The sequence below is a fragment of the Coptis chinensis genome, chromosome 2 (genome assembly GCF_015680905.1).
Source record: "Coptis chinensis isolate HL-2020 chromosome 2, ASM1568090v1, whole genome shotgun sequence".
Taxonomy (NCBI): Eukaryota; Viridiplantae; Streptophyta; class Magnoliopsida; order Ranunculales; family Ranunculaceae; genus Coptis; species Coptis chinensis.
Window position 1 is genome coordinate 85,777,311 of NC_141457.1, and position 72,089 is coordinate 85,849,399.

Here is a 72,089-nt window from a genome sequence, read left to right on the forward strand (position 1 = left end):
CATAACCAACAAGACAACAGATTCAGTAAAAGTTCTACGAAATCAAGTTAGCCTAATCAGACAACACGCTTCCACCCACCAGTAAAGTTGCATACTTTATGGTTCACACTGAACCCGCTAGCACAGTAGCGTCCTACAAGGAGCAGCGGTCGTTTGTCCCACGACTCGTTACTTTTATCGTCCAGAACGCGCGACAGCGTAGCTCGTGTTTGCAGGCTAAAGTTCAGCGACCTAGATTGCTTTACGAGGTAGTGCTCGATTACATCAGCGACCTCGATCCTGTACTCACCACTGGCGTTCAAGAGATCAAAAACCTTAAATAGTCGCCATGTGTTCCCCACAAACTAAACAGGCGCCTTGCCATAGCGGTTCAGGAACTCGCAAACCAGCTTGGAGAACGGTATCGTCATGTGCGCCCTCAGCTGTCCCTCACAGATGATCACCCCATTATGTGGGGGGGTATACCTCTCGCTAAAAACCATAGCGTTCCGATCAGGCTCATGGATCTCCAGATCACTTATGGTTATCCCATATTTCTTTCGCAGATATAGGAACGCCCTAACAGCATGTCTATCCACAGCCCTAGGCGGCGGACCGCTTGAAGAAGACGACCCCTCACCGCGACCTGAAGTGCTAGCTTCAGCAGCTACAGACGCAGATCGAGCCACATCTTCCTCACTGCCAGCCCTCTCAGCCGCCTCGCCTTCATCAACACTCTCACCCATCCCACACACAGACTCATCTCTATCATCACCTTCGTCATCCCAACCAAGAGACACTTCACGAACCTCATTAGATCGAGTGTCATCGGAGTCAGACATTTTCTCTTCTAAACCTAACAAATCTAGCTACTAGTATCTAACAGCGTATCCTAACAACTCTAACACAGAGGCGTAGCACCACACAAGAAGAAGAGGTTCAAAAATGGCAGAGAACTAACCTGAAGAATGATGCGGTAATGGAGTTAAATCTACCGCACGGCGACCAAATGAAGTCTCACCAGAAAGCAAGTAAAATTTTTGAGCAACCGCCCCTCCGGTTTCAAGGCATCATGATTACACCCTAGCCCTAGCGCCCTAACGATTTCCAACCAACCGCCCCGTTTTTCACATCCCGAAAGCGGGGCGCCACGTTTTTCTTCGCAGAATCGCCAGATCATCCACGTCGCACACGCGCGTTAAACACTCGCACCCACTAGCTCACATGGTTAACACGAGATGTTCCTCACAGATCGTGGGAGATTTCCACCTCTCACATAGTCCACGCGCGCTACCGATCTCTCTCAGCAGGTCGTTATCACAACCTATACTGAGAGGGAGCTGTGTAGGGGAGTGATATTCTCTATCCAGCACGCGCTTAACATGGTGGAAATAACACATCGACCTATGGAGACAGTCGCATCCATGAGCGAAGAAACGCGCTGACCGGATCGCAATGTCGCGAACCACGCTTAGGAAGTGACACGGATCCCCTATCCATAAGCAATCATGACTAAAGAGTACTTGTACATATCTTGACCGTCGACCATCGATCACGGCCGCCAAGCTACTTGTCTGACCGCCACTCCACATCATTCTGGCCGGACCTATGAGAACAGTTCTCACATGCCATCCCAATCTCCACCTCACGTTTAGGACACCCTTTACACGTGGAGAGCAAGGATACACGTTCAATCTCTATAAATACCTCTCCTATGAACTACGCCAGACCTGATTCTACTCTCCCCCTTATAACCCCCTTAGAACCCAGAGTAAGATACGTAGTCAGTTCGCTCTCAAATCGAACTCGGTCTCATCCAATTATCTATTTCCAGTCCCCTAAAGACTATTTGTAAGGGAAAACCATATCACACCTTTACAGTAAACTAATCATCAATACTATAATTAATTAATCAACAAACAACCTTTGATTACACTTATATACAATATGCATGCACCAAATTCACAAAACAAAAGAGTACAATGTGGTAACCTAATTGGTCGTTTAGATCAAGCCAAGTAACAAAGCGTCACTAGATCCCATCCTCATTAATTAATGGTCGGTCAAAAAAATCAGATACTAGGTTTTGCCAAAGAAGCAAGTAATAAAGAAGCTTTTTATTCTTGTTCGCCAGTACTAACTCCATTGTTTTCATTTATGTCAGATCTCCTCGTCATCATTCTATATCTCATGACTCATTACTCCATTACCATCCTCATAAATTTCCGTTACTCCATTATTACCTCCCAGAATATTCCATTACATATCATCTATCATCTATTCATGTCCATGGTATTGCCATCTTTTATGCCAATATATTTTTGGCTAAACATTGCAAGGTGTATTCACTGTATTGCACTATTGCCCAACTTTTATTGATATTATCCATATTTAGATCTTATTACTTGTTCTTTACTACCAAAAAAACAAAGATGGGTATCCTATTCAGTAACATTTGAAAGTGTTCATGGATATATTTAGTTACAGTTTCCCTTCGCAGGGAAGAACATTAAATTTCATTGTACAAAAGGCCACAAAATATAGTTAAACATGATGCTTTACCGGTATAATAACCATTAAATGCCAAAGTCACATCATAGTATCATCTAACTACTTTAAAGTAACTACTTTAAAGAGAAATGCTCTGTAAACAGTGAAATTTTCCGTTTATACCCCTGACTACGTTTGGTTATTACAATTATTATTAAAATGTAGATATGTAATAAAATATGTTATGGAAAGATAAGACTGGTATTTGATCGGTAAAATTTAGACATTTCTCTCTTGATTTAGCACATTATCTTCGGTTTTACAAATATTTATAATATTGCCACTGCCCAAAAAACTGGCACACATGGACTCTTCTTTTTGAAATTGAGACATTGTCCTCATTTTTTGCAAATATTTACGTAATTACCACTGCCCAAAACAACTGCCCACGTGTTAGAAAGCTAGTACATATAATTGCACAATGATAAATAAAAAATTAAAAACTATTATCCCCATCATCATCGTCTAATTATTTGCTCCTATTGCAGTTTGGTCCAAGCGCTTCAAGGGGCTTACATAACAGCCACGTGGTGAACAAAATCAAAGTGACAGCCCTACCAAAAATAACCACATTTATGAGCTCCAAATTTGTCCCTCGTCACACTTAGAAATGAAAAAGAATAGTGGAAAAACTGAAAACAATAAAACCTGATTGAAAGTTTCAGTCATTTTCACCATAACATACTGAAAAAATAATCAAAAGTTAATTATTTGTAATTATGTATATAAGTTGTGTTCAACATTCTTAGTTTGAACTTATTTCTAATTGTTATTGGATGTTAAACTCATTTTCGACAAAAATAAAACCAATTTCTTATATTACAATATTTTGAGTATGATATAACCGGAACAAGAAAGAGTGTATCAAACAATACTACGTTTTAATAGATCAAAGCCTAAGTAGTAGAGGATCAATGTTTTTTGGTTAAAAAATTTCTTGAGGTTATTTACATTTTTACACTCATTAGAGAAGAAGATATAGGCAGGAAAGGGGGGTAAAACTGGAAGTTGCAATCGTTGGTATCTTTGGCAAGCTGTCATACTTTACTTGTTAACCACGTGGCGTGGCCCCTTGGAGCGCTTGGACCCAACTTCGCTGGGAGCAAAAACTCACTCCCCATCACCATCCTCTTTTCTTCTTCTTCTTCATCAACCCAGGAAGAAATAAAAAAAAAAAAAAAAATAGTCTTTATCTCTTTTTTCACACAACACATTACACACAGAAAACAAGCACATCCTTCTTCTTCATGAAACAAGAAGAAAGTTATTATTGTTGATTGATGAGGCAGGGTTTAAAGTGTCAGAGGATATTAATCCTCTCTTTACTTTTTATCTCTGTTTTCACCCCCATCCTTTTTCTTTCCAAACGTCTCTCCACTTTCACTTCTTCTCTAGGTAACCCTTTTTCCCCCCTTGATTCAATCTCTTTATATTCTATTAATATTATGTTTTCTTGATTCATTTATTTTTATGTATTTGTTTCATGAACAGCTCATAAAGAATTTCTTGAAGACTTATCTACCCCTGTAAGTAATCTTATTCAAGTAATTATTTTTATTGAATTTTTTGGTAATTTGTTTAGTTATTAAAGATTGTTTTTTGTTGTTGTTTGATTTGATGTAGAAATACAGAACAGATACTTTGAAACTAAACTCGATCCAACAGGTTTGCTTTTTGCATTTTTTTTTATTCATTTTGGTGATACGGGGTTTTGTTATTTTATTTTATTTATTTATTTTTAATGTGTAGGAAACAGGAGAAGGTTTGAAAGAACCACAACTATTTGTGTATAAAGATGAGAAGAGTAATAATAATAATAATAATAATATTCAGTCTATAGTTAGGCATGATGTGAGAGGCAATACGGATACAATACATACTAATGGTTGGTGCTTTTGGTACTTTATTTACTTGATTAGTTGTTGTTAGTGATGAGCATTAGTTTAACTAATCACTTGGGGTTGAACTTTTTATTCTTTAGGAAACAGTCGAGGTGGATCACATTTACACCCAATCAAAGAAAAGGTATGTTTGTTCTTTGCATTTGTCATTTTGTTAATTGGAGTACTAGGCTGAACGAAGCAAATCATGAAAGCTCTTATGATGAATTTGATATATATACAATGTACTATTGTAACAATGATAATTTTAAGAATGTGGTACTGGTTTGGCAAATCGTTGAAAGGGAACGAGAGATGTGTTACTAAGCAACTATTATATATCTCAACAATCAATATTGATTTGAAAACCAAACTTTGTAGTGCGTTTGAAGTTTGTATTGGGAGATGTGTTTGAAATGGTGAAATCCATGGTGAGTGAGGAGATAATTTTAAGTAAAATTTAAGATTTAAATATCATGATGATGAAGTGAGGTATGAAGTAACAACAAGAGAACGATGAATAAGCATATACAGGATAAGTAAGACGTTTGAACACGTTTACATGTAACAAGTGGATTCTATTAATTGAAAAGAAGTTACATTCAAGTTTCGCATTCATCGGTTGAAATGGTGGCCCAAGCATATATCCTGAATGTATTTGGCTTGGGCCTAAATAATTAAAGTTACGAAGTCTGAAAAGAAATTAAGTGCTGGGATTTTTTAAATTGATATTTGATTGCTACAATTTTGAGCGGAGGAGATGGCGTTGTTTAGTTTAGCTGTCTGCTTACCAACTACTTTGATTTTGGATGCAGGTACATAATCAAACAGTAGCAAAAGTAAGTAATGGGCGCTCTCAGCCCCGGACAGTAAGTGATGAGAAAGTAAGAGAGATGAAAGATCAGGTGATCAGGGCCAAGGCTTACTTGAATTTTGCGCCTCCAGGCAGCAATTCTCACTTAGTAAAAGAGTTAAGATTGCGGATAAAAGAGATTGAACGAGCAGTTGGTGAAGCATCCAAGGATTTAGATTTGTCAAGAAGGTATGCTAATGCTTAGTCTAATTGAAAAGATGTTTTCAATTGTAAGTAAGTAACCTGAAAATGAGTAGGACAAAAGATAAAATTTTGAAACATCTATCTAAAACCAGAAGATTGTCAGTGCTTTGCAGAAAATGAAATCCATGGAGGCTGTCCTTTCCAAAGCAGGTCGTATTTACCCTGACTGCTTTTCCATGGCGACTAAACTTCGTGCAATGACCCATAATGCTGAAGAACAGGTCCAGGCACAGAAAAACCAGGCGAGCTATCTTGTTCAGCTTGCTTCAAGGACTACTCCAAAAGGACTGCACTGCCTATCCATGCGGCTGACTGCAGATTATTTTGCTCTGCAGCCTGAAGATAGGGTGCTTCCAAACCAACACAGATTGCACAAACCAGATTTCCGTCACTATGCTGTCTTCTCAGACAATAACCTTGCATGCGCTGTGGTTGTGAACTCTACTATCGCTGCTTCTCGGGTAAAACTTTATCTTTATTATGAACTTTGTTTCAAACTCATTATGTACTTTGTTACTTAGTTTTCATTTTGCACTTTGGTCTCATGGTTTTTATTACTTGATAGTAGTTGTGTGTCCATTGAAGAAGAAGAGTAATACTAAAAAATGATTATAAAAGATAAAAATGTTGGACCTTGACACTTTTGCTAGATCTCTGAACTTGCTTTGAAATAACTAGTTTGCAATTCCCATGTATGTAAGTAGAACCATATGTTGTTGGGACTGAGACACATCTGTTTTTAGCAGAGAGAGAGAGTCTAATCGTGGTTGATTACTTTGCAGGAGCCAGAAAAAATCATTTTTCATGTGGTGACTGATGCTCTGAACCTCCCAGCTATATCTATGTGGTTCCTGTTGAATCCTCCTGTACGAGCCACTATTGAGATTAAGAGCATGGATGATTTCGATTGGCTTTATTCCAAGTATGGTTCGGCAAGGAAGGTGCAAGTGTCTCGGGATCCCCGATATAATTCACCCCTGAATCATCTCCGTTTCTATCTTCCAGAAATATTCCCTGCACTGAATAAGATTGTTCTTCTTGACCATGATGTGGTGGTGCAAAAGGATCTCAAGGGTTTGTGGAGTGTAAACATGAAAGGAAAAGTAAATGGAGCAGTGCAGACTTGTCGAGAAAGTGACTCATCATTCCAAAGGATGAATAGGCTTATTAACTTTTCAGATCCATTTATTGCAAATTGGTTTGATGTTAAGTCGTGCACATGGGCATTTGGAATGAACCTGTTTGATCTAAGGGAGTGGAGGCTACAGAATTTGACAGCACTCTACCATCAATACTTGGAATTGGTAAAGGAACTCAAAATCGTCTGTTTTTGTATACTAAATATCTACTGTATGCATTATTGTCCCTTATTCATCAAATGCTTGTATACAGTGTAGGTCATTTCTTTGCGTCCTTATGTCGAACCGTTTTTTTTACTCTTATGCATTCTTCTGGTATTTATTAAAATTAACATTTATACCATGTCTTGTGTTATCTTAGTCGAGTTTGTAATCCTCTTAGTATTTACTTTTTTCAGGATATCCCTATACTGGTTGTACTTGCTGAATGAAATACTGTTCCTTTTAAGATTTCAATTGCATGTTTCAATTTCTATTTTATATCTGCTGTAGTGCTGTTGGATATGTATTTATTTTAACTTGGGATCTGGATCTAGTCTATGCGTTTGGGGTCTTATCGTGAGCATCAGAGCATGTTGATGTCGTCTTCTTGTATCATGTTACCGTGTATCACTCTGTCACCGCATACGCTTGCGTATAGGCATTGTGTGCCTAATTTGTGACTGATTGGTTTTGCAGGGAAATAAGAAGCAGTTGTGGAAAGGCGGAAGCTTGCCCTTGGGTCTAGTTACATTCTACAATCAGACTGTAACTCTAGACCGGAGATGGCACATCCTTGGTCTTGGCTATGAATCCGGAGTGGGGCGTGGGGAGATTGAACGAGCAGCGGTAATCCACTATGATGGAATTATGAAACCATGGCTAGATATTGGAATTGGGAAGTACAAGGGATACTGGAACAGACACGTCAAGTATGACCACCCTTACTTACAACAGTGCAACATCCACGAGTAGGCAATTGTTATATGGTTGGTATTACAAATCGATTCTTCTTTGGTGACATCCAAGAATTAATATTAGGAACTGTGGAATTTGATTCTTTTGGCCATTTATAATCTCATGTAAATCTAAATTTTTTTTACTCTTTTTCTTTTTCCGGCCATAATTTTAGCTCTGAGTTGGTTTACAATAATAATGGGAGATGGAATAAGAGAGTCTCAGAGGGTTGTAGTGCTAATGTACAAAAGCCATTTTGAAATACTTACTGTAGTTTGAAACACTTTCTTTGAATGAAACATATTGACTGATATTCTTCTAAAATAAACCTTCCTCTCAAAGCTGTAACGGTTTCTGTTTTGTTCCGTAACTAGTTATTTGCTTTCCTGAACTCTTGAAGTTCAAACCAAAGCTTGAAAGAAAGAAAAGTATCCAGATTATTATGACTTCCACCGTCTGTAACATTTTTTTTTTTATTGGTAAGTCTGTTTTTAAATGAGATCAGTAACTTTTTGATGCTGGCAGGGTTCGAACTCCAGACTGCTGGTATCATCGCTCAAAGATTTTACCGCGTCTTTGGAGTCAGGATATTGTATTGGAATATAGCAATATATTTACTTGAAAGTTGAAACAGGTGTTTACGATATAAATCAACTGGTACTAGTTAAGCCTTGATATCCAATTTCTTGGCCGAACTCTCTGATTTATATTGTTTTAAAACAATCCAATGTATTGATCGACACGGCTATTTTGTTAGGACAGGCTAAACTTAATAAAATCAAATGATGAAATATAATCTCTACTACAAGTATAGCCTATAATGATCGTGGCCTCTTAAATTCATCCAATTTTTTTCTGACGCATAATATCCTTAATGAATAATAAAATCAGATACCTAGCTATTTATTAATGAGGACTACTTTGTCTTTTTATGCCTTTATAAATTTTCAATACCGATATTGTCTTTAAATAAAAATATTGCTTAACTCTTTTAAATAGGAGTAATCAGTCTTTTCATGTGGCAGTATATTAGAAAACCAAATCCACGCCATTCTCAGATACTATAAATGTCATTTAATTGTTAATAATTGAGTTATTTAATAAGAGGGTAAGAAAAGAGAAAGTGTAATTAGAGAATACAAACCGATTCTTTTCTCTTCTATTTCTCATAATTTTTTTTTATCACAATGAAACTACTACTCTCATATTGGTCCATGCATAAACGACCAATTGAAAAATCTAATAACCCCAACTTGGAGATAACTGAGGTGGAGATATACAGGTAACCTCCGATTTCTTAGTTATTTGTTTCTGAATCAATCTATTTCATTTTCAATGACTGTTGGTTCCATTGATTTTTTTTTTGAAGTTGTGCTTAAGAAAATTTGATTATATCGCACTTGACCCCGTTCAATGATTGTTGGTTCTATTTATATCGCACTGGATTTCTATCTTCATATCTGCTTAAGAAAACCGTTTTCTATTTTTTTGGAATGACTGAGTAGTGTTTGTTTAATTCGAGCTATGGATGGATTTAGTTGTGGACTTTCTTGTGATTCTCAAATTGCTGATTAGAGTTTCGATTCACATCTTCAAATATTTTTCGACATGTATGTTTGTTTTAATTATTGAAATATATATATATATATATATATATATATATATATATATATATATATATATATATATATATATATTTTAAATTTTTAGGTGAGTCAACTCAAATTTTTTATAAAAAGGTCAACTCAATATTTTTGTTTTGTTGGAGTTAATTATAATAAAATAAAAAACACATGGAAATTTTAAAAGAAACTATGATGTAGTTCTTTTGGGAAATTTTTTGTTTATGAGAATGCTAACTGACTAGCTTTTTTTTCTTGGTCATAATTATATATTTCATGTAGGCATATGAATGTATTCCATGTGTTCATGGTATACATTCAAGTTTTGAGTCGAGGATATATTAGTGGTTCATGGTATATTCACAACAATCCAAGTTTTTTTTCTTGGTCATAATTATATATTTCATGTAGGCATATGAGTGTATGAAGAAATGCTTAGGGTCTTTTGTAGCAACTGGTGGTGTTACACTATAACATTTATGTAGTGGAGACAAGTAGTTTTGCTGATTTTTCCATTATTGTGATCGACTCTATGTTACCATACTTTTTATTAGCATTGTTAGGTGCTATGGTCGTCATATACTATGTGAGTAATGTCTCGCTTATGCACCCTGTCAATACTATCATGCTTATGCACGACTAGATGGAGACAATCCTGAATATATATATTTTGGACTTACGTTCTTGGAGCTAAATAGGCGTACATTGCATATGAGTTCATTGTCCCATCTCCTTTCTTTCAAGCTATTGTTAGTTTCTGCTGAATTTAATTCATCATTCTATGATACTTAATTTCATTGTGACTTAATTACAAGGGTTGTTTATAATGATTTAGCAACTTTCTGAGTTTTGATCTTATGCAACTAATGGTTAATGCAAGGAACTCTACAAAATTCACATTTGCCATTAAGGGCAAGCGGGCTACGATGCATATGGTGATTGCATACACTTTTGCCACTCAGTGCAAGCGAGCGTAATCATGCTTTGAACCTATTTTTCCGAATTAGATTGGGGATAAGTAGTCTCCTTTGCTGCATACATGTGATATACTCTACTTTTTTGTTTTGTTTTATTTTTTTTCCTTTCGTTTTGTTTTGTATTGTACATACAGTTGTCTAATCTGGATCTTAATGCAGGTCTTTAAGGAATGTCAGGCACCCGATGACTCTAGAAACTCCTTTAAACTCTCTCTGATTAGCTACAAATGTTTTGGAGCTTATGTGAGAAACAAAAAAGAAACAAAATCCGGTAATTTTTTTTGGATTTTAATCATCTTCTTGACCCTTTATATATTTTTGCCTACTCTATCTACATGACAGTGTGGTATTCATATATGAGCCCTTAGTGCAAAAACTACAAACTGATTTTGCTATATATTTCTATAATAACATGCAGTTGGTTTTGCAAAAGCTTCAGGATTGTGTCGCGTTGTTACTGTGCATTTTTTGTTCTATAATTGTTGTATTAGGTTTACATTTTGAGGATAGTACCATGGATTAAATGAAGGGCATACAATAGTACTATGTGAATAATTGGTCTTTCTAAACCAATTATATTTTTATTCATGGTGATCCAATTGGCCCAGATCACAAGTTTAATTGACAAAGGTAAAGAGAAAACCAAGACAAAGAGTGAGGCAAGTGATTCAGGTCCTGTCGTGACAGAAGTTGACATACAACATATTGTGTCTTCAGGGACTGGAATCCCAGTTGACAAAGTATCAAGTGATGAGTCTAATAAACTCCTCAAGATGGAAGACACACTCCACCAAAGAATCATTGGTCAGGATGAAGCTGTCAAAGCTATTAGCCGTGCCATCTGCCGAGCCCGTGTTGTATATGATATCAATGGTAATGCCTGTAACCTTTTATTGATAATATGCTCATTTCCATGGCTTTCAAGGAGGCATTTACTACATTTCAATAAGAATTCATTTCTTTCCCATTTTCAATTAATAACTTTTGGAATTTTTAGAGAGGCGAGGAAGTAGAACCAATCTTGGATCTTACCAAAACTTGAACAGTTAGATCCTAAATCCCAATAGCCTTTTCACCTTTGTGATTGGACAACATTTGATATCTTGAATCTCTAATTGTCAACCAAAGAAATCTTAAGTATATGTACTAATAACTGATTCGATCACGATCTCGGTACATATATTGTTCATCGGCCAGTGTATATCTCAAATCTGATTTGTTGCCTCATGTTGAGGTGAGTTATGATCATGCACTGCTAAGTTCTGTTTAGCTATAATTTGGTATATGTACGAAACTTTACTCCGAAACAAGAATCATAAGATGGTGTTCTTGAGTATGAAGCAAAAGATGAGAACCGTTTTTCGGCCAATTAATTTAAGCCCATTAATGTTTCCCTCAAAATCTTAAATATGAGCCTGCGAGGTCTTCAAAGAATGTTGGGAGTCTATTTGGCTATTGAAAAAGGTTGAAGCCCCATATTTTCAGCTTTCAATAGATACACTGAAGAGCCTTTACGTTAGGGAAATATCCCTTAACGATCACAGTTGTCCTACTCAGATGCAATCGTGGCGTAAGACATGCTTTCGGGGACATTATTTTCTTGTTCCAGAAACTCATAGTTGACAAAACCCTTGGCTTTTATCTCTGTTGAAAGTAGTGGAACTGAGCAATTAGTTATGTTCTTCCTTAGATCTTCTTCTAACTTGTGTGGACTGTATGATAGGTTGATGCAGTAGATCCAAAGAGTAGGCACAAAGGAAAGCTTGAGACAGAAAACTTACTATAGTCAAGAGATGTGAACTAGACTTCAATAAGACCAGTCTACATTTATGGCCCTTTGAACTACAACCCAGTTGAGGAATGGTTCGTGACAGAAGTTGACATACCGCATATTGTGTCTTCATGGACTGGAATCCCAGTTGACAAAGTATCAAGTGATGAGTCTGATAAACTCCTCAAGATGGAAGACACGCTCCACCAAAGAATCATTGGTCAGGATGAAGCTGTCAAAGCTATTAGCCGTGCCATCCGCCGAGCCTGTGTTGGGCTGAAGAATCCAAATCGGCCTATCACGAGTTTCATATTTTCAGGTCCAATTGGTGTTGGAAAGTCGGAGCTGGCGAAAACGTTGGCTACCTATTACTTTGGTTCTGAGGAAGCCATGATCCGGCTTGATATGAGTGAGTTTATGGAGAGGCATCTTGCTCTCCTGATGATTAGTTCACCACCGGTTATGTCGGCTACACCGAGGGTGGTCGACTTTTTGAAGCCGTTCGCCGCCCGACCCTATCTTGTGGTCCTCTTTGACGAGATAGAAGGCTCACCACGATGTCTTTAATATGATGCTTGATTCGGAAGATGGGAGGTTGACAAAAATAGCAAGGGACGGACTATTGATTTAAAAATACGCCTCGATAATGACCTCCAATGTTGGTAGTAGTGTAATTGAAAAAGGAGGCCATCGTATTGGATTCGATCTCGACTATGATGAGAAGGGAAGCAACTACAACCGGATAAAGAGCACAGTTCTTGAGGAATTGAAGCGATTACTTTAGACCCGAGTTCCCGAACAGGTTAGGCGAGATGATTGTCTTCCGGTTAGCTTAAGTTGGAAGTCAAGGATATTGCGAGATATAATGTTGAAGGAGGTATTTGAGAGGCTAAAGGCCAAGGAAATAGAGCTTCAAAGTTCTGAGAGATTTAGAGACGGTTGTTGATGAAGGATCTGACCGAAGCTATGGAGTAGACCTCTAAGGAGAGCAATAATGAGGCTTTTAGAGGACAACATGGCTGAGAAGATGCTCTCGGAGATATCAAGGAGGGGATTATGTTATCATGGACGTCGATCTTCGATGGAAATGTTACTGTGCTTAACGGAGTAGTGGGACTCTTGAATCGTTGCCCCCGGTACACAGTAAAAGGTGCTCTTCCAAGATCCGATGTTCACAAGCATATTATTTGTATTTATAATTACATCTAGATAGATTTAGTTATATGTTATATACATACAGTATTGTCACGCTATACTGAATGCATTTCAAGGCATAGGCAGGAGAATTTATCCCGTAGAGCAAATGTTCCTGAAATAACATTGTAATATAGACATAAATTATTGTGTGATGGATTAGGTGAATAGTCTCTCTTCCGTCCCTGCTTTGTTCTGGGGTGTTCTGACATCTTAATAGTATGTCATATTTTCTTTTTCTAGCCAAACTGAGTTTATTGTGCATGTGCTCAAACTGTTTGTCAGTTACTCTTTGAAGGATTGGTGCATTTTCTGCACCTTGAGGTACTTGGAAGTATGCATATTCAGAATTTCAGATGGCAAACAAATTTTAGACCACGCTACCCTACTAATATTTTACAAGAAGCTAGAATCTGGTGAGGCACAGAATTCCTTCAGTCAACATGCCCGTCACATTGCAAAACTTGTATCACTGTGGAGTGTTGCAAATGTTTTGTTCTCTCTGATTTCTTGGCATAATAATCAAGTTATCTCTGGGTCTCATTCCCGTATCTAAAGTTGCTCTATAAGATTTGGGTGTCAAGGATGTACTTTGCATATTGCCATTTCAGCGTGTATATTTAGAAGATGGGGAAAAAAATCTTTGTAATACTGTCAAATTGTGAACATTAGGAAAATATTAATGATTAGTATTCACGTCTTTTGTATTTTAATTATTATGGTCAAGACCTTTTAATGTGTCTTTGTAGTTAAAGAAAGTCCACCCCTTACAGATTGCTAATTTAGTAGAATTTTTTTTTTTTTTTTCTATGGAATGGAGGGGGCAATTACTATCTTTCTTCGTCAAATTTAGAGGAAACAATTATTCTTTGTGACTATGTTTACCATGCCATAGGGACTTCAATTTCAACTTAGAACCTATGATGGACAATTGCACTTTTTTTTTATGAACTTACACAACATTACCTAATTGTGTTCCACACTTCTAAGTTCCACCTCTAAAACCACGTAACATTTTAGGTAACATTTTTTCTAAGAATATATATGTTGCCACTATGTGAATTTTTTGGTATGTACGGGCAGATATATGCTATACGATATTTAATGGCTTCATGCCAGTTTCAAAAGCTAATAAACTTAGTATGCTAACATAATTTCATAAAAATTAAATGTAGACACCGATATTATATTCAAATACAAATACCTATCAACATGATCTATTTGCCATCCACGTGCAGATCACGTCATTCAAATGTGTCCCAAAGACTTTGAGAACCATATACATTCATCTTTTTTTTCCTCCCATTTTTTTTCATGTACTTAAATTATTCTGCGATTGCGGCATTGGAGATTCTTTGTAAACAGAAAATGATATTTAAGCAATAATATGTATTATGAACGTAATGTAGATGATTTTTAAATTGCAGTATTTGTTACACGTACAGCTTTGCTAGATTTTTTGAATTTCATGTATAAATTAATAACAAATTAATTAGTGACAATTTGACATAGCTCTCTTCTTAATAACTATGTTCATATTCTTTTCAATAAATTTTGTGTGTCGTTCATGTGCAGAATACGTGCATTTTGCTAGTTCACATATATAATACACGTCCATTTACTTTTTCCCGTGCAAATAGTTGACACATTGTTTCATTTTAGATGGTTCGTTTGTCTCCTTGAGGCCTTTACAAGAGGAAGTGGGGAAGATGGATGATGTGACACATGGAGTATGCTTATTGGATACAAGGGGATGAGGATATCAAATGAGGGGCTATCTATCTATCTGTCTATCCAGTATCCACGTTGTGTGGTGCATTTACATAGACTTGTACCCAATAATATCATTCATTAAATCCACATTTGAAATAAACTCACACAACACAAAAGCAGCTGCCACAGCAACCATCAGTACACATTCCATTTTCTTCCATTTTGGAGAACAATGGCAACCAGCACTGCAATCACCCCTACTTCATCATTTGTAGGCGCTGCCATCGTCCGCAATGCGTCGATTGGGGTCTCTTCGGCACCTGTTCTTGGTAAGGTTTCAACAATACATTGGACAACTGAATTCTTGAAACTAGCTAGTAAGTTTCAGTTATGATACAAGATTACTAGTTGCGTGACCATGCATATTATACTAGTAACTGTCAATATAAGGTGTATAGTTCTGATAATTTCAGTAGAAACAAATAGAATCCTTGTCATGCAAACTTACTTATGAAGTTTGATCCGTTGTAAATCTCTCTCACGTACAAATTTTATTTCAATGTATGACAGTACGAGTTCACTAAACAGTAAACATATACGAAGAGGGTGTCCAAAATTAACGTGCAATGAGGTTATTAGAAAGATAGTTGCAATATGTGTAATGATTTACTATAAAAGGTTTATTGGGAAAAGAGAATTCATGTGGCTGACCAGTGCATAAGGGATGAAGGCAGACCTGATCAATAACTGAGTTCACTCTACAATGGAATTATGTAAGTATGTAGGCATAAATAATACCCAACTGGACATAACACAGTTGAGCGTCACTGAAGCTTCATAAAATGGAATTTATGATTGTGCTTGTTTCTGATTTTATTTTGGTGCCAAACACTCTCGCTTACATATGGTTTATTCTTTTTCGCAATATGTATTCAGGATTGCCCTCAATGGCTAGGAGGGGACGTGTAAGTTGTTCAGCAGAAAAGATGCCATCGTCAAGTGAGTCTGGACTTAGGATGGGTGCATCCTTGATCGCAGCAGCAAGTGCTGCAGCGATGTCTAGCCCAGCTTTGGCTCTGGTGGATGAGAGAATGACCACAGAAGGAACTGGACTTCCCTTCGGCTTGAGCAACAACCTCCTTGGGTGGATCCTATTTGGTGTCTTTGGACTCATTTGGACTCTTTACTTCACATACACTTCCACTCTAGAAGAGGATGAGGAGTCGGGATTGTCTCTATAAACCAAACAGCACTGGAGGAAGCAATTCAGGGTAGTCACTTGAATGTATGCTTTAGAGCTTGTGTGCTGAATTTATGTAATTGTTCCTATAACTACAATTTTTCTTTTGCTAATGTTATGCAAGTGTTTGTAGTCTAAGTTTTGTGTAAATTGTGTATATTAGATATATGTTGGCACTTGTTCATTGCACGAAATATGATACTGAAGTCTAATCCTGATCAGTAGTTAAAACACATTCTTAAAACTCTGAAAACTATGGAAGTTCACACCATTTTTTCGAAGGGTTGTAATCTAAAATGCAGATAAAAAATTCAGTGATTCAAACTAGTGAAAGAACATGAACACCAAAAAAGTTCACGGGGATGTCCTGGGCTATTCCACCGTGCATAATTAGCATCTGAGAGAAAAAGCTATGCTATCGCATTATATTTCCGTGAACTATCAACTGACAACTGTTAGACCTATATTAGCTCCAGATGTATGGCGCTGTTTATTTATTTACTTCTGGTAAAAATGGCCTGTACATCACTATGAAGGAAAAAATCGCAGGGAACGAGATAATCACTTTTCTTATATTCCAACATATAACATGATTAGAGCATCATCAACGTATTGTTATAATCCATTTCCAATGTGACAGTTGACAATTTATTTGGCAATTTTCGTCACCAACGCGCTGTCAAAACATCATTTTCATTTTAACAATTGTCAAATATGAAACCAAATTCGTCAAGAATATATAAATGACTTGCACGGGGCAAGTTGTCCTGTCCAAGAGTGGGACGGGACAAGTTTTGCCGTCCAACATTTTTTTCTTTTTTTAAATAAAAAATTCGAACGGCTCGATTTTGTACCGTTAGAATTAACAGCTATATTTAGTTCCGTTGGACTGGGCCTATATATATTGCATATTTGCTTAACTCATTTTTCACCAATTCACTTCATCTTCTTCTTTCTTCTTTTATTCTTCACCAAAATCACAAAATGTCTTCATAAAAGTCTAGAGGTATAGGAAATAGAGGTGGTAGAAATAGTGAAAACCAAAGCCAATAAAACAGCCAATATACCTATGTTCAAGGTCGTTCAAAAAATTTCACAACTGTAAAAGATGAAATTTTATGTCATAGTTGGATTTTTATTTAAGAAGATACAGTTGTTGGAATGGGCCAAAATAGACATGTTTTTTTTTTGAGAAAATTGCTGATGAAATGAACAAGTGTATGAGCTAGCTTGGTCATGTAGCGCAACCACGAACTGGTGGATCGGTTCAAGTGCGTTTTCACATCATCCAACATGCAGTAAGTTTATTTTAAGGTTATTATAATCAACAATTGAGAGTGAATGCTAGTGGTACTAATGCGGATGATACAATGTCACGAGCTCATACTATTTTCTTAACTGTTCAAAAGGAACAATTTAAATTTGAGCATTGTTATTGGATTTTAATTTTAAGTCCAAAATGGAATCATTTTTATCAAGCTAGAAGTGATAGTAGTTCAAAAAAGTAGAGAACCACTTCTAGTAGTGATGTTCGTGGTGACATCAGTGGTGGACCAACCACTAACAATATTAGAATAGCTAATATTTTGTTAGATGAAGAAAGTCAACCATCGAAGGAAGTGCCCGGATTAGAAAAATGGCCAAAGGGAAGAAAGTTTAAGAAAAGAGATGCTGATGAAGCTGCGCACCAAATAACACAAACTCTAGAGGAGGTCAGAGACAATCAACTTACAACTGCAAAATATCTACAAGAACAAACAGAGCTAAACCGACAAATGTTCCTCTCAATGAAAAAGGAAAAAGAAGACAAAATGTTGAGGCTTGAAGCACAGAAAGAACAAGATATCATGATGCTTGATCTAAGTTAGTTTAGCGGTATTCAACTGACATTTTGGGAAGCTAAGCAAGCATCTATCTATCGTAAGGGGGTTGAACAAGAACAAGGTATTTCTGCTGCTCCTTCTATTCCTAATTATCCAACCTCTTCTACTCCATACATTCCAACCCCTCCTAGTCTATACATTCCAACCCATCCTTCTCAACAGTTTGGGTCTTTTTCTTCTTCTGGATCAACAAACAGTGCTAGTCAGTCTCGTGGTAGGCGAGCACACTCTCCCAATCCATTTATGAGAGATGAAAATGAAGAATATGAAGATGATGATTTTTAGTTATAACGTTTTTAATTTTAAGTATGTTGTAACGTTTTTAATTTTAAGTATGTTGTAACATTTTTAATTTCAAGTATGTTGCAGCGTTTTTAATTTCAAGTATGTGCAAATCTTATTCAACAAATCACAATCTTATTTAAACAAAACAAACTTGATGAAAGTACACTTAACATAAAATACATAAATCACACTTATTAAAAAACACATTTAACAGAAAATTCAACTAAGACAAATCAAACTTAAACAAACTTATTTGTTGTTCCTTTGGTTGTGGCGTGCACCATAACGTGCCCAATGATGTTCAACCAGATCATTCTTCAATTGTTGATCAGTAGCTCCACAATGAATACTTTATATCATGGCTACCATGTTTTGCACAAATAGATGGTCATTACTCTGCATTTCAACTTCATGCCGCAACCGTTCATCTGAAGGTGGTTTCCACTTTGGAAGTTGTACATTACGTTCATTCTCAACAATCATGTTGTGAAGTATAATACATGTCTTTATTATACGGGATAGAGCTCCTCTGTCCCACTGACGAGCAGGCCTGCTAACAATTGCAAATCTAGCCTGTAAAACACTAAAACCACGTTCCACATCTTTACGAGCTGCTTCTTGCGCTTTTGGAAAGTTAGTATCCATGGGAGTAGCAGGAGAGATTGTTTGAATCAGTGTAGCCCATGGTCGATATATTCCACTAGCAATGTAGTAGCCCATGTTGTAAATATTGTTATTAACTCAATAAACACAAGCTGGAGCTATTCCTCTGACTAAATTATCAAATAAATGAGAATTATCTAACACATTAAGATCATTACACGATCCAGCCATTCCAAAGTATGCGTGCCAAAACTATAGCTCCTTGTCTACAACTGCTTCCAAAGTCACAGTCGCTTTTCTAGCATGGCCCAAATGAGTTCCATGCCACGCAGTTGGACAATTTTTCCATACCCAATGCATACAGTCTACACTACCCAACATACCTGACCAACCGCGTTCTTCACCTACTGCAAGCAAGCGTGTTACATCTTCTTCCATTGGGCTTCTCAGGTACTGTTCTTCAAAATAGTTGACAACTGCATTGTAGAAATGATGAAGTGATTCTCGGGCCGTACTTTCAGCTAGACATCCATAAGCAAGCATCTGTATTGCAGCTGTCCTTTTTACCAAACCCGAAACCCCAGGCAAACCAAGAGCATCACAAGAAGGCTTAAAATATGGATCAAAATTAGTGACAACTTCCAATATACTGTTAAAAAGTGATCTTCTCATACGAAACCTATGCCGAAACTTACCTGCTTTATAAGTTGGTCTAGCAGCAAAATAATCAGCCACCAATCGTTCATGCGCACCAACACAATTGCGGTTAGTGTATTCTCTACCATCAACAAATCCACCCCATTTTGGTATAGATAAAGCGTTGAAAGCTGGAATCATTGACACCACTACAACTGCGTCACTTTGCATTTGTTGAACGATTGCGGCATTTTCATCATCGTCGTAAAAAATTAGTTCACTTACTATTTCGCACCAATTGCTATTATGACTACTAGAACCCATGACAAAATATAAAAAGTTTATGACTGATGAGAGGAGATGATGAAATGAAAAAAATATATGGATGCTTCACCTGTGATTCATCTGATATATAGCATAGAAAATGGAGGGAAACGATGGGCGCAAAAATGGTTTGGCGCCATAGAAATGGAGGGAAATGATGGATGAGACAACTTTTGCCATTTATATAAAAAAATTGTTTGGATGGGACAACTTGTGCCGTGCGAAATTGAAACAAGAAACTCTTGAATTTCGCATTGGTACTTGACTCGTTTTTAACCATTTTCATCCACTAAAAACGCTGATGTGTCACAACAAAATTTAGAAATGCATTGATGATGCTCTTAGTTGGTGATATTTTGCCACTCGGCCTCACTTTGATGAGGATTGCCAAAGTTCTCTTGAGGCGGTAAGCCAGCTTCAAAGTAATATAGTTTTAAGAGAACTAGCATTAGCAAGCTTTAGACAAAGTGACGCCATCAAAGAAACCAAATGATTCCCCTTCAAGGGAAAATAAATGTTCATTGCTTGTATTTGTTGTTACATTGGTATATACATTGAAACAAAGAAAAAAACAAAGGAACATACTACTTCATAGTTCAGAGCACATGCTCCTCCAAATGCAAACTAGAAATCCCCAATTCCTTCTGTGAAGATACCCCTACACCCACCAAGAAATGGGGCCTAAACTATCGAAGTCAATTGACGCCTGCTATGAGGGAGTGATGTCCTCTTTCAGAAACATCAGGCTCGTGTCCAACATAAGTAGGAATATTCCACTGACCTCATGTCCTCGTCTTCCAAGATCGCTTCATAAGCAACTCGCCTCATGTAGGTGCTCTACTTCAGCTCGTACTACAAGCAATGATATCATCACCCGATCTAAGATGTTCGCCCTACCAGCTCGCTCCAGAAGAGCGCAGGTTGCATGGACGAGCTCACACATAATGTTCCTTATAATGACATCATCCTTCTTCTAGATGCAATCATTACCAAAGCCATACTTGCACATTCCAATACTGCAAAACACGAACCACTGTAACCACTCCCCATAATTACAAAATTCCTACCAATACCATACATACACTCCTTCTCAATCTCAACCATACATTTGTGCTTGTCAATACACGTGTTGAATGGATCTCCACGTTCATCAGCTATAAATACCCCCTACATGAACTATGTCAGACCTGATTCTACTCTTCCCCCAGAAGTGAGAGATAGATACGTAGGCAGTTCGCTCAACAACAAACTCGGTCTTTCTAATATTCAAACCCATTATCCTTTTCATCACTTTTGTAGGGTAAATCTAAATCACACATTTACATTGGCGTCGTCTGTGGTCTCGATTTCTTGAGAAACCACTTTACATAAACAAAAATCCTCAAGCCTACGAAGTATGGCAAGCCTCGAAGCTCAAATCCAAAGCTTAGTAGGTCAACTAGGTACCATGAATGAGCACATCACCCTACTCATGCAGGAGAATGTTGCTTTGAAAGCACAAGTGGACGCACAAAATCCACCTGGTGCTATAACAGAGGACGGTATCAACGAAGTTAATCAGTAGATTAACGAGCTGTCACAAAGAATAAATCAGAGCACAGTCAAGAAGGATGCCACCCAGATCATTCAGAAGATGCTAAAGACATACCAGGCATCCCCTTTCATTGCTGAGGTGCTCAGTAAACCTTCCCCTCTGGATTTCGTCCAACCAAACTTTGCAATGTACGATGGCAGCACGTGTCCCGATCAACACGTGGCTCGTTATATTCAAAGCCTTGCACTCTATAGTTCCCAGGAGTTCGATCATCTCCACTACCGTCTGTTTCCGGCCAGCCTGAAAGATGGCACTCTCGATTGGTTCTTTTCACTCGAGCTAGACTCGATAAAGAACTTCGAGAATCTCACAGATCTATTCGCTAGCCAGTACGTCCACAACAGGCGTAAAAAAGCAAATCTAGATTCACTTTTCCAGCTCTCACTAGGCGAAGATGAAACCGAACTACTTTGTATGGAGAGCGACCTCAAAGAGTCATTTGCCACATTGGCATTTTCCAACGATTATCATGTGGGCAACACAACGCTCTCCAGATCGCTCTTGAAAGAACGTCCAGAAACATTGTCTAAGATGTACACTCGAGTTGACAAGTATATCAAATTGCAAGAAGGCCTGAAACGACAAGGCCTTCCCGAAGAACAAGAGGTGGCAGCAATTTCTGATGATGCCCCACCTACAAAGAAATGACCTAGAAAACAAGGACAGAAGGCTGGAAACTAAACAAGCAACAGCGGCGAGTTTGCTGTACTCACCTGATCTCCCAGTTAAATATTGGAGAAGATCAAGAAAGCTGCATATTACCGACTAGAGGTGCGGCAACCTGAAGATCGACCAGGAAAGCCATACTGTGCCTTTCATAGAGCCAAGTGTCACAACACCGACGAGTGCTGGGGGCTCAAGCACTACCTCCAGGACCTCGTCGAGTTGGGACATATCAAGCATTATACCAACATTGCGGATGATGACCTACGCCATAAACTCATGGCCCGTAGAGAACGTAGTAGATCTCCATTTCGCCATAATCACCACGATGTCCAAGCTCGCTCTCGTAGCAGAGGGCGTCCCAATGATCGACCCCATCATGAACGCCGTCAGCACTCGTCAGATAGAGATAACAACAGGACAATTAACATGATCATGTTCCAAGATGATTCCGTTACATCCTCTAGAGAAAAAAAGGAGGCGTGTATGCGCTCTCCAAGAAGTCTACCAGTTCTCTTCACAGGCTGCAACTGCCCCGCGCAGTTCAGGTCGCAATTCAAGCGACATAACTTTCACGGAGGCCGACCTTGTAACGCATGTATTTAGTTATTTATTAATTAATTTATTTTTTATTTAAAATTTGTTGGATTGGATTTGGGATATGTGGGCCTGATTTCTGGGATCGAATCTATGTTGGGCTTAGGTTTTAAACCCAGGTATATATTCATATTTTTCTAGAGAATAGGGTTTTTTGGATAAAAATAAAAATAAAATGGAGGCGGCTCGCTTGCTAGAGAGTTGGAGCAACGATTCAGACTATGAGGGATTCGTGGAGCTTTTAATTAAAGTGAGTAGTTAGTTTTTCTATTTAAGGTGTATACAGAAATAAGTTTACTGTCCAATGTCTCTGCTCACTTTTGCTGCTCACCTTCTTTCATTATTTTTTGGTCTATCGTAGGTGTTAAATATTAGTATGTCGATTTGTTTAATAATTATTGAAACTCTGAAACTTGTTAATTATTGAAAACTGTCGGAACTGGGAAACTCTGAAATCGACATTGAACTATCGAAGCTTGATTGGGCCCGTTAATGGCGTTATGAGCCAAAGATAAAGGAATCATTTTGCCTTTTTGTTTGAACTCATTTTTTTTTTGTGGTTTTGAATCTGTTGGTTGATGTCGGGGGTTAAGGGTTGATGTTGGGCTAATTTAGTGCTAGTGGGGGGCGGGGGTGTTGTTGAAGCTTGGAAAAAGCTTGAACAGGTGTTAATGGCGTCGCCAAGCCAAAAGAATGAAATCCTCCTGATTGATTTGTTTGAACTCTTTTTTTATTGTGATGTTAAATAATTGGTTGGTTATTAGTTGTTGAGGTTTGATTGGGTGCTGGACAGTAGGGCGGATTGAAGCTTTGAGTCTGGCATTAATGGCGGCGCGAATCCAGATCTAGATTTGATGAAGGATATTGATTTAATGAAGTGAGGTTTTCGCTTTTGTTAAAGTAGTTGGGGTTTTTCCCCTAATCATTTTCGGTTAGGTTTGGAGTTTAGTGGTTGTCGGACGTGAGTTGATCCGGTGGTGGCTGCTGGTGGTGGGAGCTGAGGGAGACGACCTGTTGATGTGGTTGGGCTTGGGCTTAGGCCAAAGCCAATGGGTTTTGTTTTGTTTGGGCTTGGGCCGAAACTTAGTTTTGTTTCTTTGGGGCCAGTTTCTATTTTTTGTTTGGGCTGGACCACATTAGTTGTTTTGGGCCAGTTTCTATTTCTTTTGATTTGGGCCAAACTAATTAGTGTGTTGGGCTAGTTTCTATTTTTGGTTTGGGCCAATTTCTATTTTTGTTTTGGGTCGACCCATTTGACTTAAAATGGGTCAAGGTGAGTCTTTAAATGTTTAGACTCTTGGATTTTGGTTTTGGGCTTTGATTGTGGACTTTTGAATGCTTAATTGTGTTACATTTTACATTATAAATTGTATGGACAAATCAAATGTTAAAATGGTGCAGAAGCCTATACAAATTGGTTTGTCATTATCTAAGAAAGATTTGACGTTGATATTGTGCAATTTTTGACACATGACGATATATAAATCTTAAGAGACATAATATTCCTAAAACGCTATAAAAATGTTATGCGGTACGTTTGGAGAAATTGTGACATTATGTGGTATGTGAAAAAAGTTGTTATGAGATGTATTGAGATAATTCTAAATATATTTGGCTTAGTGCAATAATGTATTTGACATGCATGTGATAAAGTGAAATGGTTATGAGATATAAATGTATAACACCTGAATAAATTATGTAACGAAAATCCTGGAACCTAGCTACCACAACTTATGTGATTGGCCCATGTGAAGGGCGTATGTGATTTGATTGGCCCTCCTGGCGTTTCAGTGAATCTGAAGGTCCCTCCTGGCGTTTTAGTGAATCTGAATGGCCCTTCTGGCATTTCAGTAAATCTGAATGGCCCTTCTGGCGTAGCCGAATAGTGGCTTGATTATTCCGTTCGCAAAATTAGAAAGAGACGCGCGATATTTTATGCCGAATAGTGGCAATACTCACATAATAGCTTTCATGTGAGGGTTACCTGGTATAGGATATCCCGCTTAGGGTAGCTACACACGGAGTGGTTTATTATGTGAGGGGACGCATGTGGATGTACATGTTCGGCGTTGGGAAGTGATTGTGGTAGCCAGGGAAACTAGGTAAAACATAGAGACGACGTGATTCTAGAGACACTTGAAGAAACTCCAAACAATAATTGTAATAATATAACAAAGTGTACGTTAAAGCTCTAATAAATGATTTATTATAAGTTATGTTGCATTCACAATGGTTTTGCAGAAGGGTGGGTTGAATTGATTATTCATGCAGGTGTGACCCACTCTGTGATTAGGCTTACACCAGTGTAAGTATAGAGTGAGTTTTAGTTTTGTTATGTTATTATTAGATACAGTTGACTTAGTACGGTTCGAAACTAAGGCACCTCAGTGGAGGAACTACTTGCCTTAATTATTATAAGTTAGAATGTCGTATTAGTCGTTAGAAGTTAAGGCGCCTCGGTGGAGGAACTAACTGCCTTATGGATTATGTATATATATGTATAAGTATATGTTGTATTTTAGGGCTACTCACACCAGCATTGTTTATAATGTTGACCCAATTTGCATGTTTGCTTATCGGGTGTGTTCATTAAATGAACATAGTTGATAAGTCTTGACAGGATTAGTGTTGAAGAAGGTTGGTTGCTGCTTGTGGTTTGCATTAGCGTCGCATTCAGGATATGTTTTGTTTTCTATTGAGGTGTAATAGATTTTCAGTTGATACAATGTTTTTGTATTTTCAGTTGTAATTACAATTAAAGAGTTGTTGAAAGAAAATTTGTAATTTAATCATATTTGTGAATTTTTGTAATGAAGAGGACTTTTGTTTATTAAATTTTTTTATTGGTTTCAAGTTATTAGTATAATAAAATAGATGATGGGTTTTTGGAAGTTGAGAGTACATCACACCTCAAAAATCGAAGAGTCGGGAACAAATATTGTTTTTCCAATTTTGTCAAAATTCGGGGTGTGACAGTTTGGTATCAGAGCATTTGGTTAGCTTAGACTTAGGTGAGTCTAAGTGATTCTCGGATCGTAGTTTATGGGTAGTGTTTAAAAAGTATTATTTTCAAAACTATTTCCACTAGTCGTTTTACTTTTACAAAGAAAAAAAAATACATAAATAAAGCGAGTCAATATTTTTCTTGATTTGATTGTATGTGTAATGTGTATATTTATATTAGTTACTTATGGAGTGGATATGAAATGATTTTTATTTTCCTTATCATATGAGGAGTAGTTACATTTGTCGTATGTTAATTATTAATAGATTTGATCCAAATGATGTGTGCTGCTATAGTGTTGTTTTATTGTTGGTGATCATTTTTACATGGAGTATGGATTAAGTATGACAACCTGCCTGTGAACTTTGTATTTGAGTGTTATGTTATTATTGAAGAAACAATAAGATATTTTAATCTATATTGAATAGGCTGCATTAACTGATGACTTTATAACGTATTAAGTGAGGAACTCATTGCCTAGGTGTTGGAGGAACTATCTCGCCTCACTCGTACACTTTAATGGATGAATAATGTTTTAAAGTATAAGAGATTAATTTGTTAGATGTGATTAGTTAGAAATAGAAAGAAAAATAAATAAAATATACGTGTATTTCTTTTGAGATGTGTATACTTGCGTATACACGCTTTCTTATATTATCGTATATAGATGAGCTATTACCGTGCGTATATGACGATAATATTGTTTCACCAATATATAAGACATGCATGTGTAGGTTGTTTTCTTAATGTCATGTTATTAATGATTAATTAAAATAATTATGATAATTGTTAGTCTTAAAATATATTGGGATTTCTGTAGAGGATGCCTTAATAAAATGATGATCTTATTTTAACAACAAACGGATTTTTATTTTTGTCTTATAAGTGTTTCGTGCCTATAAATTATGACATGATTGATTAGTATTGTTAAATTAGTCTCACAGTGATTTTTGCATCTTCAAGTATTCTTAAACATATACCTTGATTTATTGTTCATAAATATTATATTGAGAATATAACTTGTTGTGGGTGATATATTAGAAGTGGGTTTATATTATCCTAAATTTTTTCAATTCGTATTATACGGTAGCAAGTATTATTTTAATTGTCATTGTATATTGAGATTTATTTTTGAACATTTTTATTATTTAAAATAATTAGTAATAATAGTAATAACAATGAACGTCGAGTATTTATTCTTAATTGTTTTGCTTCAGTCTATATAATTTTGATGGATGGATAAGAAAAATTATTTTTGAATACGTGTTATATTTGATCTAGTTGCATTCCTGAATTAGGATTCGATGGTTGTTTACATGTTCATGATTTATATAGCTTTAAATGATTCATTTTTGCTTTGCTGAAATGAGAATATTATATGTTTGATTGTTTATCTTCCTCTCATGTTGATGGATTATAGTTGCATGAAGTTGAGTTAGAGTTCTTTAATATTTTGTTTGATAATGCAAAGAAATAACATTTGTAAATACAATAAAATAAAAGGGTTTATGATAGCATGACTAAAGTAAATATAAAGTTTTATTGTTTGAGGTTGTTACTATCATGTGACATTTTTAATAAATTTCACATGCATAATAATTAGTGTAATTTATCCGTTCTCTATAACTGTTGTCAACTACTACAAGAAAAAAGACTTCATATCACTGTTAAAAACAGTGATAAAATGTCTTTTGTCACTGTTTTTTTTTTTTTTTTTCCCAAAACCGTGACGGAGTGAGAGTCATTTATTTTTTTCCCAAAACCGTCACAAATAGTTTTTCAGGAGAAGCTTGCCTACCGAAAAAGAACAGTGACAAAAACTTAAAAACAGTCACCATAAAACTAGTCTTTTGTGACGTTCCTGGTAAAACAGTAATAAATTATAATCAAAACAATGACAAAAGGTAATGTTTTGAGTACAGTTCAGTTAAAACTGTGACAAAAAATAAATAAATCTAAAAAAAAAAGAATCAAAATATGATTTTAAGCTGCGCTGTAAACTAGTAAATAAACCACGTGGTATAAATTGTCCAAAAAACGAAGAATATATACATATTTTAGAAATCACTCATCCGAAACAGCATTTCAATTATAACATCCCAATCCATTGCAAAAAGACATCCAAAATTTTGGATAGTCCAAAATGTATTCCATAAAATCAAAATTTAACATCCCAATCCCAAGTTCGCATATCCACACGTTTATCATCTTGAGTGTTGTCGGCACTACTATCTTGGAGAAGTGAACACACTTGATTCGAACTTGACCTAATATCAGAAGAGGTGCGGGTCTTCATAAGGGAAAGTTTCTTCGTCTGAAAATTTAATAAAAAAAAAAGAACGTTAGTTTGTATGGTGCTAAAATATATATAAGACTGATAAAATAAAGAAACGGAAGTCTTTTGGATGAATTTCTTCTAAGATTACCAAAATCGATATTCTACCACTTTTTTTTGCACAAGTAGCACCCAACCCTTTCCTTTTCTCCTGGAAGATAACAAGAACTTAACGGATAGAACAATAAAATTGGACCATAAACAAGTAGCAACATGAATATTTGCAATAATATTTAATCACTATGACTAGAAGAAATTTTTTCTTTGTAGAATAATATAAAAGGATAAGGAGTTACCATCCTCTGCAACAAAACAAGGCGGTAGCTAAGTGGCATTGATTTCCTCAAAAAACAGTATAACGCTCAACAAGCGATTTTTCTAGGAAAGATTGCATGTAAATCTGTGCTCGGGTTTCTCATTTCAATTACTGGAAGAAAAAGAAAAACAGTATCAACAACTTTTTTATTTACTCCTCTATGATGTACAAAGCTCAATTTGAAGTCTGAATAACCATCAAGAAAGCCTTGTTGCTGAAAATCCCAACTTCCATCCAATTTAGTAAGTATACAAAGAAAAATAAGAAATCACTTCAGTAAGTAGACTCCACTAATCAAGTACCCATCAGCCTTAAAAGTCCAAATAAGTAATTGAAATTACAAGATACCAAGAACCAGCGGGTTGTAACTAAAGATGAACTGATCAATACACTATAAAGAGAGAAAAACATCATTGAATAATTCGCTCCAACAGGTTAATTACAGATATGTACTTGAGATTCTTCTTAAAACCTTATGAGATTAGAGCAAGTTCCACTATATAGACTAAACAACAACAAACAATTCGAAAGGACTAAGAAAAATGTTAGAAAATAAACCTTCGATAAGTCAATGCAAGCAATGTGATAGACTACCAACTTCCACTTTGAAGCCTTATCCCCTTGAACATATTACGAAAAACTATTAGAATAATTCTCTTCTCCATTAAGTTTTCTGTCAGCAATTCAATTAAACACAAAAATAGTATATGGAGATTAAAATGTTGAATTTTCAAAAGCCAAAGGATATAAATGCATAGAGAATAACATTGTATCAACCATACTATCCGCTAACAGTACAAACAAATAATGACCACTAAACATCAAGGTGCTCACATCCGAAAGGAAATGTAAAGAAAGAAAAGATACAACTCTTGCTTAAGCAGCACCAGTACAAGGCTCACACTAACATTAGCTTATACAAACATACTCATTGTTCCAATATGGAATGTAAGATTTTCCATTCACGAATATAAACTTAATCTTGAATAAAAATCATCTTAAGGAACATCAATTAAAATTATCTGGAGGAACATGTGACATCCTACTTTGGAGCACACTACTCATGGGATGCACTTGGTGACTCAATAGCACGAGTCCTCATAAAAACGCCAGCTACAAATCTCACAAGCTGCAATACAATATATGAAATACAAAACAATTTTGGAAGCCCTTTCTTTTTAATAAAAATAAATAAGTATGTAAAACGACTAAACATCATTGGCATCTAGAGATGTCATTCACAAAAGTTAAGAAGTTTTAGTATGCAAAAAAACTTGTAAGCAGCTTTGGTCCAAAATTACAAGTTACACAAAATATACAAGCATAAAAAAATGGAATACTACATTAGTCCCGATTAGTTACAAGAGATGTACAAGAACACAAGATCTACACTTAAAGTGTAATCACGCTAAACCGATACAACCAATCAAGTAAAGTAGTCCGAGTCTGCAACTGACTTGTCTAGTGGAGGGTCCTCAAGTTGCGTATCAGGATAATGCTCAAAACTAGCATCTAAATATGGATCTGAAAAAAATAATTGATACAGTAGGGTGAGCAAACAACAATGCTCAGTAGGTGGCTCACACTACCCCTAAACTGCCACCACAGCTAAAAAGAAATGATATAAAAAAAGATAACTAAACAAAAAAAAAAAAAAATGAATCTATACGATAAATTACATATACCCAAAGACACGTAGCATTGAAATATATAATAGTAAGGATAAATGGAATTCTGCGATAACAATATCAAGGTAACATAAATAAGCCAATACCATACTTAAGTAATGAAACACATAACCCTATGCAATAATTGTATATCCTTTGTACCGTTTCTATTTATCGAAAACCTTTTACTCCATTCACCTACATTTTCCAAGGAACCAAACTAACAACCAAATGCACCACTAGGTAAGTCCCTAATCATATTAAAACCTATCCAGTAACCGCGTGTTGTCAACTAACGGCCGACCCAACACTGATACCAACCAAATTAGAGTTATATGTGTTGTCAACTAACAGGCGACCCATCAACTGAACTATAAAGCCACATCCAACACTAATGTTCATTTCCAACAGATTATAAAACCATGGGGACTACGACCTAGTGTGCCACACAAGTCAAGACCCTTTGTCTCGACATTCACCAATCAATAATACAACTACCAACAATAATAAACCAAATTATAACACCTGTGAATTCAAGTTTCAAACCTGATTCAAGTCATTCTACTTGGAATGTGAAATGCAACAGTGAAAATGGTTCGACAAACGGAGCTATAACGAGAAAGTTATGACCAAAACAATATACGTTCTAATTAACCCAATCAACAATTCCGAAAATTCTTGCTGAAGTATTGCAATTTCAGAACTGAAGACTTGTTGCAGTCCAAGTTGTGTGGTTAAATGCATAATAAGAAAACATAAGTAAGCTACTACAATCAATGAAAATGGATTTACATCATTCTAAACAAGTACTGTGTGCATTAGTTCAAAATGCGTCATAAACCTTGCTTGTGAAACTATGGGTTAACTTGTACCAAAAATCAGCACTTAACAAACTACAATTCAATTCTATCGCAACTAGAACATAAATCAATTATTGAGTAAAGTCTCTAGCAAGCTCCTAACATGGTGGGAATAAAGGGGGAGGAAGACACCTACCTCAAACCTTGAGCAACCCAAGCTATAAAGAACTAAAGACTCCAATCTTCAAGAGTGAATGCTCCCAAATGCCATTCCCCACAAAAGTTTCAAACCAAACTATTTTGAGTTTCCAATTGATTGTTAAGAGTTTTAATAGGGGGTGAGAACGATTAGAGGATGAGTTTCCAGCAGCAAAATGCCCATATACTTGTGTGAAGAACCAAACTAATATAGCACACAAGAAAACTCTGCCAAGGATTTTCAACTACTCATGAGAAAGTGAAATTTTAAATCTTCAAAGACCAAGTGTTTTCACGAATTTGGTAGCTAGAAGTGGAAATTTCATATCTGAAATTTTATGAGGAACAGTGAGAAGGAGAAGAAAGGGTTCTCTTCTCTGAGTTGGTCTTAGATATGCATGGATAGGGAAAGGCCGGGTTATGGTGACATGTGTCCTATTCACTACATTTGTCAAAAGAAAGGAAAAAAATGCGTACTCATTAATTTAATTAATAAACACCTAACTAACTTAAAACAAGTGCAACTCTATTTACTAAAAGAAAAAAAAAAGAAATGGCACACCAAACACAAATGTCAAAATGAGGTTACTACAGAACATGAATTAAAGCATATATTCAAATCATTCAAAAGCTAAAATCCGTGTAGACAAACCAAAAGACAAAAAAGAAGAGCAAAAATTGCAACAAACCAGACCAAGCGAGACGACACCTTAACGCCTCAAATTAAATCAGTTCTTGTATCTGCCTAGGAAATCCAAAACAAATTAACAAACTATCGACAATTCTCGTTCTGATCTGCACCGGGGGTTGCTTCGGTAAGTTACAGGGGTGGTCAGTAGGTAGTTTCGATTCTAGCTCCTAGCTCTAGAGAAGCCAACTTCAATCACAAAGATTTCACTACACTACTTATTTTTATTTTCCTACGACAAACATTCCTCTTTTCTACTTCTGACTCTCGCATGGATAGAGATGGAGGTCGGGATTCCCTTCCTCAGAGGGTGAAAAAACCCGAATCACCAGTCCCTGGCTTTCATTTACATAACACAATTACACCACTAAAGAAAAGGGACAGAGGCCTTCTACGAAAGACCGAGATAGAACTCCAAGCCCAAAACCATCAGCGAAGAGGCTTAGAAGAATTGACCGACAAGAGTGCTACATGGACTACTCGCAAGACCACTTCTTTCCTTTCTCACTTTGATTGAAAAGCGAAGTGAAGTTCATGGGATAGTACAACATAATCAACAACAAATAATCATATTGAATTGAAGGAATTGAAACCTGAACCACGGCTGGAGTCTCGATCTTTGCTAGCTTCTCCATTGTTCCAATCTCAACTCCCAGTCCTCTGTTTCTTCTTCTTCTCCTTAAAAAAAAACAACCTAACTTTCAAATTCTACTTTGCGCCCACCAACCAAATGTCTTCAATATTTGATTTTTACTTTACTACAAAGAAATCAAAGGATTCGGCACAAGATACGACTTACCAGATCTAAATATGATGATGGTATTTCTATGATTCAAGAGAAGAAAAAAAATGGATCTAATTGACAGAGTTTTAGTTTCTGGTAGGCTTTCAACCAACTTAGAGGTGAGCGAGTATTTTTAACTTTTTGAGTAAGTGGTCGATCATGGGCTCGGGTAGTTGGAATTGGGATTAGAGAAACCAACATACAGAACAACACTTGTTACTATTTTCTTAAAACAGTGTCAAATAGTGGCATGGGTATATTGTTGTGCCTGGGCGCAAATACTAAAACGATAGTTGTCACGTTTTCCACTGAGCAAGTTCTCCACACATATACGCCTTTTTTAGAAAAAAAAACCATTTGTGACCGTTTCGAAAACACACGTCACCAAAAACTTTTTAAAACAGACACAAAAACCTTTTTTTGCCATTTGTGGCCGTTTCGAATAGAACAGTCATAAATAACATTTTAAAACAGTCACAAAAACCCTTTTTTGTACTAGTATAATTAATTTTATTCTTGTGTGATTAAAATGTGTTAGTGTGTTGAAGTTTTCTTACACTTTTAGTCTCATGGTTTATCATAATTAGTTGTCAGGGATGAAACTATAAATTATGTGTTTTGTTGTTTAAAATTTTCTTATGAAATACGTAGTATGTCCGTTGCTTAGATTGTCATCCATGATAAGAAGAGAAACTTGATTTGTTTGTTTAGTAAGAAAAAAAAATAGTTTACTAGTAAAAGAAAATAAATTTTGATATATGCATGAGAAGAAATTGATGTAAAATTGGATATATAAGAGTGTTTTAATGCATTATTGACGACGATACATTAGTGTTTAGAGTAGTGAACGTTATTGATTCATTTGATTGTTTGTATTTTTAATTAGATGTTTCCCTTTCGATTTGACTCATATGATACAGGAGTACGCTTAATTAAAATGTTTGAGATTTTTTTGTAGTTTCCATGACATGAGTGATTTTTGTTTTAAGTGTATTAGGGTACTAATTTTCTTTGGTGCATGATAATGAAAGACTCCCTAATGTTTTATACATGGATAAACTTACTCCGATCCATATTATTGATTAGTTTAAGTAGAATATTATTTTTTGTAAAGGTTGCTACGTGTCAAGAAACTGCATGCTAATGAGAAACGATATACTTGTCTTGTGTTTAAGTGAAAGTAGTAATAATTTATTTTAATATAGACAGTTAAACTATAATAGATTTTGTAGTGGCATGAAGACATATATTCTAGAATTATTTAAAAATAATTAATGTCAACGTTATCTTGCTTAAGTTTAATCTATGTACATTCTTGTGTAGGTTATAAGTTAATAACTATCATTACTTGTTCGTATAGCTTACCTTGCTTCCGAATCTCGGGACGAGATTCTTTTGAGATGTGTATAACTGTAATGTCCGTATTTGTAATATGTACTTAGTTATTTATTAATTAATTAATTTTTTATTTAAAATTTGTTGGATTGGATTTGGGATATGTGGGCCTGATTTCTGGGCCCGAGTCTGTGTTAGGCTTAGGTTTCAAACCCAGGTATATATTCATATTTTTCCAGAGAATAGGGTTTTTTGGATAAAAATAAAATAAAATAGAGGCAGCTTGTTTGCTAGAGAGTTTGAGCGCAACGATTCAGACTATGAGGGATTCGTGGAGCTTTTAATAAAAATGAGTAGTTAGTTTTCTATTTAACGTGTATACAGAAATAAGTTTGCTGTCCAATGTCTCCGCTCACTTTTGCTGCTCACCTTCTTTCATTATTTTTTCGTCTGTCGAAGGTGTTAAATATTAGTATGTCAATTTGCTTAATAATTATTGAAACTCTGAAACTTGTTAATTATTGAAAATTGTCGGAATTGGGAAACTCTGAAATCGACATTGAACTGTCGAAGCTTGATTGGGCCCGTTAATGGCGTCACGAGCCCAAGATAAAGAAATCGTTTTGCCTTTTTGTTTGAACTCTTTTTTTTGTGGTTTTGAATATGTTGGTTGATGTCGGGGGCTAAGGGTTGATGTTGGGTTGATTTAGTGCTGGAGGGGGGGGGGTTTGTTGAAGCTTGGAAAAAGCTTGAACAGGTGTTAATGGCGTCGCCAAGCCAAAAGAACGAAATCCTCCTGATTGATTTATTTGAACTCTTTTTTTGTTGTGATCACTACACCAAAACAGCAAATTTGTGACGGCTATTTGGCGTCACAATTATTTTTTGTGACGCCATTTTGGCGTCAAAAATTTGGCGTCTCAATTTGTGTCACTTTTTTGTGATGGTGACGTGTATGTCACAAATATTTGTGACGCCATGTTGGCGTCAGTAATTTGTGACAACACTGTGGCGTCACTTTTTTTTTGTGACGGCATTCTGGCGTCACAAATATTTGTGACGGCATTCTGGCGTCAGTTATTTATGACAGCCCTTTGCAATTAGTGACGCCTGACAGGCGTCACAAAATATCATTTAATTGAAAAAAAATAACTTTCATTTTTGGTTGCCTTCCTGTTTTTTTTTTCTCCCCCTTAAATCACCTGCATAAATACAACCACAAAAACCCCAAACACCAAAATTTGACAAAGCATGTATCACAAAATGATTAACACAAAATATATATCAAAAAATCTATCAACATACCATTTCAATTAATGTAATCACTTGACTACAAGTTTACAACTCAAGATCACATATTAAGTATTCAAGTTCATCTATGAGCAAAAAATAATACAAAAAAATTCATCATACATTTGTTTTGTATTCTGCAAACGAGTGAACATATAGCGCCAATTGGCCCGGTCAAGGAATTGTGGCTAATATTCTTGTGCACAACAATAGAAAAAATGCTCGGAGGTTGACATAGGCACCCAGATGTTACTAGCCAGTTCCTCTAGCAATACCTACACATTACACAGTCCCTGTCAATTCAAAACTTTTTTGAAAAAAAAAAAGATGGTCAAACACTAAACTCTAGGATTTGTATCTAACCTGAAAGAGTTCCTTGTAGGTTATTCATAATAACTTAGATACAAACTAAAAGAACCATTGCTATGACATAATCTACCACCTCCTCATTATTGTACGTGTATACCATAATGTGTCGACTCAAGAAAAAAAATAGATAACAGCGTTGTACATATAATTCCCAAGCTTTTGGTATTGTTGTGCCACATAAGCTTGACCGTATAGTGTTGAGAGTGAACTCATCTGCGTTGGCGGAGTTGATTGACAACACCAATAAAAAGAAAAGAAGGTTAAAGTCTAGGGGTTGTTCACGAGGTTGAACATTTCTTGAAAGTTTTAAAAAACACAAAAATTTGGAATGTCACCTTTTCAAGATTGCGCTAAGTACGCTCCATCTCTTTCTTGGCATAGTCAGAACCTTTCTCCAAACTGCTCTTGGCTGCTTTCTAGTAGATCTTGCCATACCTAGAAATAGGACCTAAGATAGTATGATGAATTCATAATTCAGTATACAACAACCTAAGATAGTTAATAATTCAACCAATAAAAATGTTACTTAAACCAAGGAAATCTAATTCAACAAAGTATCTCAAGAGCGCATAAAAATGAACGAAATAATTACTACTACAAATCTACAAGACAAGGAAGAATGGGACTAACGAGTAGAGGAGATTTGCCCGAGATTTACAGTAAGAAAAGGTATATTATAGCATCCAAAAGCTCCAAAACTCGTCCTGTCCTAATATTGGTCCTGTCTTATCTTCGACGGGTTATCACATGGTTTTCACCCCCTAAATGAACTGAAATGGGTCTATCTTCTAGAAGAAGAAGATAGATAATGTCGCGCCTCGATTTTTCAGACAATTGAATATTCAGGTAAAAGAGCTCAATCTGAATATTCAACAATCTAATAAACCAAGACGTGAACGGGTTTGACTCACACGAGTCCAAACTATAACTAAAAATAAAATCCTCTCTGAACATTGTGTTCTAAAAAAAATAAATAAATAAAATAAAAAAAATTCGGCAGAGTCTCCTCTGTATTTCTAACATTTCATAAATCTACAACATGTCCTAACCTGAAAATCAAATAATACACTTCCATTTATTATATTAAAACCTCAGCCATAAACCCAACTACTAAAGATATTGATTCGTGGCACCGGCTACTTAACCATCTCGACAAATGCCAGTTAAATCAAGTAGCTGCAGCGCCCCGAAACAAATCTCATACTCCAGATCGGTCTTTCCCAATTGACGCTAATCCATGTCATAGTTTCTAACTAATAGATGCATCCTAATATGGACTCATTATTAAAGACAATAAAGAAATACTAAATTATTACAAAACAACTTAAATGAATAAATTTATAAACAAGAAAGAGCTAAAAGAACCGCCTTAGCCAATCCGAGTGCGCTTCACGTTAACTTGTTCTTAATTTACCCGTACGCCTTTTCTTGTCTTATGGGAGCACCTGTAAAGATACTCCAACGCTCAACGTTGGATACGAAGTCAATATATAATAATCCACTGGAAATGAAATTGAAACAAAAGACGAGGTTAACACATACCTTTAGCTGCTTAATACCACTTACCGTTTCCTTATTAAATCCTCGTAAGTGCATTGATTAACATACTCTCAAGAAAAACATTAGCATTCAATATAATTCATACTCACAAGATTTCTATCATGCTTAACACGTAGGCAAATGAATTGTACTAGAATTAACTAGAAATAAAATAACTTGAACTACCGATTTTCTTACTACAAGGGGTGGGGGTTTTCCTATGGAAGCGGCTGAGCCGAGTGGCTGCCTATGTACCCATTTAGGGATCAAGCCAATCGTAGTTCTCCTATTCGGGTAAGGATCTATGGGATGGATTAAGCCATTTCCGATGAGGAAGGCGGTATAGGTTCCTCACTCTTGTTCTAACCATGTAACGTCCCCTCACCGATTCTCAGCCTTGAATCGGTATTCTACCTAGTATGTCACTTCATTTCTAGTTATTCGAGGTTTTTCCCGAATTCTCGAGTAAACGCACCATATATATATTATTCAACCTAGACAAAATAAGTATTTAGCGCAAGAGAACCTATGATAATCGCATGTCATTAATATACTTATCTCAATACTATTTTAACAACCAAGTAATTATGCGGGAAATAAAACAATAAGTTAATAAAATAGACACGGATATATTAAAGCTCATTGCGGCTTGTGTCCGTCTGACAATGGCTCGCCGTGACCTAACATGGTCTGTAGCGGCCTGGCCGGTGGCATGGCGATATGGCATATTAGTGACTTGGATGCCGCCTAAAACAGCTTAACACGGCCTAGTGATGGCCTAGTGCGGTCCTTTGATGTGGCTCGACGTGACCTTGCTGCGGCCTTATTGCGGTCTGACAACGGCCTGACAGTTGTCGGTCTTAATAACTTATATATATATATATATATAAGCTAATAATTAATATCCAACTTAAGGTGAAATACACATATTGTACACTAAGAAGCCACAGAAGAAATTAGAAGATATGGGTAGTGTCCAATATAAGTATATTTGTTCAATATATACAAATGATGCGTGTCTACTATACGACAAGTCAAACAGATGAAGTATGCATGATTAAATTACCCGCTAGCTAATGATTTCGGGTTCACAATTCCTTCAAGATAAACATGAAAACCAGGTACTGAAATTCTCCAGCCCGCCTCTCTTCCAATAGCTCCTGATCCGTAGAGCAGTGAGTGCTCAAACGACATAATCAAAGTCGTTCCCCCTTTCAAATTCTCTGAACACCAGCTCTTTTTCCCTTTAGTTCCCGAAGGTTTTCCCTTATTAGTACCGAAATTAATTTAAGTTGTGGATTAACAACGGATGGTGGTGGCGGAAGAAGTTTTGATTAAGCTGAGGGAGACGGATTTCGGGGAAATCAAAACCGAGAGATATTTCTTCGAAAACCCCCAGAGAGAGAAGAGTGCGATCCCCTTTTTCTTCTTCTTTTTGTTTTCGTCCTTATCCCTCCATAAGCTCTGTCTCCCTCTAATAAAACAGGCCCAAACATATATAGCCCACTCCCTAATCTCCTAAGTCCACTATAATAGCAAGTCTAATACTTAACAGGCCCACTAACATAAAAGGTGGCCCAATAATATAGAGCAAGCCCAATAATTATCTAACAGCCCAACAGAATAACAAGCCCAATACAATAACCAGGCCCAATATAAAAATAATCATCAATGAAAAACCCTATATCAATTAATCCAGCCCGCCAAATGATAAATGTTCAACCTCGCCATATACGTAAGTACCTAGAGTGGCACTGAACTAACACGTAAAATGACCAGTTTACCTGTAGGTAAAATTCCGGGTCATTACAGATAATGAGATGGGTCTAGGGGTTTCTTACCTTATCCGTTTTGTACTCCGGATTAGGTTCGAAAGATCAAGTTAATCCCAATTAGTTGGGATGTCCATCACTCAACATTCTATGCTAATGGGGGTCTTTAAACTAAAACCAACTTAAGGCCCCTGAAAGCCCATAAGATGTTTACTTTCTAATCCAAATATACGGGGTTCTACATTTGGAGTTTATGCAAAGTGGAGCACACACTCTCGAAAGAGAGCAAAATAGATTAAAGGGGTCAAGAATATAATAGGCCTAGAGAAACACATAATTTGTTCAACAGTCATAATTAAATAAGTTTTTAGACATACCCCTATCCTATATCTTACAAACTCTATATAAATTAATCATATGCTCAATCAATTAATAAGTCCTTCAATTCTAATTAAAAGAACATACTTGTGCCACTAAACTTACACATTGTTCCTACGAATTGTGCGGTGTCATTAATAAAGGCAAATAGTGAGATCGAATTTAGAAGTTACATAGACAAAAAAAGTTGTATAGGAGTGCTTCAAGTAGTCAAGTAGCCAAAAATTCACATGATTTCATGCAATCTAGTCCAGTTACTAGCTAATTATAGTGGGATCAGCTTAATGATATATACATTATAATAAATGGATACCAAACAGAACACTACATAATAAAGGATTAGCAAGTACTCAAGTTGCAAATCAGGCAACAAACAACTATCGAATATTGAGAATTGGACTCTACGAGTCTACAAATCTAGAGTCGCAGTTCAGCTATGCAAACAAAGGAACCATGATTACCTACCATAGTCCTGAATCCGTACAAATGCACATGAATTGAAAATAAAGGCAAGCAAAGGATAACGCAAACATTGGAAATAAATAAAACTAGATACAATTCTCAGCCTACTATTGGTGAAATAGTGCTCCAGTGTAAAGTGCAGTACCAACACCTTGGTACTTAACAAAATGAAGAAATGCTTGACACCATTCCTTCCAAAAAAGAGGGTTTTGATGCTTTTAAATGAGTTTTAATGATCATTGAAGAAGCCACAATGCGTTTTCAAAGAAAAACACTAAATTGTGATGCATTTTGATCCTAAAAATTAGAGTCAAACACTAAAAAATCATATACCTGAGCAGCCTTGTAAACGTGCATAGCATCATCTTTGCGTTCAACAAGGTATCAATCGTAACCACTTTCAACATCAACATCAACAACAGCAAAAAATTTAAGAGAAATTGAGAAAGTAAACCCTATAAATTTTTGTTGATTAAACAATCAACGATTGAAAAAGTAAACCCTATAAATTTTAACTTACCTTTCAATTTTAATTTTCATCTTGATTACTGATTTTCATCTTGATTACTGATTTGAGAAGATATATTGGTGGTTTCACCATTGAAGCTGCAGAAACTTGAAAGAGACGAGTGAAAACACGAAAATCAGGCATGGGTACCTAGTTACCCATTCTTGCTGGTTCAATAAGATTGAGATGAGGAGGGAGTTAGGGTTTCGGTGATAGAGAACTGAATTCAAAAGGGGGAGCTTGAGAGTGAATGAGAGATGAGATCGTGGGAATTGATTTTGAGTGATGGCTTTCTTTTTTCTTCATAAGTTTATTCTCACGTTTCTGACGAGGTCTTGCCATCACTTAATTTGATTAAATTCAGCCATTTATTTCGAGTAATTGTATGAGTTTTAGTCACGGCTTTTACCAAATAGTGACGCTACCTTGCCGTCACAAACTTACTGACGCCAAACTGGCGTCACAAATGGAAAAAACCATGGGTCACAAAATTGTTGTTATGGTGTAGTGGATGTTAAATTGTTGGTTGGTTATTGGTTGTTGAGGTTTGATTGGGTGCTAGACAGTAGGGCGGATTGAAGCTTTGAGTCCGGCGTTAATGGCGGCGCGAATCCAGATCTAGATTTGATGAAGGGTATTGATTTAATGAAGTGAGGTTTTCGCTTTTGTTAAAGTAGTTGGGGTTTTTCCCCTGATCATTTTCGGTTAGGTTTGGAGTTTAGTGGTGGCCGGACGAGAGTTGATCCGGTGGTGGGAGCTGAGGGAGACGACCTGTTGATGTGGTTGGGCTTGGGCTTGGGCCGGAACTTAGTTTTGTTTCTTTGGGGCCAGTTTCTATTTTTTGCTTGGGCTGGACCACATTAGTTGTTTTGGGCCAGTTTCTATTTCTTTTGATTTGGGCCAAACTAATTAGTGTGTTGGGCTAGTTTCTATTTTTGGTTTGGGCCAGTTTCTATTTTTGTTTTGGGCCGACCCATTTGACTTAAAATGGGTCAAGGTGAGTCTTTAAATGTTTAGACTCTTGTATTTTGGTTTTGGGCTTTGATTGTGGACTTTTGAATGTTTAATTATGTGACATTTTATGTTGTAAATTGTATGGACAAATCAAATGCTAAAATGGTGAGGAAGCCTGCATAAATTGGTTCGTCATTATCTAAGAAAGATTTGACGTTGATATTGTGCAATTTTTGACACGTGACGAGATATAAATCTTAGGAGACATAATATTCCTAAAACGCTATAAAAATGTTATGCAGTACGTTTGGAGAAATTGTGACATTATGTGGTATGTGGAAAAAGTTGTTATGAGATGTATTGAGATAATTCTAAATATATTTGGCTTAGTGCAGTAATGTATTTGACATGCATGTGATAAAGTGAAATGGTTATGATATATAAATGTATGACACCTGAATAAATTACGTAATGAAAATCCTGGAACCTAGCTACCACAACTCATGTGATTGGCCCATGTGTAGGGCGTATGTGATTTGATTGGCCCTCCTGGCATTTCAGTGAATTTGAAGGGCCCTCCTAGAGTTTCAGTGAATATGAATGGCCATTCTAGCGTTTCAGTAAATCTGAATGACCCTTCTGGCATAGCCGAATAGTGGCTTGATTATTCCGTTCACAAAATTAGAACGAGACGCGCGATATTTTATGCCGAATAGTAGCAGTACTCACGTAATGGCTTTCGTGTGAGGGTTTCCTAGTATGCGATATTCCACTTAGGGTAGCTACGCACGGAGTGGTTTATTATGTGAGGGGATGCATGTGGATGTACATGTTCGGCGTTGGGAAGCGATTGTGGTAGCCAGGGAAACTAGGTAAAACATAGAGACGACGTGATTCTACAGACACTTGAAGAAACTCCAAACAATAATTGTGATAATATAACAAAGTGTACGTTAAAGCTCTAATAAATGATTTATTTTAAGTTATGTTGCATTCACAATGGTTTTGCAGAAGGGTGGGTTGAATTGATTATTCATGCAGGTGTGACCTACTCTGTGATTAGGCTTACACCAGTGTAAGTATAGAGCGAGTTTTAGTTTCGTTATGTTATTATTAGATACAATTGACTTAGTACGGTTCGAAACTAAGGCGCCTCAGTGGAGGAACTCAATGCCTTACTAATGTTGAATTGGAAGCTAAGGCGCCTCAGTGGAGGAACTACCTGCCTCAATTATTGTAATTTAGAATGTCGTATTAGTCGTTGGAAGTTAAGGCGCCTCGGTGGAGGAACTAACTGCCTTATGGAATGTGTATATATATGTATAAGTATATGTTATATTTTAGGGCTACTTACACCAGCATTGTTTATAATGTTGACCCGATTTGCATGTTTGCTTATCGGGTGTGTTCATTACTTGAACATAGTTGATAAGTCTTGATAGGATTAGTATTGAAGAAGGTTGGTTGCTGCTTGTGGTTTGCGTTAGCATCATATTCAGGATATGTTTTGTTTTCTATTGAGGTGTAATAGATTTTCAGTTGATACAATATTTTTGTATTTTCAGTTGTAATTACAATTAAAGAGTTGTTGAAAGGAAATTTGTAATTTAATCATATTTGTGAATTTTTGTAATGAAGAGGACTTTTGTTTATTAAATTTTTTTTATTGGTTTCAAATTATTAGTATAATAAAATAGATGATGGTTTTTGGAAGTTAAGAGTGCATCACACCTCGAAAATTGAAGAGTCGGGAACAAATATTATTTTTCCGATTTTGTCGAAATTCGGGGTGTGACAGACCTCAACAAGGTTTGCCTCCCCCATAATGATGCTTTAGTTGTCCATGTCAAAATCAGTGACTGGACAGTCAAACGTGTCCTAATAGATCCAGACAATTCGTATGACATCTTGTTCTATCATACCATCAAAAATATGAACTTGCCCATATCGGTCTTCATAGATCCAATAGCCCCTCTCTATGGATTCAATAGCTCTTGTGCCAACCCAATTGGAGACATCATACTCCCTGTCTCTGTTGGATCTAGCATTACACCATAAGGGCCATTTTGTAACAGAGCAAAAATTTTATTTGTAACGAATATATCCGTTACTACCTTTCTAACGGACATAACTGTGAGGTTTGTTGGTATCCGTTAGTATATTTCAATTGATTTTTCTAATTATTATCAAACAACTTTGGTAAAAATTGTGCTAGTTAGCAAACAACTAAAATAATGACTAGAAGGGTATATTCAAAACTAACGAACAACATTAAATTAAATAGAAAGGAATTGTGCCCGATGATTTCCCATTCTCATCTCTCTCTTCAAGCCTCTATCGAACACTTCCTCAGTCTCCTCTGTCAAACCCTCGTCGACGAAGAAGGAAATAAACCAGGTACGTGTTTTTTCTTTTCTTCTACCCAAACCCCATCTAGCGAATTTCTACGGGGGTTTTTTTTTTTTTTTTAATTGTGCTCCATGATCGAACTATTCAAGTTAGTTTTATTTGGTTCACTTGCTGATAAATTTGGGGAAATTAAGTTTTGTATTGAAATTGTAAGATTGGACTCTAAATTTACGCTTCTCGATCAATTGGGATATTTCGTTGGTTTGGGGTTCTGTTGGCTAATAAACAATCAAAAGAATTTTGGTATTAATTAAATAGTTTCTGTTTATCTAAGATCCAGTTTTCTTTATAAACTGTTTATGTTTTTGTTTGATTTCCTAGGTTGTGACTACTACATAGCTTTTTCTCTCTTCCTTTGACGGACACGCAGGTTATCGAATTTTGGTTACTTATTATTTTTTTTACTAGTTTTTTTTCCAGTGAATTAAATCTTCAGATAATGGGTTGGTTTATTCCTTATTCATTTTTGTTTTTGTCAAGTGAAAAGCTTTGCCACATTGAACCTTTACAGTGTTGTTATGGAACATGCACGACATTCTCAGATTGATGAGAGCAACTCTTTGGAGTCTGGTTATTGTTTGGAGTTGAATTGGATTTTTGTTCAAGGTAGTATGATTGATGGTTTATTTGTTTTGTTTTTGGGGTTTAGGATATTGCGGTTGGTGACCTTCCTCCAACGCATCCTATTCGATTGGGGCTAGCACTGAATTACTGTGTTTTACTATGAGATACTGAATTCTTCTGAGAAAGCTTGTAGCATGGTGAAACAGGGTTGCTTACTATTTTGGATTCAGGATATTGATTGGTTCTAATATGATGGGTGTAGACACCCCATTTTTGCACCCTAGGCGTAATTTATTCATGATTTTACCTTGAATTAAATATGATCATATAAGGTGATTTGCTTTCTAGAGTCTTCATTTCTACATCAATCTTCTTTCTTTTCATCTTCTTTTAGTGTCTTTAGACTCTCCTCATCATGTTCTAGCTATGGCTGAAGTTTCATTGCTTTTTGAGTTTTGAGCTAAAAATGACCAAAATGCCCCTGTAACCCTTTGGAGCCCAAATCTCGTTTTTTCTACTCTTTCTTTGGATGAGATTATCTCATATTTTAATTCCCCTTAAAAAATCCTTCAAAATGAGTACAAGCTTGCCTAGGTTCCTTTTGGATTTCAGAAACCCTAATTTTGCCCTATCCCGTTTCAGCCCGTTGTGCGCACTGTTGAGTGCAACAATTTTTTGGAGTAAGATTTTGACCCAAGGGTATTTTTAAGAGTTCATAGACTTTCCTAATGGATTAATTAAATTTTTTTGTGAAGAAGAGCTTGCCTAATTTTGACCCGGTCAAAGGGAATTTGCAGTGTTCATAAAATGGTCAGAATGGGCCTTTTTGTGGATTTTGGACTTGTACTCGTGGGCTGTGGATCCAGCTCGAGTTGGACCTTTTCATTAGGTTTTCTAGCCCATTTTCAAGCCTCCAAAAACCTAGAGAATCTTCCTTAATTGTTTGATATGATTTGATCCCTAAAATCAAGAATATTCTAGAGAATATGCCATTTTGGAGCCATGTTTGGAAACCCTGGATTATGGGCTCATTGAGGACGTGTGGGGTTTGATTTTTTCCCTAATCCATCTAAAAGATCCAAAAACCAAGGGTCAAGATCGCACCCTTTATCCCACCTCTTGAATCAAGGGCCAGATTTAGGAGGTGCAACCAGAAAGAGATCAAGCCATTGGATTTTTCTTCATCAATACTCAGCCATTGGATCAAAATCTTTACCATATTTGAATCCATGCCCAAAAGCTATAAATATGGGTCTCATTCACCCACAAAAAACATCTGGAGCTAGGAATTCGGAGTTAATAATCTGGACCTAGCTATTCAGAGCTAACTAAATGTAGTTTTTTTTTCTTTTTTTTTTTTTTTTTTTTTTTTTCTTTTCTAGTTCATCATTCTAGAGTAGAATTTCTTTAGTTTAATCTGGAGTTAAAGGTAAAATTTTGACTTCGAGGTTTTTCTAATGAATTTCTTCGTGTTCTTCATTTTTAGTCTTTTTTTCCCCTTTTTTGATCTTGAGTAGAAGCTTCTTTTCACCAAAAGTTGTTTTTTTCTCAAATTACCTATTTCAATCCAAAAATCATAGTTGTCAATTCCAAATCAAGTTTATCATCATCATTTATCAACAATCAATTAAGATCATCAATCAATCAATCTACAATCAAGTATGAGACAACATTCCAAACAAGGTGACATCTTTCTTTTCTCTTTTATTTTAATTCGTATTGCATATTAGGATTATTTGTTTTTCTTAGTTTTACTATAGCATATAGTCATTTGCTTTTAAATAATTTAGTGAAGATCATCCAACTTGGTAGATTAATTTTTCAAGCTTTCTTCGTTCACCTATCTTAATACATTACACCTCAATAGAAGTAAGGCTGGTTTTACTAGGCGAGCGTGGGTGCCTAACACCTTCCCACATCGTACCTTGACTACCGAACCCAATAATCATCTAGTTTCGAGGGCTAGTCCTTCACATAGGTTTTACTCAATTTTTCCTTAATAAAACTAGTGGCGACTCTAAAATTAATTACATAGACCTAGGTACACATTTTTGTGCGTACAATGGGTTTTTAGCATTTTTATGGATTTGGTATGTCATATGTGGTAACATAATTTGTAGGTAATATAATTAAATGAAGTAATTAGATTGTAATGAAAACATGCTTAGTCAGCTAACTAACACAACGTTTAATTCTTTACTTTTTTTCTTTGCTCGGTAATGAATGAAATTAATTCCTTGTTTGACGTCTAGATTTATACATGTCCTTCCACAAAGGATTTCTTGTGTAACTTAGTTATTGTGGTTAAAACTAAGGTATTGAGACTGAATTCCGCCTTTCACCAGGGATAGGGGGAAAGGGGAAGTGTTATAGCACTGTCGCCTTATAAAAATACTTACCAAAAAGTAGAAGGAAAAGAAAAGCTTAATTACCAGCTATTATAATGACTTGGTATTGAATTAGTAAGGAAATGATTTTCATTATGTATGTCTTCTTGATGAACTTGCTCAAGAATTATGTTTGGAGATAGTTGGCTCTGCGTTGTTGGAAGTTGGGAAGCTAGTAGTATTGCTCAGGTGAACGGGTGTTAAGGATCAAGGTTTATGTTTTACAAGAAAATTGATATTTCTATTTGTAAAAGTATGTAATTGTGCCATTTCTTTAGTTGTTTAGTCAATTAGTAAAGACTAAAGAGAACACTGAGCAATACTAAAAAGAAAAATAAAAATGAATGTCTGTTAATTTTGTCAATTCTTCCTTAGATGCGATTGTTTCTTTCGTGAAGGAGAACCTTAACGTAACTGATGAAGAGTAGGCCGGACTGCATAGAATTTGCAAGCACATTGGAGTTTGTCTAACTGACTTGTGTGATTTTCATGTTTTTCTTTTCTTTTAATTCCTTTTTCTTTTTGCTTGTTCACGTATTTGTGGTAAGTTTGTATAATCACGAATGAGTGTGCATTTGTATTACAAGCAAAGGGACTTGGAATCCATCTCGTACCAATAAAGCTTTCATGGTGCATTTTCTTCAGCAAATGCAGCAGTGAGTCGGATAGAGCAAGAGAAACAAATGTACGTTTACTTTCTTCATTATCTTAATTAACTAGAAATGTGAAATTTTGTTATTGAGTTATGGTAATCTTGCTTTTATGTGTCGCTGGTTTCAGTGGCACTGTAAGGGCGGTTGTTGCCAAGGAAAATATGAAACCAGTTGAAGTGATGACTACCACTGAGGTTTCTTGATTTTGGATATCAAGAAATATTCATCTCCCGGGAGGTACCATCTTTGAACTTATTTCTTGTTATTTGGCCTTGTTTTTTTGCTTATCTTTTTTCCGCTTTTCCTTTTTTTTTTCGCTAAAAGGTAATTGATTCAAAAAATATGAGGTTACAAGAAAAAAGAATATGAAGTGTGAGACCTGTATAGTATGGGTTTCATCATATGTGAACCCACCTATTACATCAAAAAGCTAGCTTATGAACCGGAAATAAGTAGTAAAATGGTTTTCTAAGTTCCTCACAAATGGAGGCTTATCATCCCACCATATACATTCTCCATTTTGTAAAGCAGCACCATGCCTCGCACAACTATCCGCTCCTAAATTTGTTTCTCTCCATGTAGATGATATATTGATCCATATTGCTTTCTCTCTTTGTTGCTTCCATTTTGATCTTACTCTCCAATGCACTTTATCCTGCTGGAATGCATGAACCACTGACATATCTTACAAATTCCATTTTTCTGCTTTTCCTCCCGATAGATAAATGGTATTCATTGACATATCTTACAAATTACATAAAGAAAAATTCTTATGGATGATCAGTAAGCAGTTAACCCCCCACCCCCAAAGAGTTTATGACTATTTAGTACCATGAACTTTCGCTTTTTTTCCTAAATGGTACCCGAACTTTATTTCTCGTCTATTCGTACCACGAAGTTTCAATTTAGTACCTCAGTTAATTTTCCATCCAATTCCGTCCAATTTCACTAACGGCGTTAGCACTATTCACACAACACTATTCCCGTGAACAGTGTTTTTTTTTTATTGTTCACGTGAATTTTCAAAAATCAAATTTTGAAAAACAAAAAACACTATTCACGTGAACAATTTTTTTTTGTGAGAATCTTAAAAATAAATTCTTTAATGAAAAATAATAAAAAACACTATTCACCGTGAACAGTGTTTTTAATATTCACGAGAACAGTTTTTTTTTTTTTAAGATTGATTAAAGATTATTCAAAAAAAAAAAAAAAAAAACTGCTCACGTGAATAGTGAAAACACTGTTCATGGTGAATAGTGTTTTTTATTATTTTCATTAAAGAATTTGTTTTTTAGATTCTTACAAAAAAAAAAAAAAAAAAAAAAAAACTGTTCATGCGAATAGCAAAAACACTGTTCACGTAAACAGTGAAAACACTGTTCACATGAATAGTGCTAACGCCGTTAGTGAAATTAGACGGAATTGGATGGAAAATTAATTGAGGTACTAAATTGAAACAAATTGAAACTTCGTGGTACGAATAGGCGAGAAACAAAGTTCGGATAAGTTCGTGGTACTAAATAGTCATAAACTCACCCCTAAAAGTGCAAAGAAATTACATGTAATAGTTACAGTAAATACCCCACTCAAGGAACTATAGCCAAAAGGACCCTATTTGTTTCTCGTTTAGTTAGACACATTCTTTAATGAAAGTGGGATGATAAGTGGCACCTATGCCACTATTGTCACACCCCAAATTTCCAGACAATATTTAAAACAATTATATTCAATTATCTGGAAACCCGGGGTGTGATATTTTGGTATCGGAGCCTAGGTTAGCCTAGAATGAGAAGGTCTAGGTGATCCTCGGATTGTGGTAATGGGTAGTAGGAGTGTTTTTGTGGTGTTAAGTTTTCTTGTTGTTTTCAAGTTTGTTTGTTCCCGTTTTGGATTTTGGTCTTTCATATTTTCGTATAAAGGAGTGTTTCTCAATACGTGATTTTAATTTACGTATGTCCACATGTAAGGTTATACATTATTGTATATGTGTATTCCTTTTAAGGTGTGTATACTTGGGTATACACTTATATCTAATTTCTAATATTTGTTTATCATGACCTTTTGGTGCAAGTTGTAAATGAAGTGTAATTAACCTTGCTGACATGTTTTAGATGATCACATAAAATTCAGTCATTGAGATATGATCAGTTAACTTAGAAGAATTATTACTTGGCATATGTTTGTTTGGTTAATCTACATTCTTTTCTAGAATCTCGGACGAGATTCATTTAAAAGGTGTATATTATAACAACCCAATTTTTTAAACAACATAAATTAAATTATTTGATTGAAAATAACTATTATATTATGAAGTCTAGCTTATTCTAGAATTTGTTTAGTTATTGTTGATTTTAAAAAAAATTCATATTTTTTTACTTGAATTGTTTGTTAGAACTTATGTGGGCATTTTATAATCATTTTTGGGCTTGAAAACATTGTTAAAATGTATTCATTCATATAGGTATGGACCTTGGGTGTTTTTAGACCCATTAGAGGGCCATATGTTAACTTAAACAGACTTAAAACTGGGAATAAAGAAGAGCTGCGAATTTTTTATTCCCAGTTTTAAGTCTGTTTAAGTTAACATATGGGCCTCTAATGGGTCTAAAAACACCCAAAGTCCATACCTATATGAATGAGTACATTTTAACAATGTTTTCAAGCCCAAAATGATTATAAAATGCCCACATAAGTTCTAACAAACAATTCAAATAAAAACATTAACTTTTTTAAAAATCAATAATAGCTAAATAAATTCTAGAATAAGCTAGACTTCATAATATAATAATTATTTTCAATCAAATAATTTAATTTATGTTGTTTAAAAATTGGGGTTGTTATAACTATGCTGATCCATACTGTCCTGTTTAATTTAAAAGGGTCAGTTAAGCTCGTGGCATATGCAATCTTTATACCAAGCAAACAAAAATTGTAATCTTTATACATCTAACTTTGATGATGACTTTGTTTGACGTGAAGACATTTGGATGGACACCTCCGGAAGCTAAGTTGCATATGGTATCTGATTACTTCAGTGAATCTGAGGTGGGTCTTCATTCCTGACTGGAAATTTCTCTCTTTTCTACTTGTTAAGCTATAATTTTTCCCTGTTTTTTTAAGCTATATTAGTTCTATCAATCAAAGAAAAACAAAAATTATAGTTACTTTTTTCTGGTTGACCTTGTTTCTCGTCTGACATTTTTCTTGTTGGAATCGCAGTGGAAGGTTATTGTAGAGGTGCTTGGATCAAACCCAAGACATATCTCCGAGATTTACACACTGAAGCAAAGTAGCTACTACGTCCAGTAAGCACCAATCTTATTTTTATCTTATATCAATTTCTATGAGTTTATTTTTTCTTCAATGTGTAATTATCCGAGCGGCCAATTTTTAAGTTGCATTAAAAAAGTATGATGGGTTGAGCTGCTCCTTTTTAATGGTGCATAGCTATATAAAGATATCCCTATATCTATTGATCCATGATAAAATTCTTAGGCACAGGCTGTGTTCACTTTAGTATCTCCCTCTTTTATTAATCTGTTGCTCAGGGTTGCACATGTTTTGTACGTTCGAGTGTGTATCCTGGGTCATATATGAAGGGGTCAGTCCTCCAAATCATTAGTTCTAGGGGTATTGAAAAAAAAAGGTTTATATTTGGGTTTCTCACTCCTATCGTATCTGTCCATAAAGATCTAAATATTGGAAAGTCGAACTTTGAGGTGATGTTATCAGGTCTTGTATGAAACCATTTCTTCTCTGACTGATTGGTCGATTGATTTCTGTATATCATACTTTTTATCGTGCGTTAGACTCGGTGCTTAAACTTTGATACTTTCTTCCTGTCTCATTAGCATAAATCATTTTCAATTGACCCTTGGTCTTCTTGGTCTTCTGAAGATGGCCATCTGCCCCCTGAGCCACGTCAGTACAATCCAACAAATATAATGGGACAGGAATTCTTGGGCAAGTAGGTCAGGACGTTGATTTCTAGCGTTATCGCTGTTTACTTGTTTTTTTCTTATTTTTGAAGAGATTCTGCACCTAATGCATTTAGAGATGCAGGTTTACTAGGAATGCGAGTATGGTGGCTTCAGGTGTGGCAAGGAACATGCAACAAGTGGGGAAATATGTCAAAGACAATCTTGATGATGCACTATACCCATACTGAAGACAACCCAAATAGCATGTAACAAGTGTGTCATCTCATTTTTCGTTAATTTGTAGCAACAATGGTGTTCTTTTGTCCATTTTTTCTTTGTAATAATGCTCTAGCACTTTGCTTAATTTCCTCCATCTAAGTTAAGAAATAAATGAGATGCATGAAATCGCCTTGTTTTCAAGCTTTAACTTTTATCTTGTTTTCAAGCTACTAACGAGATGCAGGTTTGCTGATGCTTGAGGATGAGGTTTCCCTCATTGTTTTAGGAACAAAATGAAAAACTGATAATGCAAATTGTAATTGGGGTTTTTGCTTCTAGTGATTTTTGGTATGAGATATTAAGGATGAATATGGTAGAACAGACACCATCATGATACATTTCAGTCTGGTTAGTGTTCAGGTGTTAGGCATTTCCGAGAATAAATCAAAGACACTCGTATGTTCTTATTTGGTCTTATGAATTATATTTTGTTAATTTGGCTTCCTTCATTTTTGTTTGCAAGCTTTCAATTTTGCTAGATTGGAATAAGTCTTGTTTCCAACCTTTTTTTTTCCTGTGTTGAAAAGAACCTTTTTTGTTATTCATTTGTTGATTAAGTTTGTAGAATGTGATATTTATATCATATTTGCTAGAATTAGATGTGAATGGTGGACATTATTTGACCCAGGATTTTTTTTTAGTGGCTACAGTTTACTAACGGATATTTCCGTTACAAACAATAGTTAGTAAATAGCACATCCAGTACTAACGGATATATCCATTAGAAATGACAAATTTAATCAGGCTATCAACAGTTGGCTATCTGTGACAAAGAATTTTAGTAACGGATATAACCGTTACTAAAATTATTATCAGTAACGGTTATATCCATTACTAAATTTGGCCTAAGTGAGAGTGACGCCCCAAAACTAACGGATATAACTGTTAGTAAAAATATAAGTAACATATACAACCGTTAGTAAATGCCTTTTCTGGTGTAGTGTAGGGAGGACAAAGTCTGCTTCAACACGTATTTCAGCGTTCTGGACATCCACTCGTCCTACAATGCCATCCTAGGACATCGCTGGATCCATCAAATGCAAGCTATACCATCAACACTCCATCAGGTACTCCATTTTCCAAGCCCCAGAGGTATGATGGAGCTTCGCAGCAACCAACTTAAGGCTTACCACTGCAATCAGATCCTCTCAGCGAACAAGTCCGCTGGGCCTTCTACCCGAACCACCAGCGAGCCCACCAGCTACACGATGGCCAAAGATTTAATTGCTGAGGTCAAATCTAAAAAGCCAAAGGAGAACATTGGGAGCTTTAGCAAAAAAGTCACTCCAACAGTCAGGACCCCAGAGGTCGCCCCAATTCCTGTTACTCCATCAGTCAGGACCCCAGAGGTCGCCCCAGCTCTTGTTACTCCACCAGTCAGGACCCCAGAGGTCTCCCCAGTTCCCGTTAATCCACCAGTCATGATCCCAGAGGTCGCACTAGCCCCTGTTATCATGACCACAGAGGTCGCATCAACCCCTGTTGTCGTAACCATAGAGGTCGCTCCAACTTCCATGGCCAAGATCCCCACTCCTCAGATCGATAAAGCATCACCCGCGACTAGCTCCACGGAGGTCGCTTCGGATTCTAACTCAACAGTTCCAACTTAAGAAAAGGAGCGAGTGAACCTAGGGACTAAAGATGATCCCAAGTTTGTCTATGTAGGGGCTAACCTTGACCCCACACTCAAAGCACAACTTGTAAACTTTTTGTCATTGAATAAAGATGTTTTTGCTTGGTCGACATCGATGTGCCTGGTATAGATTCTAGTGTTGCATGTCATAGATTAAACATCAACCCTAATGCTAAACTAGTTGGGCAGCGACCTAAGAAGCTATCCCTAAGATTTCAAAAAGCAATCAAGGATGAGATCGACAAACTCAAACAAGTCGGCTTCATCTGGAAGGTCGATTACCCAGAGTGGATCGCTAACATAGTAGCAGTCCCAAAAAAGAACGACACAGTTGGCCTCTGCGTCGACTTCACCAATGTCAACCAGGAAACACCTAAAGATAGTTTCTCCTTACCTAGAATTGACCGACTTGTGGACCAGACCTGTGGCCATAAGTTCTTGTCATTTATGGATGTATATAGTGGGTACAACCAGATCCCACTCACTGAAGAAGATCAAGAGAAAACTGCATTCATCACATAACAGGGAATCTACTGCTACAACGTCCTCCCATTCGGCCTCAAGAACGCAGGAGTAACCTACCAACGACTCATCATTAACATGTTCCAGGACATGTTGGGGGACACTATGGAAGTCTATATCGATGAAATGGTGGTTAAGAGCAAGAAAACGGTTGACCACCTCACTCACCTTGAGCAGGCGTTCTCCAGATTAAGCCGAACTCAGATGAAGCTAAATCCCGAAAATTGCCTTTTTAGAGTGTCCTCCGGGAAATTCCTTGGGTATCAGGTATCACAGCGAGGGATCGAGGCCAATCCAGACCAGATCCGAGCATTCTTGGAAATGCCCGATCCAAAGACAAAGAAGCAAATATAGAAACTATCAGGAATGGCTGCAACGCTCAACAGATTCATATCAAGGGCTTCAGACAAATGTCGACCTTTCCTGCAGCTTCTCAAAAAAGGGGAACAGTTCTCATGGAGCAACCAGTGCCACCAAGCATTCTCTACTCTCAAAGAATACTTGACAACACCGCCCGTCCTAGCAAAACCAACAGATGGTGAAACGTTGGGGCTCTATCTTGCGGTGTCTGACTTTGCTATCAGTTCGGTTCTCTTCAAGGAGGACAACAACTCAGAGAAGCTGATCTACTTCACAAGTAAGACATTAACACCAGCTGAAAAGAACTACTCTTACATTGAAAGAGCAGTACTCGCATTGCTATACTCTGCAAGGAAATTTAGGACTTATTTTCAAGCACATCCGATCAAAGTACTCACCGACCTCCCACTGAAGAAGATCCTTCTTAAAGAAAACAAGACAACTCGCATGGCAGTATGGGCAGAAGAGCTTGGGGAACATCACATCGAGTTCATCCCGCGCACTTCTCAGAAATGACAGGTTGTTGCAGATTTTCTAGCAGATTTTCCTGTCGGCGACCTGAATTCGGAACCAGAAACAGACATCCCATCCATTAAAAAATAGGACAAGTCCATTTGATCACTCTTTGTGGATGGTTCTAGTAACCCTGGAGGCAATGGAATCGGAGTCGTCTTAGTATCCCCAGAGGTAACTATGGTTAAGAAATCAGTTCGCATCGACTTTGCGACCTCTAACAGCGAGGCGGAGTACGAGGCTCTAATCATGGGACTCAGAATGGCGCTACAGCTCGGTGTGCAGGAGCTACAAGTCTTTAGTGACTCGCAACTGGTTGTTCACCAGATTGCTAAAGAGTACACTACCCATAAAGGTAACCTTCCTAAATACCTTCAAGTTGTTTATTAGTTAGTTCTTTATTTTAAGACATCCACCATACACCACTTCTTGCGTGACAAAAACTGCCACACGGATAGTCTAGTTTATTTGGCTACTCAAACACCAAACTACACCCCTAAACAATTACTCATCAAAGTAATTGACTGACCTGCTTACCAAGCTGAGCACATCCTGGAAATCAGTGACATGTGCCCACTCTCTGACAGTCAAATGAGTCAAACATGGATGCAGCCTATCATAAAGTACATCCAACATGGTACAATCTTAGAAGAACGTACCAAAGCCAGACAAATTTAATATCAGGCAAGTTATTACTGCCTAGTCAATAACAAACTATTCAGAAATTCTACTGGCAGACCTCACTTGAGGTGCATAAGCCCAGAACAAGGTCAGTTGATTTTTGCAGAAATTCATGAGGGCGAATGTGGGAACCATGCTGGAGGTCGCTCTTTGGCTCATAAAGCAATCTCCCAAGGGTACTTCTGGCCACGAATGCAGGTCGATGCCAAAAAGTACGTACTTAAATGCATCAAATGCCAGACTTTTGGCCACAATATCATCCAGCCAGCTCGCGAGTTAATCAACATCGCCAGCCCTTGGCCATTTCACATGTAGGGTTTGGATATCATGGGACCATTCATCCCACAAAAAAGTACTGGCTTTCGGTTCGTCTTAGCCTCAACTGATTACTTTATACTAAGTGGGTCAAAGCAATCCCCTTAGCTCATGTCAAAGACTCACACGTCAGAAACTTCATCTGGACACACATCATCACCAGATTTGGCTTCCCACACACACTGGTAATGGACAACGGTTCCCAGTTCAAGGGAAAATAGTCAAGGAGTTTCTAGCCAAGTGGAAGATCGTTCATGCATTTTCCACTCCCCAGTACGCCCAGAGCAATGGCCAAGCAGAGGCCAGCAACAAAGTAATTCTGGAAAATTTGAAGAAGAAGATTGAAAAGAACAAAAGCCAATGGCTAAATCAATTAGAGAACATCTTATGGGCTCACCGAACAACAACTCGCTCTAGCACAGGCGAGTCGTCATTTTCACTATGTTATGGCACGGAGGCCGTTATTCCTACTGAACTGACAGTCACAACGACCTAGTTAGAACTCGTCGAATCTGGGTAGAATGACTCCGTCCTAGCTGGAGAGGTCGACTTACTGGAAGAATGCCGCGACCTAGTAGCCATCAAAGTAGCAGCTTATGTTCAGACTCTAAAAAAGTCATACAATAAGCGAGTCAATCCTCGATCTTTTCAACCTGGTGACCTAGTTATGAAAAAGACTCAATATGACTCTAAACTAGCACCAACATGGGAGGGTCTATACATAGTGGAACGAGTCGTCGGCAATGGAGTGTACTGGATCAAGACCTAAAAGGGAAAAACATTACCACGTCCTTGGAACACTTATTTGTTAAAGAGATTTTATCAATAAAAATGCAATATGTTGGAACCCATATTTTTATTTACTGTAACTCTATGTATACTTTACTTATGGTTATTACAACCTACTCCATTCAAGTTTACTAACAGACGCAGAACTCGCTCTAAAAGAGCCACCAGCATGTGTGACCCACAAACACTCTCAGGAGTTCAAATGTTCAACAACACACTTTCTTAAGCTAACACGCTCTCTGCGAGCAACACACTTTCTTAAGCTAACACGCTCTCTGCGAGCAACACACTTTCTTAAGTTAACACACTCTCCGCGAGCAACATACTTTCTTAAGCTAACATACTCTCCGCGACCAACACGCTTTCTTAAGCTACCACACTCACTCGAGCTACGTACCAGGCTCTATAGCCTGTACATTTCTTACTAGTTGACGACCTACAACTCTAGGCTCAACTCAGCGAGAACGCTCTCTACGAGCATCACACTTTCTTACGCTAACAAGCTCTCTTGAACTCATAGACTCCATAATCTCTCTAATTCTCACTAGTTGAGAACCTACAACTCTAGGATCAACTCAGTGAGAACGCTCTCTACGAGAAGAACACTTCCTTAAGCTAACTTTTAGGCTTCTTAGCCTTTACATGCCTTATTTATTGTAGACCTACCACCCTAGGCTGCAACGAGGAAATGAAAACCATATGTACAAGCAGATGGACATAAGTAAACTACATGCATTCCATAACATCCATAATTTAAACTGCCTGAACAAACTCAGGAAACCAATTCATAAATCCACCGATCTGTTGGGTCTACCTAGAAATCCAGATCGGTCTGCTTACAACTTTTGAAAATAATGAACTGCCACTTACATGGAAACCAGTTCATTCTGTAACTGTGTAACCATAAGGCAAGGCGAACTTCCCAAACAAGCCTGAGAAACCAGTTCTATAGTTTTTACTCTCTTACAAAGATGGGAATAGCCAAAACATTCAAAATATTTCACAACTTACATCCAAGATGACAACTCCTGCAACCATAGTCAAAAACCAGGAACAATGTGTTTATTGTCAGCAGGCATAATGGGAGTAGCACTGGTCGAAGGAACATTCCTCGCATCTCTTGGTACCACACGCATACTCGTACCTAGAGCCCCACGTTCACACTCCTCTTTCAGCTGCAAGTACTTCTCTTCTAGCACTGCATATTCTCCGCATACCCAGTCGTATACACCCTGCGGCTTTCGTGTAACGCCCTGGCAATGCTTAGCGCACTCCGTCACTACCGCCAGCTTCTCTTGCAAGTCAATCATTGAACTGACCAGCACCGACCTCTCATCAACAACGTCTTGGTGCTTTTTCATCATAGCCTTCAATTTCTTTTTATCAGTCTCCCATGCAACCCGCATGCGTAACAGCTCGACCTTCGCACTTTCACCATTGTCAGCATGTTAAACAGTATCTTTCAACTTATCATACCCAACAAGGAACTACAAATAAAACACCAATGTTAGATTCGCCAGTCAAACGACAAAAAATCAAACCAGATGAAGAGCTTACCAAACAACAAGCCATATTCATGGTCCCCAAAATCGTCCCCAGATCTTCATCTTCAAGCTCTGCTTTATCACCATCCAATACAATCCCTTCCAGAATGCAGGTTGCTATGGGTGCCGAGTGGAAGCTATAGTCAGAGCGTTTGACCATACGCTTCTTCCCCGTCTTCCCAATGTAGAAGAACTCGCTCCTCAGGTCGTCGACACGCTGTGCAGAGCTTTCACCAGCAGCACTTTGGCCCTGACCCAGGTCGCCACATTCCTCAGCAGTCAAGTCAGCCCCATCCCTACGACTAGGGAACTTGAACACAATACCTCCAGTAGAGCAACCTGCAACTTTAGATCATTTTCTACTTTTGGAATCAGGAGCAACCACCTTCCGTTTGGCACGATCGCATTGACGACGAGGCTCAAATTCTATCTCCTCCATCACGAGGGGGGAGGCTTCCCTCGCCCCTCCATCATCAGCAACACTTCCATGTCGCCTGGCCATAGCATATTCTACAAACAACCCAACGTTCAGTGAACTAACACAAAAGCAAAGCCCTCTTATTCAAAAGTAAGGGAAAACAATGGAAGACACTTACTTGCAACGAGCAAAGAACAGAGACAAGTACCTTGGAGAACAACTTGAAGAAGAGGTAGAGCAAATACCCTTGAATTTCTAGCAACAGTTCTTTTTATGTTCAAGTTGCGTACCTTCCCAAGGCATATCATAATTACATCGAGACATCAAACGACAGGCCACCTGGCAAGTATCATTTTGGTATCCCCAGTTGTTCATATTCCTACACGTTCCACGCACGTGCTGCGATCTTCTCTCGCCAGAACGTTCCGATAGGGAGAACACCTCATATGCACATGACGTTCCCCCGACCTCCCAAGTTACAGGGCTTTAATACCTCTCACTATTTGGTCCTACAACTCCAGGACTGATTAAAGAGCAGGACGCTCACTCAAGCTCGCAGGCTACTTAGCCTCACCCACTCTTACCAAAGGTCGCATACACAGCCAGACAATTACAACATTATCAAGAATATCACATTCAGCATTAAGGAGCTAAGCAAAAACAAGAAGCATGCATTTAATAAAGGTAAAAGAATGAACTGCCCACCCAAACTTAAGCCCCAGCTCGTCTACTAACCGAGCTACTGAGACTACTCAGGAAACCCAGCTCGGTTAGCCACCATTCATCATCCCATGACCTCCCCAGAATAGTCCGGGAAGACAGGTCGTTCAAAGTACAACAAAAGAAACCTACTAAGTACGGTGAACTGCCCAGGTTACCCCAGAAAACCAGCTCTAATGTATCACAACATACAATATCAGGACAAGATAAATCACTCAAAACTCACAAATTCAAGAAAGAATAGACAAATTTTTAGTAGACAGGGTATCCAGTTCAACCTCTGCAGTGTTCCCATCACCTGTAATAATAGAGAGACTAGCATCATCCACATCCACATCCACAAGCACAACAGAAGCGACCTCTTTAGTTTGAGACTCAATGACCTCCAAAGCAGTTCCAGGCAAGATAAGAGCATCACATGCATCTCCCAGTATGTTTAACACCGGTGTACTGGGAGTCCCGCGTTTATGCTCCTCTTTGAAAGCTTTATACTCTGCCTCCAGCTCGAGGAAATCCGTGTCTAGGGTTTTGTATGTTTTAGTATCCTGCTGAGCGATATCTTTACAGTGCTGGGTGTAGCTAGTTAGCCTGACAATCTCTGCCTTTGTAGTATCAAGTTCCACCCTCATGGCATTAAGCTCTAACTTCGTTCCGTCCAGCTCGGTGCTCATCAGGATCTTCCCCAAACAAACATTCGGATGCTCTTTCTTCAGGTCCTCGAGCTCCTGGCGATCAACGGCATACGCCTCCTAGACATTCTTCAACTCCTCGCTCAGCTTCGCCACAGACTCCCTGTCCGACTCATATATCTGAGCGATCTTCTTCAACTTCTTATATCCGCTCACAAGCTATATGAGCACACACATACAACAACAATCAATCCCTGATGTTCTAATAAAGAATTAAAGAGCAAGATCTGGAGAATGTCACTTACCAGATAGTGAACAAGATCCATTCGCCTCAGATTCTCAGCAAGGCCCTTGGAGTCCAGTTCCTTAAGATTACCATCCAGAGACATGTAATCAATCATGCAAGACACACTCTTACTCGACTTGAAGCTCACATTAGTTTGCTTCACAGTTCGCTGCACCCCCTGGTTGTCCACATATACCACTTGGCGATCCAAATCATCATCAGCCATAACAGATTTCCTACTCACCTTACTCGGGACTTTCAACCTCGCCGATGAGCTGGGCTCTCGAGGCATTGGTGGTGGACTCTGACCGACCCCAAAGGTCTCTAGATCCAAGAGACTCAAGTTGGGCGTAGGCCTCGACCTGGTGCTACGAGTGGTTTTGCCCCCAACTCGCTCACCACCAGCGCCAGAGCCACCCCCAACAAGGAGCTCCGTAGCCCTTGCAACCTTAGCAGCCCTAGGCTCAGTCACATCAGCTTTTCTTTTCAATGAGCTGCTTTACTCACGAGGCATGAAAGTGATCTCCTCCAACTTAAGGGGAGAGCTACTAGACCCCCCTCCCCCTTCAGGTCGCCTACTCGACCCACCAACCCCTAAGGCTCTAGCACCTCTGACCCACGCTCCTTTTTTGTGTTTATGAGATGGTATATGGATGATGCAGATAGATGATATAGATGGATGATGTAGATAGATGATGGTCATTGAACAAAATAGAAGAGTATCAAAACCTAATTATCTCTCAATGAGTAAAGGATGAGTAGGATATCGTTCCACTTTTAAGTGTATGTTTATATGAAGGACATGACTGGAGAGGGGGTTTGAGAGATTAAAAACTATGATTATAGATATTGTAGATTCTAATGCTAAACTAAACTATTGAGAATTTATAAGAGAGGGAATTCAAGAGATTAGAATCCACCGATACTTTTGATTCAATGACCTTTTGCTTCATGGTTGTTCTCACAAGCAGACTACAATTAGGCAATCGAGCGAGTGTCGATGCCCTCTTAGACGAAACATCGTTAACGAATTACTCTACTTAAGGTTGTTCCTATGTTCATGTTACTAGTATCTTCTTTCCTTTTATGTGAGCTTGGGCAGCTATTCAATGAATCACCATCTAAGGCAAACACAAGAAATACTTCTCTTACTCTAAAACACTACACAACTAGAAGAAAAGTAGAGAATAATAGTATAATATTCAATTACAATAAATAAAACCCTATTCTAGCATTATATTTAATTGCAATAAATAAAAGCATGTTACTAGCAAATATTCAATTGCAATAAATAAAACCCTAAACTAGCATGATATTCGATTGCAATAAATAAAAACCTTAATCTATACTTCCATTCCTTGGTCTGGGCAATGGAACTAATAACTAAAAACATAAATAACTAACCTGATTGAAGAACACCATAAACCAAAAGAATCAACAAACCCTAAGCACCGACTTCATCTCCTCCCTTGAAAGAGAAGATTAGCCTTCCATAAAGAAAGAAGAACACAAAGAACGAGAAGAAGAAGAGTCGAAGAACATAAGACTAGAAAGGCTAATTTATTAAGACTCAGCTAGTTAAAACCGAATCTTTTATTATTAATCTCTCTCTGCCTCAAGTTCTGGAGACAAGAGTATAAGTGAATTGGCAAATTACATGAGGCACTTAGGTCCTCTATTTATAGGGGTTACAATGAGTTCTAGAAGCATTCCAAACCGCCATTTGTTTCCAAATATAAATATACTTATTTCAGAGTCCAACTTCGTCTCTAAAACTGAGAAGGAATTGGCAATAGTGTCTTTTCATGTGTCTGGACGCACGATCCATGCGTCCCAGATACGATCAATGCGTCTGGACGCGATCCATGCGTCCCAGATGCATAAGTCTATTTTTCCTCTTCTGCTATATCCTTCTATCCTCTTTTGCAGGCTTTGGTCCAAGCAACGAATTCTTTGGCCTTGCGCTTCCAAATAGGCTTTAAAATAGGTCCAAGTCTCATCTTTAATAGCTTCAATTCCTTGGCCTTCTCCATGATTGTCCACAGGCTTCCCATGTGATCCTTAATGCTCCGAATTGCTCCGTTTTACCCCTTTTTCTCTAATATTCTACAAAATTCTCTTTTTCACCTGTAAAATCATAAAACATAACTTACAAACACTATTAGTCCACTAAGATGGCTAAACAAGAGGCATAATCAAGGGTTAAATCGCATCTTTTTCTCCTATCTTGCATGATATTGTAGGACTTCCTGGATCTTTGAGCTTGACTAGAGCTTCCTGATGGATAACAGATGTTGTTTGTCCAGCTAGAAACACTCGCTTTGGAACATGAGTACTTCTCTTTATGTTGCATGCATCATTCAAGAATTTCGCATATGATGGCTGATAAGAGCCCAAAACTGTAGTTTTAACCCCTTTAACAATATTACTTAAGACCAATTATGTGATTAATAAGTAAGAGTTAGTACTGTTATCATGCTTTTGTGTATTTCAGGCTTAAGAGTCGAATATGTGCAGAAATGCGCCCCTTTTGTGAGATAAAGGAGCAAGTGTTGGTTGCTAAGAAGTTCTGTGATTAAAGGCCAAGATTCAAGGAGAAAAAAAGCCTTTTTAAAGCCCGGTTAAAGCTGAAAAGTCAAAGTCAACGCGGGCAGAAATAGCGCAAAAAAGCTAGCAGAACTTCCAAAGGCCGTATCTTTGGATTCAGACCTCGGAATTGGGCCTACCTTATGTCAAAACGACCGGCTTGGAAAGAGCTTTCCAATGGTCTAAGACTTGACCCAATCAAAAGAGCAAAAGTGGGAAAAAAGTCTATGGAAGTCAAATCCAACTGAAAAGGTCTCTGTGGACTGAAAAAATTGGGTTTTGGGCTCGATTTTCCGGCCCAAAACATGGCTCCTCAGCCCATGCACGAAAAAGTGGATCTGGTCTCCTCCATTTATATGGAGAAGACTTAGCTCTTAAGCATACCGAGATCTAGATTAGAAAAATTATGTTAGACTCCATTAATGAGTTCAAATAACTTAGTTTAGATCTAGTTTTTACATTCAATTAATTAGTTTGTTTTAATTTGATAAGTAGTTATTCATAATATTAGCTCTAAATTAGTTTTAAATTTTAGTTTTAATTCATTTTGAATCATTAGTGTTATTGTTCAAATAGATTAATAGAGTTTAAATTAGTTATTAAATTATGACTTATTATTATTGTTCTTGTGTTGGGAATGATAGTATAGAAATTTCACATCACACATTACTCTCACCATTGTTCTTTGTGTTTGTTCAATTGAATTCTATTTAATCTTGATAGATTGAGAGTGGAACGATTCCGTACTCTATATATTGTATGAATATATATGTGAGAGTAGGAAATAAATAATTGATACCGTAAGAATGAGGTTAGAGTAATCTAGTTTAGTTTTTACGGGTTGTCAAATGGCATTTCTCTACCCTAGTTATTTAAATACTTTGAGGACAAATCATGTTTTTTGTTTGGGGGGGGGGGGGGGGGTATAGAAACACGTGTAATTAAGGCATCTGTTAGGATATAGATATGTATAATATGCACTTGTTTTCTATGCCCCCCCAAACAAAAAGCATGCTTTGTCCTCAAAGTATTTAAATAACTAAGGTAGAGAAATGGGCCAATTGTCTATCACAAGACACCAAAAGAGATAGAGGACCAAGTGAGAAAGCGGGTAAATTGTCTATTCTCTTGTCATTTCTAAGAGATTGGAAGCTAGATACGGAATCACAAAGTATTTCCATTTTTGTCAAGGGGTCAGCTAGGTTATTTTTTCACCATTCTCTAAAAACAATGGACCAACTATTTGATATAAATCCACCTACAGGATTTACATTACAATCTTTTTGAGCTCCTCAAGGGGACATCATCAACCCGACTTCTTGCGAGACACAGATTCCTTCTATAATCAACAGCACACCTTACATACAATGTCATTACCCAATCCATCGAGTTTGTTGATTCACCAATGAATCTCACTCATTGATGATTTAAAGTAATGTACAATGCACGTAAGTGCCCGTTATTATATCCAGATTAAGAGGACAAGCATCCATAATAACAGAGGTGTTTGTTCTCTTATATAGTCAGTATAAGGAGAAAAAACCTCACTTGGTCCTGTTCAATACACACAAAGTGTACTAGTGTAATCCTATAGTCAAGATAGACTAATACAGGATTATACTACAACCGTTCTAATGGTTTGTCCAAATCCATCTAGGTTGTGAGCGATTACTTATACTTTATAAGGTAATCGATGATATGATCTTACGTGTGTTCACCACCATATCATCTACAACATAAAGTATTAGACACATGCATATAACTAATAACATATATAATATGCATAACATTTGCCCATATGATTCTCATTCAAAAATAAAGAATTAGAGTTAATACAAAAGTAATGCTTTTAGTATATAACCCTATCAATCTCCCACTTATACTCAAAGCATTGCTTTTTAGTATACTACTAAAAAATCTCCCACTTATACTTAAAGCTATGTTGCAAAACATCTCATTCCCATCCCCTCAACATGCCTGTCAAGGGGTCAGCTAGGTTATCTTTTGATGCTATCTCGGTAACATAAACATCTCCTCTTTTCTAGGTGGTACTTGCGCTCAATGTGTTTACTTGCTTACAAGAAGTTCCAGACCCAAAACTGATTCTTTGGCTGCCTCAGTGGCTGCCACATATTCAGCTTCCATGGTGGAGTCAGACAAGCATTTCTGCTTGACACTCCTCCATACTATGGCTCCACCTCACAAGGTAAACACACAACCTGAGGTAGACTTACTCTTGTCCCTATCTGACCCTTCAGCACCCTCCACACTGAGAAGTAGTAAGCCACGATAGTGTGGACGTTTACCATTCTTCATTCGTGGAAATACTTTTAGGAGTTCACGATAGTGTAGACTATATACCTTAAGGGAACCAAACTATCTGCATGGTATACTAACATATAATCCTTAGTCCTTTTCAGGTACTTCAGTATATGTTTTACCGCAGTCCAGTGCCCTTGTCCTGGGTTCTTCTGATATCTGCTAACTATGCCAATGGAAAGCAGATGTCTAGCCTCGTGCATAGCATGGCGTACATTAAGCTTCCTACATCTGAAGCATAAGGAACCGCTTTCATGTCCTCTATCTCTTTTGGTGTCTTGGGACACATATCCTTTGATAAAGGAACTCCATGCCTGAAAGGCAAAAACCTTTCTTGGAGTTTTGCATGTTAGAACGAGTTAACACAGTATCAATATAGGTAGCCTGAGATAAGCACAACATCCTTTTCTTGCGATCTCTTTTAATTTTGATCCCAAGGACATGACCCGCTTCTCCCAAGTCCTTCATATCAAAAAGTTTGGACAACCATACCCTTATGTCTGTCAACACTTTCAAATTGTTTCCAATAAGTAAGATGTCATCTACATAAAGCACAAAAATTACCACTATGTTTCCATCAAATTTCTTGTACAAAACAAGATGTTCTTGACCTTTTTCAATGAATCCTTCTGGTTGCTCCATATAGATGGTTTCCTCAAGACTTCTATTAAGGAAAGCTATCTTGACATCCATTTTATAGACCCACTTGCATCCAATGGGTTTTATACCATTGGGTGGCTCTACAAGCTCCCAGATCTGATCAGAATCCATAGATTCCATCTTTTAATTCATTGCCTTTAGCCAAGAAATTACATCTCTATCTTGGAGTGCTTCATTATAGGTATAGGGATCAGGATTTTGGTTATCAGAGGTTATGATTAAAGACATTCCCAAACCAATCACCTATCTGGTTGTCTAACAACCCTCCCACTACAACGAAGCACCTCTTGTTCTTGTACGTCATTTGTGACACATTGTGGTTCCTATTCTTGTACAATTAGTATCATAGCATGTAGATGTTGGTAGATGTAGAACTGTTCTAACATGGTTTTGCAGGCATCTAGACTAACTGTTATGGTCAGAATGATTTCTGAAAAGAAATGGATCGTTTTTGATTTTATGAAAAATTTATCGTTTTTACAAGTTTTGATTATCAATGGATGTAATTTAAATCACAGTATGTATCGTGTTATTGTTTTTATCATTGATGTAATCTATTGTAATGATCAAAAGATCAAAAAGATCAAGATTTGGATTGGTCGAAATCCGAATCTGAATTTTAAATCTTTGGGGCTGGTCGCTACCAAGTTACCGAAGTGAAGGGTGGTCGTGCCCTATGCAGTAATAACCGAGCCTGGTCTGATCTTAACGCCAGAAAGAGAGAAATTGGAAGTGAGCGTGCCACGCACCTTGGACAGGCAAAAGTGGAGCGCGGGTCATGCTGAAGCGCTTGGAGCATGAGCGCGGGTCGCGCCCTATACGACAGATAGAGAATTTTTTTTTCTCTAAGATGAGATGATTTTTGTTTGCTGTTCGGGGGTCTATGAAGTGATTTCGTGAGGTTTCTAGTGAAGTAATACTAATCTGGGTAAAATTTAATGCACTGTGGGTGGAATAAGATTAATGATGTATAAATTGCCTTGTAATGTATCAGGACAGATAAAAAGTTTATTTTTCTTAATGACAATCTTGTCATTTAAAAGAAATAGAATATCCATCCTTAATTAACATAGAAACTTAAATCAAGTTCTTTCTAAAATTAGGCACATAAAGACAATTCTTTAACACCTTAGTCTTATTTCTACCAAAAGATAAACAAACATCTCCCATCAAATGACTACTACTACTCGGTAGCATTCCCAAAGATAAGGCAATCTCTTCAAAGACTAAGTTTTCGGTTTCACGGAAACTCGCGAACGAAAATGCAGACATAGTTAGTGGTTCCCATATCTACACACCAGGTTCTGGTAGATAACACCGCTAAACATGTTTAAACTACTAGTGCATGAGACATACCTCCATTATTCTCTTTGTTGAGAAGAGGACAATCGGCTTCGATTGTCATTTGCTTGCACTTGTAGCATTTGCCCTTAGGCTTTTTCACAGCTCCTTGAGGTCCCATGCCCTTCTTTGCCATATTCTTATGCTTCTGAACATTATTCTTCTTCTTTTCGCTATTAGGCGTAAAAGTAGAAACCTTCTCAGTAGCAGAAACCTGAACATAACTCTGCTTAAAGAGACTCTCAGCTGACTGAAGTTCTGTCATCAGTTCTGCTAAAGAATACAACCTTTTGTTCATGTTGTAGTTAAGGCGGAACGGTTCAAACCTCTCAGGTAGCATCATGAGAATGATATCGGCCTACTTTTCCGCATCGATATCAGCTCCAAGGATCTCCAACTCTTTTAGGTAAGCCATCATCTTGAGTATATGATTTTCTTACATGAGTCCCTTCAGTCCTAGTTGTACTCTTCAGCAGTCAACGCGATATCCAAGTTGCGTTTCCAGTCTATGTAATTAGGGCCAAGAAGTTTGTTTTCCTTAAGAATAGTTGCTAGTCGGTTGAAAGTAACCATTTTGAAAACCTGAGAATCACATAAAATAACTATTATGTAGGGCAAAAACTTCTTGAGTTAATAACAAAAATTAATTAATTAATCAACCCATCACTTGTACCCTCCACACCGAAGTAGTAAGCCCGCGATAGTGTGGGCGTTTACCATTCTACATTCGTGGAAATACTTATGGAGTTAACTTAAAAATCAATTAAATAACTTTGTCAAGACCCTACACACCGAGATGTAGTAAGCCACGATAGTGTGGACGTTTACCCTATCTACATTCGTGTAGAGAGGTTTTTCCTATTAGTTCTACTTCTCATCAACTTAACAGCACACCACTCGTTAAAGTGGACACATACCATCTAGACAAGTAAAACTTAATTGCTGACCTACTTTGGTCCTACAAATAATAGCAGTGACTCCGATGGGGAGGATACCATTACTTGCATCTAAGTGTATACCATTACTCAACTTCTTAGTCCATTATTTGTAATGAATCCCTTCAGATGGAGAAGTGAATCCATACATTAATAACTTCATATAGTTGTCTTTTAGAAGTTTGTTCTGGTAATCCGTAATTAGACTCATCCAATATGAAGGAAGGCACTAAAGCCGACGCGCAAGTATAATTACATTACCAAAAAACCAGTAATGGAGACCGTGGGATTTATACGAAACTAAATTCCCGCTCCCACTTAGTTATTTAGAACTAAGGATCTATCTGTTTACTGGTCAGGCCTATGTCCATGTTATCTATTATTCATGTGGGCTTAGTTTTTAACAAACATCCACAAAATAAAAAGATGCATATAGAATAAGCAAATATGAATAATAAAATGGAAAACAAATTCCGAACTGTTATGGCCCATATTCATGTCTCCATCCTGGTCGTCGAACCCTTTTAGTTGCCTTCGCAAAGTCCGACGGGGTTCCGGTCAGGTCGTGGGGTTCGGGGTAGTGCCCCGATTTTTTTTTTTTTTTTTTTAGAAATCATGACTTGTTTCCTTCACTGGAAACATCACGAAATCACTTCATAGACCCCCGAACAGCAAACAAAAATCATCTCATCTTAGAGAAAAAAATTTCTTTTCGCGCAGGTATAGCGTTGCGACGACCAGCTCTAGTTATGCTTGCATAGGGCGCGACCTGCACTCATGCTCCAGGCGCTTCAGCGTGACCCCCGCTCCACTTTTGATTTCTCTCTTTTTGGCGTTAAGGGTGCGACCGCGCTCCATTGTGCCTGCATAGGGTGTGACCCGCGCTCACTTCCAGGCATTTCAGCACGACCCGCGCTCCAGCGGAAAAAATTCAGATCCAGATTTTGATCAATCCAAATCTTGATCGTTTTGATCTTTTGATCTTTACAATAGATTACATCAATGATAAAAACAATAACACGATACATACCGTGATTTAAATTACATCCATTGATAATCAAAACTTGTAAAAACAATAAATATTTCATAAAATAAAAAACGATGCATTTCTTTCCAGAAATCATTCTGACCATAACAGTTGGTCTAGATGCCTGCAAAACCATGTTAGAACAGTTCTACATCTACCAACATCTACATGCTCCGATATATATCAAGATAATAGTTGGTAGATTTGTAATATATGTCACCAATTTGATAAACATAAAAAGATAGTCTTACTCACAAATAAAGCGATGAAACTCTAAACACAAGTAAAACTATAAACTTGATTGTTACTAGACTTATCAAAGATATTTGTTTTCTACTCTCGAATCTATTGACATAGAGTTGGAATAGAAGATTCGTTCCACTCCTAGTCCTTTAGCATTCAAGTTTTCTATAATTGACGAGTCTATCCAAAGTCTAATGAGAGTAATGGTGGAATTTATACTACGATGTGAATTCAAATAACAAGATACGAATAACGAAATGATAGGATGCTAAGGGTTTGAATCTAGATAAAGAATTAAAGGGAATTGAATCCACCTTAACTCGACTTAATCAACTAACAAAGACTCGTCGTGATCCAAATTGCAATGCTTCGCATATCAAAATGGTAATTCTAATCCCTAATTATACATGGCATCTCTACCAATTAATAACTAGCATGTGAGGTCGTCCACCCATTCTCATGGCGAATCAACGACCTTCTAGAGTGGAATAAACTCTCACGACCATTTCTAAGTTAATAAAGATCAAGTTTCATCAAGGCTTCTTCAACCCCTCTAATGGAGGTTTAGCCTTGATTCATCAAGCTATTATTTCCCACTGAATTAACACTAGACATAATATAAAGATTTGAACTTTACTAATTTTGATTAAACAATATTTCAAATCTAATTAATAATTAAGAATTGAATAACAACAAGAATTGAAATTAGATCTACAAATTTAAATGACAAAATCGAAATGAAGAGAATAAACTATTTTATTTATCTAATCAATGAAGAACAATGATTCAAAGAATTAATCTAAAACAAGGAATGAAACTAATTAATTTAACTAATTGAATTCAAAAACTAGATCTACAAGCTATTTTAATGGCTACTTTCTATTCTAAGATATCTAACTATATCTTTCTTAAGAGCTAAGTTTTGTTTTTATGTAAAGAAGGAGACCAGATCCACAATTTCGTGCATGGGCTGAGGTCTCATGTTTTGGGCCGGAAAATCGAGCCCAAAGCCCAATTTTTTCAGTCCACAGAGCTCATTCCAGCTGGCTTTGACTTCAGCAGACTTTTTGTCCACTTTTGCTCCTCTGATTGGGTCAAGGCTTGGACCATTGGAAAGCTCTTTTCGATCCGGTTGTTTTGACGTAAGGTTGGCCCAAATCCAAGGTCTGACTTCAAAGATATGGTCTTTGGAAGTTCTGCTGACTTGTGCATTGTTTCTGCCCGTATTGACTTTTCAGCTTTTTACCTGGCTTCATAAAGGCTTGTCTCCTTGAATCTTGGCCTTTATCACAGAACTTCTTAGCAACCAACCCTTTGCTCCTTTATATCACCAAAGTGGCACATTTCTGCACATAATTGAGTTTCATGCCTGAAATACATAAAAGCACGTAATTAGCATTAACTCTTATTTATTACTCGCATAATTGGTCTAAAAGTAATATTATTAAGGGGTTAAAACTACAATTTTGGGCTCTTATCAAACCACCCCCAAACAGCATTTTGCTTTTCCTCAAGCAAATATGATCGAGAAATTAGCATAAGTGACCAAAAATGGAGTCCTAACTAATCTCTTTTCACCGAGTGCGATTGCATTGACCATATGCAAGAAGGCCTTAAACCACTAGGAATTCCCTAGTGGACGAGTTATAGCCTCGTGAGAGTTTTCCAGTGAAGGTACTCACAAACTTCATCTATACTACAACGACTCAGAAATAAAACTATTGTTTCCTTATCTATGTCTTAATTATATATACATCTCACTTAGCAAATGAATACAGAATAATCAAGTCGAAACCTAAGCTAATATATGCATAATAATCTATCATCTACGAATAAACATATTTACAATAAGTAATACTATGAGATGAACTAGCAGGTCCGTTTTAGAAAACTCGGAATAGCGTCCTTAAGTAGGTCCTCACATAAATGTCAAGACAAAAACCACTCTGATTTTATTTATTTATTTATTTTTATTTGGATGGAAATTTACTTTTCTCTTTTGAAGCGACTAATGAATTCTTGATTTCAAAGGTTCTTCTCATTTCTATTCTTCATCTCTATTCTCAAACTTATTCAAAGAATTGGGTAGGGTGATTTTTTTATTTTGTTTTGTTTTGTAACAGGGTAAAGGATTTGTGGTTTATGGAAGGCTAAAGAAAGGCTCAGAGGGGCGACAAGCGGAAAATAATTTATAGATTTGAATTTCTGGCTATATCGATCCAAAGAGGGCCTAAATTCTCGCTTAGGATATGGTATAGTGATCAAGCAAGTGGACGTGTGATTTCTCTATCCGGATTTCACTTCTCCCTTGTGTTATTTCTCAAATGTGTCACTCATATAAGGCTTTAGGCTATATTTTCACAGGATTTGTAGAATAAGTACTCTAGCCTAGATTTCAGAAACTTACTGCCAACAATCATAGATACTCATGTAACATATTTATAGATAGATGCAAAGATTATTACCTACGTATTAACCTAAGTTTCTACAAATTATTTTAATGCAAAAGCTACGTGAGACTTCTAGATTATTGAGAGCATAGAAAAATAAACAATACCAATGTTCCTAAGTGTATAACATACTTTTTATTTATTTTTTTTAAAATTTTTGAATTTTTTAGCTAGAAAGCAAGTGCATATTATACATATCTATATCCTAACAGATGCCTTAATTACACGTGTTTCTATGTCCCCCAAACAAGAAGCATGTTTTGTCCTCAAAGTATTTTAAATAAAGAGGGTAGAAAAATACCATTGAAATGCGTAAAATTCCGGAACATCTGCAAAACAAGGTTATAACATACTAATATAGAAAAGAAAACTGACGCAACTCTATAAGAGTTCCACCCGTAATGGGGTAAATGAGAAACAAATTTGCGTGGGCCATAAGTAGACACTAACTGAAATAAAAACTTACTTGCACTCCCGTTTAAACATTGTCCTCCTCATTTCCCTCTTCAAAGAGTTGAGGTTCCTTCCCATCCTGCCATGCCATGATAATTTGCCAAGCCTGCCGCCGTGTGTCGTTAACTTGTGCTAACTTGTCTAGTGTTATTATGTTTGATGGGGTGTAAGGAGCAATCAAATAAGGTTGCACCTGCCATCCCGGCAAAGTCATTACTCGAAATGAGTGAACCACCCAATTGGTGGGTCTCATGACTTCAACCCTTTTCCAATCCGTGAACTGGGTACATAATTTAGGTAGACAACTGAGCATGATGCGTCAAACCAAAACAGACATAAGAAGATACTTATGTCGCATGCTTTGGGCTCTCTTAAGACTAGCCACTAATACTCAGGGAATGTTATATT

At 37.0% G+C, this 72,089-nt stretch overlaps 3 protein-coding genes, 2 long non-coding RNA genes and 1 pseudogene across 10 annotated transcripts; 4 read left to right on the forward strand and 2 right to left on the reverse strand.

Annotated features, from left to right (window-relative positions):
- Window positions 1-3,582: 3,582 nt before the first annotated feature.
- On the forward strand, window positions 3,583-7,869 carry LOC147518518 (putative galacturonosyltransferase 6). Its single transcript, XM_086590331.1, has 9 exons — window positions 3,583-3,924; window positions 4,021-4,055; window positions 4,153-4,194; window positions 4,279-4,414; window positions 4,511-4,554; window positions 5,225-5,451; window positions 5,570-5,927; window positions 6,249-6,770; window positions 7,284-7,869. Exons 1-9 carry the CDS (start codon window positions 3,810-3,812, stop codon window positions 7,557-7,559), a joined length of 1,755 nt encoding a protein of 584 aa, XP_086446457.1. The 5' UTR covers window positions 3,583-3,809; the 3' UTR covers window positions 7,560-7,869.
- A 2,628-nt stretch (window positions 7,870-10,497) lies between these two features.
- Window positions 10,498-13,661, forward strand: LOC147518519 (ATP-dependent Clp protease ATP-binding subunit ClpA homolog CD4A, chloroplastic-like; annotated as a pseudogene).
- A 1,105-nt stretch (window positions 13,662-14,766) lies between these two features.
- Window positions 14,767-16,196, forward strand: PSBW (photosystem II reaction center W). Its single transcript, XM_086590332.1, has 2 exons — window positions 14,767-15,147; window positions 15,755-16,196. The coding sequence occupies exons 1-2, from the start codon at window positions 15,051-15,053 to the stop codon at window positions 16,057-16,059; spliced, it is 402 nt and encodes a 133-aa protein (XP_086446458.1). The 5' UTR covers window positions 14,767-15,050; the 3' UTR covers window positions 16,060-16,196.
- Window positions 16,197-19,081: 2,885 nt separating this feature from the next.
- Window positions 19,082-19,789, reverse strand: LOC147518521 (uncharacterized). The gene has a single exon (XM_086593941.1). It carries the CDS (start codon window positions 19,787-19,789, stop codon window positions 19,082-19,084), a length of 708 nt encoding a protein of 235 aa, XP_086450067.1.
- Window positions 19,790-27,669: 7,880 nt separating this feature from the next.
- LOC147518522 (uncharacterized) lies at window positions 27,670-32,650 on the reverse strand. Of its 5 annotated transcripts, none has more exons than XR_015211817.1 (7): window positions 32,451-32,650; window positions 32,245-32,329; window positions 29,756-29,822; window positions 28,857-28,971; window positions 28,279-28,409; window positions 28,074-28,133; window positions 27,670-27,961 (listed from the first exon to the last, which is right to left on the reverse strand). It is a non-coding gene; the product is annotated as an uncharacterized LOC147518522 (long non-coding RNA). The 5 variants fall into 5 exon arrangements; XR_015211816.1 differs by having other exon boundaries at window positions 28,857-28,918; window positions 32,451-32,648; XR_015211818.1 differs by lacking the exon at window positions 29,756-29,822 and having other exon boundaries at window positions 32,451-32,648.
- Window positions 32,651-49,882: 17,232 nt separating this feature from the next.
- LOC147518523 (uncharacterized) lies at window positions 49,883-51,409 on the forward strand. Of its 2 annotated transcripts, none has more exons than XR_015214076.1 (4): window positions 49,883-50,103; window positions 50,278-50,363; window positions 50,956-51,025; window positions 51,121-51,409. It is a non-coding gene; the product is annotated as an uncharacterized LOC147518523 (long non-coding RNA). The 2 variants fall into 2 exon arrangements; XR_015214075.1 differs by having other exon boundaries at window positions 49,909-50,103; window positions 50,956-51,029.
- Window positions 51,410-72,089: the final 20,680 nt, after the last annotated feature.

Coding starts and splice junctions, on each gene's coding strand:
- LOC147518518 (XM_086590331.1), top strand. CDS start 3,810: ATGAGGCAGGGTTTAAAGTGTCAGAGGATATTAATCCTCTCTTTACTT. Junction 4,195..4,278: donor AACTAAACTCGATCCAACAG/GTTTGCTTTTTG, acceptor TTTAATGTGTAG/GAAACAGGAGAAGGTTTGAA. Junction 4,415..4,510: donor GGATACAATACATACTAATG/GTTGGTGCTTTT, acceptor TTTATTCTTTAG/GAAACAGTCGAGGTGGATCA.
- PSBW (XM_086590332.1), top strand. CDS start 15,051: ATGGCAACCAGCACTGCAATCACCCCTACTTCATCATTTGTAGGCGCT. Junction 15,148..15,754: donor CTCTTCGGCACCTGTTCTTG/GTAAGGTTTCAA, acceptor ATATGTATTCAG/GATTGCCCTCAATGGCTAGG.
- LOC147518521 (XM_086593941.1), bottom strand. CDS start 19,789: ATGGGTTCTAGTAGTCATAATAGCAATTGGTGCGAAATAGTAAGTGAA.